The 72089-nt window shown below is 40.5% G+C and overlaps 2 protein-coding genes and 1 non-coding gene across 17 annotated transcripts; 1 reads left to right on the top strand and 2 right to left on the bottom strand.

The window, feature by feature from the left end:
* Positions 1–37161: 37161 nt before the first annotated feature.
* Trnam-cau lies at positions 37162–37234 on the top strand. Its single transcript has one exon. It is a non-coding gene; the product is annotated as a tRNA-Met (tRNA).
* A 1012-nt stretch (positions 37235–38246) lies between these two features.
* Positions 38247–61388, bottom strand: LOC119559980 (flocculation protein FLO11). Of its 15 annotated transcripts, none has more exons than XM_037873224.1 (9): positions 61256–61388; positions 58484–59172; positions 52892–52928; positions 46383–46471; positions 45690–45919; positions 44743–45190; positions 42246–43168; positions 40652–41395; positions 38247–39957 (listed from the first exon to the last, which is right to left on the bottom strand). In XM_037873224.1, exons 2-9 carry the CDS (start codon positions 58611–58613, stop codon positions 39226–39228), a joined length of 3333 nt encoding a protein of 1110 aa, XP_037729152.1. In that variant the 5' UTR covers positions 58614–59172; positions 61256–61388; the 3' UTR covers positions 38247–39225. The 15 variants fall into 15 exon arrangements, with proteins under 15 accessions (XP_037729152.1, XP_037729153.1, XP_037729154.1 ...); XM_037873225.1 differs by having other exon boundaries at positions 58484–59169; positions 61256–61375; XM_037873226.1 differs by lacking the exon at positions 61256–61388 and adding an exon at positions 60864–60878.
* An 8002-nt stretch (positions 61389–69390) lies between these two features.
* Positions 69391–71987, bottom strand: LOC119560525 (neurochondrin homolog). Its single transcript, XM_037874001.1, has one exon. It carries the CDS (start codon positions 71729–71731, stop codon positions 69560–69562), a length of 2172 nt encoding a protein of 723 aa, XP_037729929.1. The 5' UTR covers positions 71732–71987; the 3' UTR covers positions 69391–69559.
* Between the last annotated feature and the right edge of the window lie 102 nt (positions 71988–72089).

The following is a 72089-nucleotide window of genomic DNA, read 5'->3' as shown; positions in this document are numbered from 1 at the left end:
AGCCCAGTAGCTGAGAAAATGTGCAGGTTCCTGGTGTGGCCTGGAAACTCAGCCAAGAATAGTTGATTTTGAACTTGTACGCCGCGAAACAACCACCGACTGCCATTTGGACCTGACACACTTGTCGAGGGCTTTGTAATGGATGGGCGTTGGGCGGGTGACACGCCTAAGGAGCGGGCCCACAATAATGATGAATGCGCACAAAAAGGCCAGCGAGTGGCCCCCAGTCGTCCTCATCTCAAACCTCCGACCTCGAACCTCTCACCCATCAGCAGCCTCAACCTGGTTTGCAGTCAATGGGTGACAATGGGCAGGCAACTTGGCAAACCGAAAGAAACGAGTGCTGGGAACTTAAACATTCGAATTGATAAAGAAATATGTTATGTTTAGTATTGACAAAGGTTATAAATTCAACCGAAGAGATTTCTTTGTCACCCCCGACTATATTCAACTTATTTCGAATATATTCATTAACATTTTCTGATTCTACATTTATTAATTTGTTAATATAGTTTAATAACTGGGTTATTTTAGACAGGGTATTATTTTAATAAACAGTTTTTTTACACATTAAGTGTATTTACTTATTTTACATGACAAAACCATTAAGTCCTTATAAACAAAATATTTCTGCTTCATGTAAAAATAAAAATAATAATAATATATTCAGGAACTTTAAAATGATGTAGATATCTAGCTTAAGGCCATTTCGCGCTTTCTAAGAGCCCTTCACAAATATGTATATTTCTTGCAGGCCCATTTAAAGACCACTTTATTTGAGATATTTTTCGCCATCTGATCCCACATAAGCCCACATTAGCAGCAGCCCATTCGCAGTCTGAGTCGCAGCCCCGGCAATTTCAATTGTTGTAATGCACTCAAGGGGTCGTCGGCATCGCTGCATGATTACACGAGCCGCTCCTCGATGCCACGCCCCCTCCCACGACCCTGGGTCACCGCCCACCTCCTAGAACACCCAAACCTCTCGCCACACCACACATGACCAAGCTCAACTCCCGTACGTTGGCATGACAGTGAGCCACTGCTCCTGCTGCTGCTCAGTTTGCCTGGCATTTTGCTACTTATTTTTGTTTTGTCCCAGGGCGCTGCATTCCATGGGTGGCGTGGGAAAAGGGGTCGGCGGAGGGGTGTGGCTTAGACGACGCCTAATCTTACATCGCTGCATATCGAGGTTAAAACTTGACAATAGTTCAACTCGACTCGGCTGCCGCTCACCCGTGTCTTTGTTGTCCTTAGACGTTTTTAGCCCGGCCCTGTTCAGGGGTTACGTATACGCAGCGTTACCTTGTCAGCTGCTGTACAGTGTACACTCCTTGCTAGGGTGACTCAAACTTGGGTCAAAAATCGTTTGTCCTCTCATAACTTTTTAAAATAAATGCTGTTTTACTTCTGGAACTGGTTTAATTTGCAATTTACTTCGTTAAGCTCAACTGAGCTCCCAATACTTTTGCCACACTGAATACTTGACAAGTTTGAAATGTAAAAATATCATACGAAATCAATACTTGACAAGTTTTAAATGTAAAAATATCATACGAAATCAAAAAGATGGTATTTCAAAATGTAGATTCCATAATATTTGTTTAGCGGGGGAATTTTTTAAGATTGAGTAAGGGCTCTATAGATTTTTTTGTGACCTTTGAGATTGTGTCACCCTCCCGAAAACCCCTCGGTTATCCAAATCCTTATCCCTGTTGCTTGCTCAGCTCGTGACCCAAATTATTTGCACAAGCACAGCGAAACGAAAGATGGAGACTCCCTCGATTTTCGGGGTGTCTCCGCAATTGCAAGTGTCTTCAAGTTGCACACAGATTTTCGAGGTTAATGCGTGCGAAACTTTGAAATTAGTAAATTTCCGTTCTGGCATTCGTTTGCCAAGTTTTTCGCTGCAGGACCAAGCCAAGCCAAAACAAGCCAGCCCCAGCAATCTCTACGTCCTCGCCAATCCCATCCGCCTTGAGTGCAACTAATTTATTTGTACTTTGTGTTACACTGCGTATACGTGATGTTGTTGGCTCCTCTGCCCGCAACAACAAAGAAAGCAAGAGTATCAACACAGCAGACCGAAGACGACAACAACACTTGTTTAAATTAAACTTTTTGACCCAAATTTATGTTTCGACTTGATATGCATTTTCTTGTCCTCTGGCTTCTGCTGCGGTAATATTCTAAAAAGCAAAACATACGTGACAGTATTCCGTAATTTTGCAGCACAAACCAAATGAGTTACTTTTGAGTTTTGGCAAACTTGAGAGCGAAAAGGGCTAGAAGTCGTGATGCAATGTTGCCAATGTGTGTCTCAATTTAATGAGATTTCCGGTTACCTAAGGGAAGTTTCCCAGCAAGTAAACTACATCCATATTAAAGCCAGATCAATATAAACTAAGTTTGGCGCATAATTCTCAAGCAATTAATTGATGAAAGCCAATCCATATCAAAGACAAAATTGCCTCATTTGAGCCGTCTCCATTGGGATGGCTTTTCCGCCCTGATTTCGTTATGATTTCCATTAAACGGACTCCAGCGTATTTAAGAGAATTTCTATCTGTCGCTTAATTAACTGCCAGGGGCGTGGGAAACTACGGAGGGGGAGGGGCGGCGTCGCAAATTGTTGAAAATAAGTTAGTCAAAGGGCCCAAGGCCATGGAAAACAAGAACAAAGAACATGTAGAAACGAAAGCGAAAAAAATTGGATAAAAAAGGGAGGGGCAAAAAAAATCCAAAACGAAAATGATGCGAAAACAGGGCACGACGCGAACCAGCATATACATATATAAGTATATATATAGGAGTAAATATGTACGACCAAATACATATGTATGGGTAGTGGACAACTATGGGCGACGGCCACGCCCCTCCACTCCAGCCGCCCCTCTTCACGCTCTGGCGCGTGCCTGCGCCGCGTGCTAATTATGATGAAAGATTTCTGCATCTTTTAGCGTTAATCCATTTGGAAAATTAGAAATGAAAATTTAATGAAATTTCCACCAACTTCCTCTGCGTTTTCCATACGATTTTTTTCGCTCTTTTATAATTGAGAGGAGGTCAAATACGTAGTGGAGGTTGGAGCACAGAACCTATGCTTGGACTGCACTTCGGATAAATATGATCTATGGAACAAAATTGGTAATGTCATCAATATTGCAGTTGGGTGAACTTTTCAAAAACTATTAAAGCTCATTTAAGTAACACAGTTAATTAAAAGAAAACAGTTTTCTTAAAACCAAATTACTCCAAATAAATTTTATACAGAAAGATATTAAAGCCAAACATTATTTAAACCTATAAAATATAGTCCTTCATTTTATGGTTCATTCTTCAAAAATCAGGAAATATAAAAACGAAGTTATTATAAATATTATTAAGTTTAGGACTAATAAGTTAATACCGTGAGTTTGCTATAGATTACTTTGTGAATGTCTCGAGGCAGACGTGGCAAAACCCATTTCAAGCCTAGGTCCTCAAATCGATTCGCCGTTACCAAGAAATATTGACAAAGGCCAGGTTCTACTTTATAGTTTCATTTTTGCGTTTACTGACGCCGGAAAAAATTTATAACCTCATCAGTCATTCGGTTTATGCAGTAAATTCTCGAAAAATGAACATTTATTTCTGCCAACAATGGCAATTAACGCTTCCCCTCTGTTTGCCCAGCGAGTCAAGTTTTTTCGAACATCTTCTGCTTCCTTCCCACTTCATAACACGTTTTTAATTACCCATTCTCGGGAAGGGACATTCTGGGGGCGGAAATAGAAAGGCGATTGTGCTGTGGGATGACAACTATACTGGCAATGCTATACAGCGCGACTTGAAAACAATTAAAAACATCGTAATTGTCGCATTAATGTTTTTCTGATCACATTTTCGCTCGGTCTCTGGGCACTTGGAAACCGGCCAAGGACAGTACAATGCAGGACTCAGCAAGGACTCGGCACGCACAGCAATACGAGAGCAATAAAATTACGCAAAAATTTGAATTAAAGTAGACCAGCTGAAGTGCCTTTACCGAAATGTATTTAACTGTCAAAAATCATGCACACTTTCCCGTCAGCCCGTACCAGCCTCATTTTAAAATAGGAAAAAGTTTTCGGTTCAAAGAGGCGGCTGGTATTCAATTTGAACGTGTTCCCGTGGCCATAAAACATGGCCGGGGCCTGTAGTTAATGGCCTATCCGATGGTCTAGCTGGACTAGCTTTGAATCATTAAACGCACTTGCGGCATCGACGAGGAGTGGACCGTTTGGCGGGCTTATCCTCCAATATTCAGCGACCAGCAGTCGCTGGCCTGGTCTAATGGATTCAAAGATTCCGCCATGGAACACGAACAAAAAGTTTTACTTGTTTAGTTTTTAGGGATTTATTCTATATTTTTAAAACTAATGGCCATTCTTTTACATTTTAACGTGCACAGAACAGCTGTCGAAATCGCCCACTCCATTTGTCTTTAAAAAATGTTCATACGAAATTTATATTTAACTATTTGGCCGAACTTACAATTTTTATACGTTTTGTGGCTGAAAATATCGATAGTATATTGACATTTGACGCGAGTGTAGATACATCAATTTAAAAAAAAATTAGTTTGGTGAAAAAATGAATGCAATTTTTTGGTTTTTTTTTTATTTTATATACCCGTTACTCGTAGAGTAAAAGGGTATACTAGATTCGTCGGAAAGTATGTATCAGGTAGAAGGAACCGATTCCGACCCCATAAAGTATATATTCTTGATCAGGATCACTAACCAAATCGCTCTAGCCATTTCCGTTTGTTCGTCTGTCCGTCTAAACCCTGAGATCTTGGGAACTATAAGAACTTGAATGTCGGGATTAAGCATGCAGATTCTTATTTGTTTCAACAGGGTGCCACGCCCACACTGCCCACAATCACCTATAACCATTGTTGGGGCGGGGTGGCTTGATCGCTGGAATAGATGAAGTCCCAGGAACGGAGAGTACGCAAAAAAACGCGGGGGTACTTTGGGTTTCGCCACTTGTTTTTGAATTTAAGTGGAATAATTTTTCAACGGGCGTTAGACTCGGATTGTCTATGTATATTGCCGTGAAAAGGTCCCGGAAAGTTGGCCAGCGAAGATAATCGCCAGAGAAAACCTCTGTGTCGATAGGAGGGAGCCGACAGCCATAAGACGTGGAATTTTGGGACGGAGTTACTGGAGCTTGAGGTACTTGGGAGGAGCCTTTTTGGATTTGTTCCATGAGCTGCGCGGCAAACATTTCATAGGTGGAGTACGTTTGGTAATACTTGGATTTTAGTATGGATTTCGTGTCTGCGGCGCCCTCGCCTGCAGATATAATGCAATCGGAGCATATGTCATATGCTGCCTTTACCGTTTGCCACAAGGAATTAAAGCAGTGGTCGGCACACACATACCATCACAGTTTGCCTTGCATTAGTGTAAGTGTAAAAAACACGAAGTTGGCGCGCAGCGCTCTGACGCCTGACGTTTCTCTGTTTTGCACTGAAATTCTCTGCCGCAGAAGCAAAAAAACACGCCGAAGCTGAGAAAAAAAAGACCCGAAGACTCATGCCGAAGTCATACGAACATCTACGTTATACGTGAGCGAGCAGAGGATGGGCAGAACACTATCCTATGCTCACTAGATAGGCCGCTGCCGACCACTGAATTAAAGTGATCGCGACGGATTTTACAGGCGGATAACGTTGAGGTAGGAGCACCTGGAGCGTTCACAGTGGCCTCAAAGTGGATCAGACAGTCAGTTGTGGCCATAAATCGGGTTAAAGCGGATTCGACTGATGTTGCCATGACGTAAAATAATTTAAAATTTGTAATTCAGAAGTAAGGAAACGGGCTAGAATCCAATTGGAATTTGGGAACCAATCAAGATTGTAAATATATACGGTCACACTGTCGGATAGGCAAAGTCAATAAATATTTATTATATCGGATGGTCGGACTTATGTAAAGAATTACGGACTTTAATTTTGTTTGTTTGAAAGGAACAATTATTGTGAGCCCTTGACCCACTGTGCACTAGCAAAAATATCGATATACGTATATATGTACACTGTACATACGTACATATGTGGGAATCGCGGGATCTGCGGGAATTGTAAAGACTTCGCTTATGTTTGTTTGTCGGTGCGTTTGTTTGTCACCTGCACAACTAAATTGCAGACGATTTGCTGGAGTGAATTTGTGGATATTGTAACTATATTTTTAATTTTAGAAATAATTTAGCCGTATTTGTAGGTCGAGAAAAGTAGTTGGAGTGGACTGTATTAGAAAGAGTAGTTAGAGTGAACTGTATTAGAATATTTATGTGCAAATCTTAAGTAAAAATTGTATGATCGGGAATTTTTTTACTGTGGCTGAGTTATATTTCACACACAATTGGAATTGAAAATGTATTTGAGAATTATTTTAGTTGAATAGTGGCACTGAAATATCTACCGGAATTGTTTTAAGGGTACAGTTGTGGGCAAAGGAAACTGGAATATTAACGGACACAAATAACGGAATTGAAATACATATATTTATTGCCGTTGGGTCGGATTAATCACTTTTGGATTTAGACAATATATCAAACAGAAAGTTAGTAGAAATAGGGTTCGAAAAACTGGCTGTATGACCGGCAAAATATAGTAAGTGGAACTTATCTGGAGCGCTTCAAGCCTGCTGGGAAAAATCAAAGAAAACTCCAGGAGGGGAAAATCCAATTATTTTAAAATCCGGCTCGAAGGACCAAAATGTTGGGGCGGTGTGGCTTGATCGCTGGAATAGATGAAGTCCCAGGAACGGAGAGTTCGCAAAAAAACACGGGGGTACTTTGGGGTTTCTTGCGCGACGTGCATTGGTGTTTATTGGTTCACTTGGACATATGAACTCCTTAAGCCTAACTTAACTTAAGCGCTCCAGAGCGGAGCGGAGACTTAGGGGAGAGATGGAGAGGGAGAGCGGACGGCAGTGCGAGCGTGCGAGATGCAGACATCTGGATAAAACTGCCTCCTGAAATTAAACGCCCTTTTGACGTAAACAACCATTAACATTAAATATATTGTAAACCTTTAAAAGAGATTTTGTTCTTATTATCAATACCCATCTACTTGCCAAAAATTGTTCAAATCGGAACATTCTTTAAAAAGTTATAATCAAATAAAAATCAATAACTTGAAAGTTCAATCGAAATTGCACACCACATGCAGCAAATCGGCATGCTGCGACACCAGGGGGCGCTATAGACTAAGTGGCGTGTCAGTAAAAGCAGCCGATTTGCTGCAAGCATGTCTCCATCCCTCTCGCAGTCCGTTCAGCTAAGTAACGGGTATCTAATAGTCGAGGCCATCGACTATAGCGATTTCTCTTGATTTTTAATTTATTTTTTGTCGATATATCACACTGATTTTTTCTCTGCATTCCTAGTTTGTAGTAATGAAAGTGCAAATTTGAAATGTTTAAGCTCAAAAAAAAACAATAAAAGTAGGGTTTCTCCAATTAAAGTTTAGGACTTAAAACGTACCACACCATTGATTCCGTTCCAGAAAATAAGGAAGCCGAAAGCTATTAAATCGAGTTGGTATGTTTATAAAAATATACGTACAGCGAAACCTCGTGCACTTGCTTTCAGTAAGACTTCCCACTACAGTTAATATATTTCTTCCTTAATAAGAATGGTTTCCCTTGTCCCACTACCTCTATGTGTGCCCATGTGGGCTGCAATAAATGTAATTACCGCAACATTTTTCGTAGCTCATACAAGAATGGAAGGACCAAAACCACCCAATAAGGAATACATGCTCGAAGGACACAAGCCGAAGGCAAGAATCTCTTTAAGAGTCTCGGAGTAGTTCGATTGGCAGGACGGTCCTTTGACCTTTCCCCTTACACATGTCAGAAGGATTTCCCTTCTTATGTATTTCTCATTAAAATTAAGCAACCATTATGGAGAAAACGTGCCCATCTGACTGCCTGACCTGGTAAATAATTTATATCATGTATACTTCGTTCAGTTCCTCAGTTTATTGTATTTCCTTCCCCGACTGCGCTTTATTTATTTAGTATTTTAACAGCTTCATTAACTGCAATTACATTGTCTTGACGAGCTCTTTATCATTTTATTCCCCCCTTTCATTTTCGGTCTCATTATCTTTTTTTTCGTTGCTTTTTTACCCCTTGTTCTGGGCTGAAAAATATTTAAACTCGCTAAATGAAATTGCTGTCTGATAATGCAAATGAAAATTATGAAGCATAATTGGGGGCAGTTGCGAAACTTTTTGAACTGAAAGTAGAAATGTTTTGACATCTGATAATACCAGGGGATCACTTATGAGATTGAGTTGAACAAGATCGAATAGCATTTGTCAGATTCGTCGCTAGCCGATTTAAATTCCGCAAATATTTTTACATCGGACGGGGGGAGAGAACACAAACATTTCGCTTTTGTTTGATTTGGAAGAGCCAAGGGCAGAGCTTCAATTGGGCGCCTACATCAAAAGTGACGTGTCTGCACTGAATGCCATTTCGGTCGAATTTTTATAAATGATTTGGCGTTGCCATGGCCTCTTTTTATGGGCAGAGCTCGGCGGCAAGCACAAGCCACAAAACACATTCATCAAATCCGCAGAGTCATTCATCATGGGCAATATATTTGACATTGTCAGTGATGGATAAATACTACGCACAGCTACTGCCAAAACGCCATGGGATGTGGATGGTATGGGATGAGATGGGATGGAATGGGATAGGTCTGGCAACAGGATAAGCAAAGGCAGAAAGGATGGTCAGGATAAGGAACACCGGAAGCACATGCTCGTCTGCATGTTGAGCTCCGAAATTTGCACGTTTCGATGCATGAAAATTGCCTTTAAATGAATTCGTTTTGGCCAGCTAAACAGCAGGTGTTTCGGCTGCAATCCAATTCCGCTTGTATGATTGCTCTCTAAGGCTGCCATACAAATATTTATTTCATACATGCCAAGTTGATTTATTAGTGGGACCCTACGGGGTAAATAGATGGCAAGAAAAGGCGTTTCGGAGCTCAATGCACAAAATTACAGAACTTGAAGTATAAAAAGGAGTTTGTAAAGTACGCAATTTATTATGCTTTCCTGTTTGTGATTATCCTTTCTAGGGTTTTTATTTGAATTCTTTTTAATGTGCTTAAATTTCTAAAATAAACTTATAAATAAAAAACTGTCCATCTAATGATTACTAAGTTTGTTTTTATTTTTTCTTTATTTAAGTTAATTATTTTTAAACATCCTACAAAGAGACTGCTCAAGGTACTGATAAAGTTAAAAGCTTTTGAAATATCTTAAGGCCTGAGAAAGCGAAAGTTGTAAGAAAATCAAAGTTAGTTGGCATGCTATTTTCTGCTCTTTGAAAAGTTTTCCATCTTCTTGTGTGGATGTGCAGCAAGGATGTTGGAAATATATTCGAATCGCAGGCCTGGAACTCATCGTCCTCTAAAAATGTCCCCCAATTCCGACTCGCTCCTATCTCCCCCGCCGCCTTTTCCTCCAAAGCAACCCTGAGAAATCATCGCTGCTCGCTGCTCAACTTTTCTTTCACTCGCTTTTTTGTCCGCCTTGCGTTTTCCGACGCGCTGCCACATTAATTTTACTTTTTATAAATCTCGCTGGATGTTCCAGCGGCCCATCTAGATGGCATGGCCTTAAAGTTGCCCGGGCCGTAAAGTCGCGAGCTGTTGTGGCCATAATTTATTTCCTTATCGCTTGAACTTAAGGCACCAGAATCTTGTTTGCCAGACTTTCAATTAGTGTCAATACTATAATCGCTTTCGATTAATTTCAGTTTGATATATGCTATTTTTCAGCGCTTTGCAGAAATATGTAGCTATTTTTCACCATTAGCCGACAAATATTTACAGAATTGTAATTCATGCTAAACACTGCTGCGGTCTGCATCGTATCTCGATGCCCTACATTCGCAGATGGCGAGGCGATTGCAGGGTATACATTTGGGGCTTGACTCTGACCACGTTTTGTACCTGGCAAACCGTAAACTGCAAAGAGTAAATATTTTGCTTGCATGTTTACACTGGCATGTGTACACAAATTCATATTGTCTAGTTGGCAAAAAATTTAGCATGCTTTTAAGGGTCGTTTAATTTTTGTTTGTTTCGATACCAGGCGGGCGTTTTTGTGTGCTATCATCGCATGAATTTCTTTTAGGTGCTCCATTGTATAGTAAAAGAGTTGGAAAATTCAAAAATGTTGGTACATTTTTTTGTTACACGAGAATATTCTAAGTACAGAAAATCAATGTGAATATAAAAGTTATTTTGTAACTGAGAAATTATAACTTATTTCTGGGTATCGCAGGTAAGTTCCTTGAAAACAAGGTAATAAATATAAGTGTAACTTTAAAAATAAGATTATAAATACAAGTGTATCCTAAAGTCCGCAAATACAGATTGAACCAAAAAATGTTCTTGTAAATATTTAATTTGCTCATTTTAAAACAAACAAAGAAATCTAATTTAAATGCATTCACATGCAATTGTTTTGCTTTTTTCTCTCGTTGATCGAACTAATTTAACGGCAACAGAAAAAACCCGTTCAAAGCCATAAATAAAATAGGTTCAAAGGCTGAAAATATTATTTTTGGTTTCTAGGGATTTTTTGACCAGGTTACGAACAATCTATAAAAACTTATATCTAAATGTACACAATTGTCATGTTAAATGTCAGCGAGAGGGGGAAACTATTAACAGTGGGCAATAAAAACTGTATAAAGCCGTTCGACAGTGGAAAAATATTGAGCAATAAAAGACGCACAAAGTCTAATGAAAACAAACAAAACTATAAATAAATTCGCAAACATAAAACTCTCGATTGGCAGAGCATTTAATGGAACAAATAAACATTTAAGTTTTATTTATACGAGCGAACGGCATTTCCTCCCAACTTAATCATGTTAAAAGCCAGACAGTGTAAGTTCGTGACAATGAAGCTGCTCCTTCAACTTGGGATGGAACAAACAAAAATGCATTAGAAGCAGTCCTGGAAACCGGGGCGTTTACAACCCCCCACTGACAAGCTAAAGTCACTCAGCTCAGCCGGAAAAAACTTGCAGAGCATTCCCAAAAATCAACTGATGCCACATCTGCTTTTCATTCCACTTCAGTATTGCATTTCCTCTTTGTTATTCTTTTCGATTGACTTGTGGTTGGTGAATTGTATGGTTACATATACAAATTGTTCTGGATTTATACATATAGATGCATATATGGGTCAGTCGGTCAAGGAGTGGCGATTGTTTGGCATGTCGAGCTGACAAAAATTATCCCTGCTGGGTGGGAGTGAGCTTGGTTTTATGTGGTGAAGCGAAAAATGAATGCAAAGAAGAAATGTATTCGGCTGTCAGTCTAATAATTGCAATCATGAAACTCAAATTCTATCTCACATCTGCTTTTATTTTTTATTTGAGCAATTAAATATAAGATATGCGATACTAAATGTGGTTAGGCTGGTATTTAATATATTGACTTTCGCTTATAAACACATCTAATATCATGTGATTTCAAAACTGTCTAATCTCCAATGCATACCGAATCAATCTTAGTTTCCTCAACTCTTTAAATAATGTTAAGATGATGGCTTTTCAATTTGGGTAACGTTTTGCGTTTCCCGAATGAAATAGACGAAGAGGAAAAGCTTTAAATATTGCTTTACGATATGTCGAGAGGCTTCTTAATGGAGCCGACCCAAATCAAACGACTATTACTTCCTCCCCCCGAAACATCAACTCAGGCTACCTCAACTATTAGGCTTAAACGGTTGTTTGTGGTCTCGGCGACCGTAATTATAAGTTAAGCCGCTATTAATTATGGCGCCCAATCGGGAGAGTAGGGGATTCCCTTTCTTGTTCGCATATGCACAAGCCAAGGATACACACACTCACCCACCCATAATCACCCAGGCTGCTGGCATCGGCTAATCGCTTCGACAGGCAAAAGTCGCATTTTGGGGGCGCAACCCGAGCGAACCCGCAATTAATTTGCGAATTCAGTATCAAATTTGCATGGTTGTGTGGCTCGGAGACCACATACGTGTGCCCAGTGTATTTCGGTGTGGGTGTGGAGGATCTTTCGCGGTAATTAGCAATAAATTTGGTTTTTGAAAAGGAATTGATTGAGCCACCAAACTCCAATCTCGCATCCCACGCATTATGATAAATTGCTGTTGATGCGGAAAGATTTTTGCTGTCACTCAATATGGAAACGGGGGCAGAGGGATTTTTCTGAGCACAAACTATATCTCTATTCAGCAATTTGAGGTGCTCAGCTCAAAGTACAAGAACGAAATACAATTCTCTGTCTATTCTATTCTTAAAAATAGTTATCATGTTTTCTTATACCTTTCTTATAACTTTGTTTCCGTGCTTCTTTTTGAGATATTATTAACGTTGTCACACAGTTTAAGTTGTAATCTACGTTCTTGGAACATTATTGACTATCTATTATTTTTGGTGCTATCTCTGGGCACCTGCCCGCTCCAGATACATCCTCCGGAACCCGTCTGCTCCTTGATTACCGCCCCGTCAGCTGTTGGGCGAACCAATTCCGAAAGTAATCAAGCATACGGGGCCCAAACTCTGAGCCAGTGGGGAACCGGAAAAGAAAAGGGAAGAGGGGAAAGTCGTGCATAAATCAAATTGAAATGAAACGTACACTTCGTGTACTTTGTCGCTACTTGTAGTCAGCCCAACCCCGCAAATGCCCTTCTCAAGATAGCCGGGAATCCGCGGATCGGCAACAATGTATCCGCGTAGCTCTACATAAATTTACCGTGGAAATCTGCATAAAATCAGCGCTAACAAGCAGCAGCCTCCGCACCAAAAGCAGCCGACATCTTTTCCAGCTACACAAGACTTTCCGTCTGACTGAGCCGGAGAATCGAATCCGTTGGGGGATTGGGAATGGGAATGCGGCGTACAACGTCTCAATATTGCAATCTTGTCAAGGCCGTGAAATTGACTGAATGAAACTTACAAAACTGTCGAGCGAGCCCAGGACTTGACAGAGTGCCAAGACAGCCAGAGGAATTAACCATGTGTGGAGCAGTGATGTGTGCACTGAGAGAAATGGTGAGTACATTTATTGAAACATTTACATTTATATTGTTGTCCATTCATGGATTTTTGGTATTAGTCACGGGTGCCATGAAAGTCAGTTTGGTTTTGAAGTCAAGGACATTTTAGGTGTCTAAAAGAATGCAAGGATAAAGGATAGTCGTCTTTCTAGGTGATTTCATTGTTCCCCTGAGTTAAAAAAATATTGTTGCATACTTTTCGACACCTAAAATTACATATAAAGGTAGTTTCGAAACCCTTCTAATTTTCTACTCCCATTAATTTTTTAAAATGTTGGAATTCCTATCCATATAATTTCAAAGTGGAAAAACAAAAGCTTAAACCATTCTCAAATATTTTATTTTTCCGTAAACTATTTCAAAAGAAACCAAAATGTAAAATGATTTAAAAATAATTACATAAAGTGTTAAGACGTACCTGTGTACATGGCACTAAAACCCCCTTACCCATGACCAACATTTGTGGAATTTTCAAGCGTAAACCCATTGCAACCGTAAGCAAATGGAAAGCGATATAAATTACGGTTTCATGGGCGGAACGCAACTGAATTGGGCCTTGGAATTGGGTGAGAACGGTTTTGTTTGCCCTGAGTCTGATGCCTCTGACAGCAATCACTAATTGCCAATGTGGTGGGGCAGGGAAATGGGTTCCGGGGCCTGGGTTTGTGACATCTTGTTTACAGACCATTGGATACGGGGAGGACACTGCCATTCGAAACTGGCCATCCGAGGCTCTTAACACTGCGGCTTGTTGACATGGAAACTGACTTAAGGTTAGCTGCTGCTGCCGTAATCCAAATGTAACACAAACTCCGCTGGCAAGTTTACGACAATTTGCAAAGTCATAAACTTGGCCCAGAGAACACTAGACCAGAAGCAGGAGTCTATGGATACGAGCTGGGAGTGGGACTGGCCCGAGGTCCTTGCGGCTGCTGGGCAAACAAACATACGGTAACTGGCAGCTGGTCCTCCAGGAGGATGTGGACTTTATGCTTATGCAAATTACCATTTCTTCCGGATAGTGCGAAATATGATCCCCACACATAAACCTTAAATCGCAGCACTCCCGAGTAATTCCGTTGGAAATAAATAGTTGAGCGGGATAATAAAACAAAGGCAACAATACATCAGAATTCCATTTGCCCAGCGAGACATGCAAAGTGAGTTGCTCCGGGAAGCTTGCGAAATATGCATAATCCCTGTGTGCATGCCAAGATTTCCGGACCCGTCCCCACCTCCGGATCGGGACTTTCGAAGTGTGAGAGGTCCAAAAACAAGTTTGTCATTACCAGGACAGCCCGAGTCGGAGATGAAGTTCTCCGTGTATGCCCTGCCACTTCTTTACTTTATTCAACTTGTTTTTTATTTCGTTAAGCCAAGGCTACATTTGCATTTGACAATTGCGCCGTGTTGTAAAATCTGCAATGTAAAAGCGCACAATGGGCCGCAGGCCGAAAATGTATAATACAATGGGATAAAGGAGCCATATTTTGTTTAACTTAATATGGAGCTAATTTATACCATAAGCTAATGGCATTGTCAATGTGACCGCTATGACAATTGACTGGCTATTGTCTGTTGTCTATTTAGAAAACCAATTGTATGTGAGAGGGATAACTTTAAGAGTGGTATAGGTTTTATTTTGGGATAATTGTGTTGCATATATTTTACATAGCGATTTATAAACTTAAAACTGTTCTGCTCTCGTGCTAGACTATATCTTGACTAAATTCTATAAACAGTATCTGGTAACAATACCGAAAAGGGGTTAATCCACACTATTATAGGACTAAATAGTATTTACCAAATTAGGCACTGTTCATACATGCTAATAAGTTTTAGATTGCCTAAAACACTTACATATATTGTGAAAATGTATTAATGAACTATTTTGTTATATAATCTTCCAACATTTTAACCAATTTAAACGAAAAGAATTTTTAGGAAAAGAACTCAAACTATAATACATTTTAAAATAAATAAAATGTTTTCCGGAATATTCCATTGTTTTAATACACGAAATTCTTACAAAATGGATACTTAAATTGCTATTTTACATAATTCCGAATTAAGGAAACCTTTGGGATGGTTTCAAATTTTAATAAGCCCACCAACGGTACAAAGGCGAGACCTGACATACTTACTCGGAGAGGAAGTGGGCGGATGGGATTGTGGGTGTGGATAGGAAGAATAGGGGACTAAGCGGAAACTGGAATCGAGACACCGACTGGCAGATGCTAATCCAGTTGCGCTTTTGTGTCATTCGCATTGTCACATTTGCTGGGCCCTCGTTGATAATGGCCCCGGGCTTTATTGTTCCTCCGCAGCCAGACGACGGCCCCTCCCCCGGGGCACCCCCTCAGTGCACCCAGTACGGCCCCGTGCGCCAACGCCCCTGTCACATTACACACGCCACTTGGCAGAACTCATCTCATTAAGCTCTGCATGTGCACATGCTGAAGTTGTTCTTCAATTTGCGTTTGCTTTCAATCTACAAGCCAACTGACAAGGCCGCACAAGGCATTTTTAAAATTCCGTTTTTATAGCCTTCAGCTTCATTCTTAGTTTTCGGTATTCAATGTTTTTGCATGTCCTAGTCTACTATTTTCATCAACTAATGCGGCTTAAAGAGCGTTAAAATGGCAAGGCCCTACAGCAAATAAGTCCTTGATCCAAAGACATTTATTTATTAAGAGCTTTGTTTTTAAAGTAAACGATTCTTGACGTTTCAACACTTGAAATACAGGAAAAACACAGTCTCCTTAAAGAGAAAATACTACATACAAATTATGTCGAGGTACAATTTTTCTCTGGAAATGGATAGAGGCCAAGGGGTAATTTATTTACCTTGTTTCATATCAATCGCCACGAATGCGAAAATCTCCAGTGTGCAATTTCCATTATGCGAAGAGGAGGGCGGCAAATGAAACAATCTTCGGGACGTAAAAAACTATCAGACCATATCTCTGGGGTTATATGCCAACACACACATGGCATCAGCAATTACACGGGATCCAGGCCTTTTTACGATATCTTACTTATTTGCTGAAGCGGGTCAACGCTGCGGCTACTCAATCAATATTGGCTTTTCCCCCGCACACAGCTTCGCATTACGTATACGTATACGTATACGGATTCGGATAGGAGCGTCTATACATTATGTGCCTTCTGTTTGCTGGTCAAACATCAGACCCATCGGAACATCGGAACCCAACCAGGCAGGAACAACATCGAATAGAAGTGAAATGAACAAATATTCCGACTCGGGCAAATAAATTAAATTAAAATGTATACAAACATAAATTATTTAGAGATAATGTACTGAGGTCAGTCGACCGACTAACAATAACCAGCAGCCAGCAAGGAGCAGACGCAGCCACCACAATAAATGCAATAAAACCAAATTCAATTGGCGGCCATAACAAAGTAGAAGAAGACAAAGTGGGAGTAGAAGTGGGCTAGAAGGGCGGGGCGGTGGTCGGTGGGTGGTGGGTGGTGAACAAGGCCAGCAAACATAGACAAATAAGCGAAAGGCGGACTGAGTCCCAAAAGTGAATTCCAAATAAATCACCGGGAATGAGAGCCAAAGTTGGCTAGTAGCCTGTTGGAAGTTGGCCTGTTTCGCCATTTGTTTTTCAGCCGTTGTACATTTCACTTTGTGTGTTTTCTGGTTTAGTGACTTTGACCTGGCAGCAGAAATCATTTATTGAATTGTCTTCCCGAGAAAAATGGTTATTAACTAGCAGTAATTCTCTTGGAAGTTGCTGACTTCCTGTTCGCTTAAAGCCTTTAAGATCTGCCAGAAAAAAAGACCATCTTTTAGGTATGTCATTTATTTGTATTTATTTATCGTTTTGCTCTTGAACATTTGATTTTGTGTATTTTCCGATTATATGACTCTGCTGAACAAACCTGTGAAATATTTAATTGAATTGTTCACCCAGTTGATTTTCTCTTTCCAGCTTCACAATTTAAGGCTTTTATGCGAATAAATTCATTTTTCGGAAATATTTCTGGGATGCATCTGCTTGAAAATTTTACATTTATTTCTCTTTTTCCCAGCAAAAAGTGAGGTAAGTAGCTGGCATAAGCTCCTTTTTGCGATTGTTGCAGCAGAAACTTATTTAAATGCAAAACACCGAGAAACAGAGCACTGCCATCGAGTGGGAGTCCTTTTCATATCCTTTCTTTCGCAACTAAATCTCGAAATTTTGCATTACATTTGCCTGTATTCAATTTGAATGTCAAAGTGTGTGCTCAGACAGATTTTCCCAGGGAATTCTTCTTGTAAGTCCAGGCTTTCCATGCGTCCCTGAAAGTTTTACCTTTAAAAATACAAGTCAAAACTCGGATTGAATGTGTGCATGTGTATTGAATTTGCGACTATTATTTTAAGTAATGGAAAGTACTCTGTACACCAAATAACTAAAGTAATAGTTTCTATCATTCGTATAGCTGTGCAGTAGAGAAGAAACATCCTCTCACTGGGACTATGAACTAAACATTTACAATCGTTCTTCGTTTCGTTTTTTTAACTTTTAAGATTTTAATTACATAGTTTCTAAGGAGTTCCAAGTCTACTTCCCTGACGGAGCATCCCATCAGAGAGCAGACTTTCCAATAATTCTTCGTGATCATCCATCATGGCCATTTCTGCATCAGTAAAGGCTTATTTATTTATTGGACCTGGCATATCCAATGCGACAACTCTCCGCGGTGAGTTTTTCCTGATGTAACTCCACTTTTCTTGAGGACCTGGCAGTCGTCCTTGGAGGACGTGAAGTGGGCAGTTGAAGTAAAGACGAAGTGCCCGCCGAGTTCATAAAATATTCAGCTGCACTTTAGCCAACAAACTGCCGCTAAGAAGTTGCCTGCAATAATGTTATTTTCCCGGCCGGAGTCTGGAGTCCGGGGTCCAAAGTACGGGGTCCAGAACCGTGCTCCGGGCGGAAGTTGCTGTGGGTGGTCCACGGAAGTGGTGCCAAATGGCAGATTAAAACGGTGTTAAGTTGCGGCTGACGGAGATTTCACTTGCGGCAGTCAGGTGCTTAAGATTACGCAAAGCGAATAAATAAGCGTAGCCCGCGGGGGATAAACGGCTGTCTGCCGCTTGGTCCTTATCCTGCTCCCGCAGGACTCGCTACGCATTCCAACTCCTTTTGGCCGGGCTGAGTTATGTGTCCTTGTGCAATGAGGTAAATGCCTGGCAAGGTCCCTGGCATTTCGCCCTCACCACTTGGCACTAATTGCGCTGAAAATGCGAAGCGATTTTGCTATTGCGGCTTTGTTCAAGCATTTAAATGAAAACTTCAAACATGTGACACCCCATTCATGCATGCAGCTCCGAACGCCAAATGTCCAGGGAACATCGGATGCTGAATGGGGCCTATACAAGTGCCTTTACACTGGAAAAATCAAGTAAGTCCGATCCGTCTGCGTATAATGGTTAATTATCTTCAAGATATTTCACAGCTTGATGTTATGTTTTATTATGGTTATTTTTCCATAAATCAACAGAATAAATTGTTATCTGTTGTCTAAGCTAATCTAAAGTACAAAAAAACAAGGAAGAACGCTATAGTCGAGTACCTCGACTATCAGATACCCGTTACTTAGCTAAAGGGACCAAAGGGAAATGGAGATATGCAAGCAGCATAGCGAGATTGAAAGGCGCCACCTACCGGCGGCAAACAGACTTAAGCGTTATGGGCGTTAGAGTGGGCGTGGCAACAACGAGACCCATACATTCAGTTAAAATTTTTTATCTAGCATGAAAATTGTGGGCGCCACAGGCTTAGGCGGCTTGTGGGCGTTAGAGTGGGCGTGGCATATTCGCGTACCAAACTTGCGCTGCGTACAAGGCTACGGAATCTAAGTCTGAGATCCCAATTCTCGATCTTTAATAGTTTCCGAGATATCTACGTTCATATTTGCGATATTTTGAAGTTTGGGGGCAGTTTGTGGGCGATAAAGTGGGCGTGGCAAAGATTATTTTTGGTCAATCGATGGTATTGATGAGAACAATACATTTCAGATAAAATCATTATTCTAGCATAAAAAATGTAGAAGCCACAGTTTTGGGCGGTTTGTGGGCGTTAGAGTGGGCGTGGCACTCTTCTGAAACAAACTTGCGCTGCGTAAGAAGCTCAGAAATCTGCACGCCAAATCTCAAAAGCCTAGCTCTCATAGTTTCCGAGATCTCAGCGGTCATCCGGACAGACGGACGGACGGACAGACGGACAGACGGACAGACGGACATGTCTAGATCGACTGGGCTAGTGATCCTGATCAAGAATATATATACTTTACGGGGTCGGAAACGCTGCCTTCTGCCTGTTACATATTTTCCGACGAATCTAGTATACCCTTTTACTCTACGAGTAACGGGTATAAAAACATTACATTATATTTTTGGCAAGGTTAAGTCCTTTTGCTGCGTAAGCTCCATAACAAAACCCTTTGATAGCATGTACCCATAACTGCAAGAAAAGATTAAGTAATTATAATAATGAATCATTAGAATTAATATGTTACTAATTAGGATAATTTTAATATATAGTTTATAGGACTACACATTCTTGTTTGCATTTATTTTCTAGATTTTTAATGCTGCATTGTCTCTTTGTACTGTCAATAATTATTTTATTTTAACTTGAATACATGTAAGTGAATTTATTTTAAATGTTAGAATTTCCTAGCTGAAAAGTAATTTGAATACAATATCATAAAAAATATGTAACGAGATCTGGTGTTTTGCAAACAATAAAACTTTTCTTAACTGTTTTAAATAGTTTTCTTTAGCATAATATATAACACGCTTTATAATAAAACTGTGTTTTATACTAAAATCAAAAACAACACTTAATACTTAAAATAAGTAAAAGTTATTCAATTTAGTTGGAATCTCGTAGTCGTTAAGATGTTTTCGTACATCCTAATCAAAACATTTTAATAAGTTGGTTTTTTTCAATTTGTTTTTAATGTTGTTTGTCTAGTACGCCTAATAATTGTATTGAAATGAATTAAATATTTCCATTTACATTTTTCAATAATCGGTGATTTTCTCCTCGTGCTGTGATACTTTTGTGTACTTACCCAGTACCCATTTTAAGTGTAAGCATTGACATTTATACTTCTGTGTAGGAAGAACAAGGGCGTAGGTGTCGCCTAAGCCACGTCACTGGCAGGATAATGTTTGATGCCGAAGGACACGGGAGCCTGAATGCTCAAACGTCGTTGGCATTCGGTTGTGTAAACATTTTAATTTCTGCTGCTGCTAACAAATGTGCAGCTCAGGCCAGGGAACTGGGACCAAGAACCGCAGGACCAGAGGCAAGGAAGCACCTTGCATTCCCTTTCCAGTGCTCCGCACTCCATATTCCGTATCCGCCATGTGGACCATGGTCGACCGAAATGCCTTTGTCCCCTCAGTACCCTTACCCCTCCTCACCTCCCTCGGTGGGACATGGCCAAGACAAGTGCTTATGCTGATGTTGGCCCTACAATGCTGTGAATTTGCAGCTTCAATTTCGGTGGGAAAACGGATGTCAGGGATGTGATAAATTGCGGGGCCGGATGGCAACGAAAAACCAGAACTCGCAGTGGAATAATCAGGTGCAATCTGATTTGATTTGGTGATTCCAGATGGGGTCCCTTGCTCACGGCACGAGTCACGCTGCCATCGCCAGGAAAGGACTGCGGGGGTCCTTGGGCAGTGCATGAAATCTGAGGCTTTTGTACATTTTTGCTGCAGTCTCAAAATGCCGTTTATGCTGCATGCCTGGACCCACTCGCTCACACTCGCTTGCAGGCGGCAGAATATGTTTTTGTTCATTTTATGGCCTTTTCTGCTGCCATAAACACCAACACCTCCTCCAGCCCTTTCCCGCCAACCATTTCGTGCATGGCTAAAGTGCAAAAAAGAGAAGACATCTGAAAACCGCATTTGGTTTCAACAAACGCACATACACAGCCAGGGAATCTAATGTTTAGATGTGTTTGCATATAATATTTATGAAATAGAGGAGGGGCGATGGCTCTAAGCTTTTTGCAAAAATATCAGATATGCATTTCAAGGATACAATTACAAAAGCGAGCCCCACAAAGCCCCACAGCCAGCAGAACCAAAAACAGAAGCACAACCAGAACCAGAACCAGAAAACTTTTGCAGTTGCTCATCCTCATTGTACAATTAATGTTGAAATTTGAAATTTACCAACAGAAGGAGAAACGGGAGAGGCGGCAGTATTTGCCTTTGCCATTCGCCTTCATTTAGCTGACAGTTTATTATTTTTAATGAGGCATATTATAATCAAAATGCCACAGCGGCGCATGCATATATATTTCAAAACTGAAAGGGAAACCGTTTGCTAGTTGCCGCTGATTTTGACAGCGAAATTAAAAACAATGACAGCAGCCATTAAAATATTTTTGTTAAACTGAAGCGAAATTGCGCGAAATAGAGACTATGCTGCTACTCTAAATAAAGCCTGAAGGTCGCAGCAATGCAAATGGCGGGATCTTTAACGAAGGGGAGAAAAATGTTCCAGATAGGAAAGGACTGTAAATTATGTGGAAGGAATACCCTGCTCTACCTCCACACAGGTAGCACAAAAATAATATTCACCCAGAAAAGTTTCGCTCCATAAATTAAATCTCAATGTGGCATTAGGTAAGTGCAATGACATTTATTATAATTTAGCAGACAACAAAGAAAAACAAAATAGGGATAAAGGGACCCACAAATCGAAGTCTGGTATACTCTTTTGAGAAAACTGAAGAAAAAATGTACCTAAAAACAAGGAAGAACGCTATATTCGAGTACCTCCACTATCAGATACTCGTTACTCGGCTAAAGGGACCAAAGGGAAATGGAGATTTGCAAGCAGCAAAGCGAGATTGAAATGCGCCACCTACCGGCGGTAGACAGATTTAAGAGTTATGGGCGTTAGAGCGGGCGTGGCAATATTTTTTTTGGATCAATCGATAGGTATTGACGAGACCAATACATTTCAGTTAAAATTTTTTTATCTTGCATAAAAATTTGGGGGCGCCACAGGTGTGGGCGGTTTGTGGGCGTTAGAGTGGGCGTGGTATATTTGCATAACAAACTTGCGCTGCGTACAAGGCTACGGAATCTAAATATGAGATCCCATATCTCTAGCTTTGGTAGTTTCCGTGATATCCACGTTCATACTTACGATTTTTTGAAGTTTGTGGGCGTTAAAGTGGGCGTGGCAAACTTTTTTTTTGGGTCAATCGATAGGTATTGATGCGAACAACACATTTCAGTTTATTCTAGCATCAAAACTGTAGGAGCCACAGTTTTTGGGCGGTTTGTGGGCGTTAAAGTGGGCCTGGCAATCTGCTGAAACAAACTTGCGCTGCGCAGGAATCTCAGGAATCTGCATGCCTAATCCCAGTATTGTAGCTTTTATAGTTTCCGAGATCTCAGCGTTCATACGGACAGACGGACAGGCGGACATGGCTAGATCGACTCGGCTAGTGACCCTGATCAAGAATATATATACTTTATGGAGTCGGAAACGCTTCCTTCTGCCTGTTACATACTTTCCGAGGAATCTAGTATACCCTTTTACTATACGAGTAACGGGTATAAATATACGCTTATATTTAAAAGCATAAGAAACTCTTGAAGAAAAATTACCTATGTATTCTTGAATCGGTACTGGTTAATTTACTATCATTTTTGAAAGTCTGTAGAAAAAGTTATATATAGACAGAGTGGCTGATAAAAGCCGCTACCAAAAAAAAATTAAATAACTTTTTTTCTATTAAATGAATCTATTTAATTTTTTTTTTTATTTTGCAGATTGACTTTTACATTTAACAACAGAAAAAGAACGCTATAGTCGAGTGCCTCGACTATCAGATACCAGTTACTCAGCTAAAGGGACCAAAGGGAAATGGAGATAAGCAAGCAGCAAAGCAAGACTGAAACGCGCCACCTACCGGCGGTAGACAGATTTAAGCGTTATGGGCGTTAGGGTGGGCGTAGCAAATTTTTTGGGTCAATCGATAGGTATTGACGAGACCAATACAGTTCAGTTAAAATTTTGTATCTTGCATGAAAATTGTGGGCGCCACAGTCTTGGGCGGTTTGTGGGCGTTAGAGTGGGCGTGGCATATTCGCGTAACAAAATTGCGCTGCGTACAAAGCTACGGAATCGAAATCTGAAATCCCGATTCTCTATCTTTGATAGTTTCCGAGATATCCACGTTCATATTTACGATTTTTTGAAGTTTGGGGCGGTTTGTGGGCGATAAAGCGGGCGTGTCAACCTTTTTTTAGGTCAACCGATAGGTATTGATGAGAACAATACATTTCAGTTAAAATTTTTATTCTAGCATCAAAACTGTAGGAGCCACAGTTTTGGGCGGTTTGTGGGCGTAAAAGTGGGCGTGGCACTCTACTGAAACAAACTTGCGCTGCATAAGAAGCTCAGGAATCTGCACGCCAAATCTCAATAGCCTAGCTCTCATAGTTTCCAAGATCTCAGCGTTCATCCGGACAGACGGACAGACGGACATGGCTAGATCGACTCGGCTAGTGATCCTGATCAAGAATATATATACTTTATGGGGTCGGAAACGCTTCCTTCTGCCTGTTACATACTTTCCGACGAATCTAGTATACCCTTTTACTCTACGAGTAACGGGTATAAAAATGGATAACTGGGACACTGAAACAAGAATTTGGATTGTCCGCCGCTATCACGCACTGGAGTCCGTAGTTTCGGTTCAAAGAGAGTATAGGCGCACGTTTGGCGGCAATCCTCCGAGCAGTTGGACCATAATGAGACTTGTAAACAATTTTGCCGAGCATGGGACAGTCAACAGAAGACCTTACCATCGAAATCCTTTAGTTCGGACGGAGGAAACAATCGCTGCTGTAGCTGCTGCCATACAAAACAATCCACGTGTTTCGACAAGAAGCTTATCTGCTCAAATGAGGGTAAGCAGACAGTCATTACAGTCAATTATGCACAAAGATTTGGACTTATTCCCATATAAAATTCAAATGGCCAACAAACTGAACGCTGCAGACTTGCCGATTCGCTTGGAATTTTGCCAGAAGATGCTTCAAATGGTGGAAGAGGATGGAAACATGTTGAACTGTCTTTTCATGTCTGACGAAACCCATTCGATTTAAACGGCAACATAAACAAACAAAATTGTCGAATATGGAGTGCTTTCAACCCACAGATACTCCATGAGACGGAATTGCATCCACTTCGTGTCGGGCCCTACTTCTTCGAAGAAAACGGTCACACCGTTACGGTTACTGGAGACCGTTACTTGAGCATGTTGAGAGAGTTTTTCTATCCAAAATTACGCCAAATGAGAATTTCTTTCAACTCTGTGTGGTTTCAGCAAGATGGTGCAGCTCCTCACATAGCCCAACCTGCTATGACAGAATTGCGACGAAAATTTCCCAATAAGCTGATATCCAGAAACTCCACATTCCGTTGGCCACCCAGGTCGCCTGACCTTACTGCACCTGACTTTTTCTTGTGGGGTTATTGCAAACAGGAAGTCTACAAAGCAAAACCAACAAATTTGAATGAACTAAGGCAATCCGTTCGAGAGACAATTGCGGCTATTCCTGTCTCAACTCTCCAAGCAGTAGTGAACAACTTTTTGGTAAGATGCCGCACATGCATCAACGAGCAGGGGGCATTTAAATTCCATTATTTTTAAAACTAATTAAGCTATATTTAATAAAATGAGCTTTAACATGAATAAAAGAAAAAGGAATTCCATACACTGAAAAAAAATTATTTGAGTTTCTTAATATAGCAAAATTCATCAGCCACCCTGTATTTCCTGCACAACTTTGAAAAATCTTTACTATCACACAAGAAAAACTCTCAAATATATTCATGAATCATGGTATTTTGGAACGAGCCTTGAACTTTTTCCTCCTCGGCTCGGGCGCAGACCACTTCGTGTTGGGGAACTAGAGACGACTGTAAACATGGACCCGCATCCAGGCCATTTGATCTTGAGCAAACAATTCGAGCTGGTCAACACGGAGTACACGACGATTCCGGGCGACCTGTGACCCCCAGGCAATCCAACCGAGAACAGTGTGCGACTATTATCCTTTGACCAGTGGCCCCAACCATAAATTGGCCACATACCCAAGTCCTGGCCAAGGGTTGACAGCGGGCTTACTACGCCTGACCGCTGATATGAATGTTGGCCAGAAGGACTCCTCCGTCCACTGGAAACTGGCCACTGGACACTGGCCTGTGTGTGTAGTCCAATCAATTTATCACTCGAGCCGAGTCAAGGAAGCAGCTTCGACATGCACAAACACCAAAAAGGAAAAATAATAATTTGCCCTCCATTAGAACATTTATAAACAAAGGATATTAGGGGACGCTTGGTGGGCGGTGCTAAAGGAGGGGCAGACAAGGTATTAGGGCTCACGTTATGGGGCTCATTGAATGTGTCGCCAAAGATTTAACGGAGCACGAGAATGATGGCAGCCAAGGTGAAATTGCTCGGACCACGTCCGCTGACCAAACACAATAAATCATAAGAGGGAGTCTGCCACTGGGTTTATTGATATTGCAAGTCCTTGTTGTGTGTATTATGATTATACAGTTCGGGTCACATTTTTAGATTATGGTTATTACAAGAACAAGTAAGTGAAAAATGAGCATAATATACTTGGAACAATAACTGTCGAAAAAAAACATAATTTCTTTAAGAACAGTCCTCAATTCGTAGTGACTTCAAAAATCTATTCAAACTTTAAATCACTTTATGAAACAAAAAAAACATTTTTGTTTAAATTTGAAACTTTTATTATACTAATTCTGATCACGATTTTTACTTTAGATGCATCTATTCACAGCGGCAGCACTGACATTTATATTAACCAAATTTATGCTCAACACCCACTGTCCAATCACATGTGTCTAGTATAGAGGAGTGTATAGTATATATAAGAAATGATGATCATCGGTTGGATGGGAAAAGTTTTCCACTCGCCTTATTGACTTTCAGCTGTGGCCTTATCAATACATTTTCTTCTTCGCAAAAGTTTTACAATTTATTTGCTTCGGGAAGACCGGACAGCCTGTCCTGCTGGCGACTAAATTATGTTAATTTTGTTTTTATACGTCCCGCCTGCACTGGCTATAACTCATAACTAACAGCCAGACGAAAGTTATTTCAGCTCAGCCAGATTAAGCATACGCAGCATGGACATTGGAGATTGGACAGGAAACGTGCGCATTTCACATACCGAATCGCATCATTTGCAGCATTTAGTCAAATGAAAAACGAGTGCAACAAATCACCAGAAGGAAACAGGCGCACTTTCTGGCGACCAGTTAGCAGCTGACAAATTGCCCCTCGGCTTAGGGGAAACAAGTTGAAAGCATTGTTTATTCGGTTTTCATGTCGCGCATGTTAAATGAAAATTATTCAAAGGCACTCTTAACCTGCTCCGCCGCCTCCAAAGCCGTATAAATGCACCTAAACATATTTTGTCTGTAATAAGGTACAGATTTAAAATAGCACCAGGATCTTTAAAATTTTATCAATTATTTAATCCATTTAATTAAAAAAATAATCCAAACAGACGTTTTAATAGTGTCACAACAAACAATGAAATTCTCACCATTTGCTATTTATAATGTGCCGCACTCAGTAAAATGTACATTACAATTATTTGTAGTTGTGCTCGACGGCAAACAACCCAACATTCTCATTTTGCAAACAGCTCCGTTAAAAAATCATAGCATAATTAAAAATAAAGTGTTTGAAATGTAATCAGATTTAGATTCGTTATTTTTCTTAGACTCCTGGTGTAGGTACATTTTTTCATGAACACATTTGAGAAAGGATCATAAAATCCAACAGGATTCTTGCGCATTCATCGAGGTAAATAAATATAATAACGTTAATGAAAAGCTGTTGTCGCATAACAATACTTATAACAAGCATTAACTTAAAAAAATAAAATTATGAAATATTTCATAATTGTGGTTAGTATAACTATTCATAGCTAACATTTTTGAAAAGAACCAAAATATTTTTCCTTCAATATTACGATATACCTCTTTTTTTAGAGTGCCTGCCAACGGCTTAGCACACGAATTCTGCGCATTGACCCACGACTTCCACGAAGTCCCCCACGTTATATGTAATTCCTGACATTTTCTGTGTGCGAGTTGCTTCGTTTTTATTTTGCAAGTACGCTTCACGCGATTATGCAAATTCAGTGAACAACAAAAGGCTCAAGCGGTACGAGGAACCTGGCTTGTTAGGCATTCGAAAGGTCACTTAACTTAACTTAACGCTTGACGTGAACCGCGACTCGTATGAATAAATTTGAAATTTGAGTTCTGAATTTCAAAATTTGAGTGGGAAAGAGGTGACTGGGCGCTGCTCAATCATCGCTTTTAGGGCTTAATTCAATAGAATCCCGCATAACAATGAAAATAATAATAAAGTATCATTTGGCTTGCGCCCAAGTCCCTGGCGGGTTATATATGGCAGCTGGGAATGTGTGCATTATGTGCATTTGATATATTTCTTAATAAAAATATCACGCAAGTCCGACGCTGTCACCCGTGCCTCCGCAAACGTCCAGGAATCCTGGAATCCAGCTGCAGACATCCCGCTAGATGGGTTTGGAGAGCTCATGTGTCGCTTTGGAAAATGAAAAATGATCAAAGTGAGTGTTTGGCTCAAAGCGGAAAAAGTGCTGCACCAGCAGATGCCACCCTGCTGCTCATGTGGGAAGGGGACGTCAAGCGTCGCCGGGGACATCATCAGTTGCTGGTTGCAATTTTTAGCAGCTCCCCAGAGCCAGGACATCTGTGGATGCCCACTGGATGGGATGTCCACTCAGTTAATGCGGGCAAACAAAGCAGCGCCAGCTGGATCGGGCGACATCAGTTGGGGGCGTGTCACATCTGCCGCCGCAGAGTAATCACCAGATGCACCTTGAAAAAATGAGTTAACTTGTCTTACAAATTAAAAAGGTTTTTCTAAGTTTCTTAATTTTGATTAAGTTATTTTAAGCTCTTTATTAAAATGAGTGAATTCTCTGCATATTTTTAGACACCAGAAATGCCATTTAAAAGTGATTTTTTATTATAAGATCTGCTACAATTTGCATTTCCTTTAGCTTAAACTGTAACTCAAGTCTAAGAAACTTTTTAGTTTTGGCAAGGTATATTATTATTTATTTCGTTAAATAAAATGGTTCATTTTAATGTGTTTAATGTTTGCTTGAAAAAGGTAATTTTATAAAAAATTTATTTTTATTTATTTTAATTATTAAGAATTAAAAATGTAATATAATAATAAAGCGTTCCTGTAAAAATAGGTTATAAAGCCCTACACAAAAATAAATGAAAACATTATTAAAACGCATGCTTATTTCAGTGTACAGTAAATGCAGTTGTGAAAGAAAGACATTCTTAGCCAGCAAGTAATTAGTTACCATGCATTGATTTTTATCCTGCTGCTGCTAAATTTCGCTTGACAAATTGTTAATACGTCAAGGCTCGGCGGCTAAAACAATGAAACGCTATCATATAAATGGGATGAGTGGGTCTGGGGTTCTGGCAGAAAGGCGACAGAATTTATGGTAATAAAAGCAGTAGACATTCCCTCCACAGCAACAGCAACATACAAGCGTCATAAAAACTCATATATATGTCTGCATATGAAACAGTATACACGGTACACGGTGTTGTCTGAAAACTCTGAATGATTGAGAAATATGTGCAGACACAGCTCATTGAAGGCGCAAAGCCACGCTTTCACAACAGAAACTAAACAAGAGCCATAAAATAAGTATACGGGCGTATGTTCAGCGTATAAATCAAAAGAGCAAAGCTGGAATACCTGCCAGTCTGAGTTGTTGGATCCCTGGAATTTACCCTTTTTATGGTTCGGTGAGGCAGAAGTTTCCTCATTAACGTCAAAGCAATCACAAATTTAATAGGCGAATCAAGCCGTAGAAAAAAATATGGGATCATAATTAGATATTGTTTTATTTTCTGGCTCATCGGCTTTGATGAGGTTGGTGATTAAGTTATAGGTATATATTCCTCTGGTAAATAATATCATTATTATAAAGAATTGAATTTTTTTTTGGAATATTTAAGAGCGAGTTTTTAGGTAGCACTAGCATACAAAATAAAATTTTGGTAATGCTCCAAGAAGGATGACGGTAGTTCCTGGTAGAGTTAAATACCTAGATCACAACAAAAAAGTTAAAACAAGGGAGAACGCTATAGTCGAGTACCTCGACTATCAGATACCCGTTACTCAGCTTAAGGGACCAAAGGGAAATGGAGATATGCAAGCAGCAAAGCGAGATTGAAATGCGCCACCTACCGGCGTTAGACAGATTTAAGCGTTATGGGAGTTAGATCATTCGACAGGTATTGACGAGACCAATACATTTCAGTTAAAATTTTGTATCTAGCATGAAAATTGTGGGCGCCATAGGCTTGGGCGGTTTATGGGCGTTAGAGTGGGCGTGGCATATTCGCGTAACAAACTTGTGCTGCGTACAAGGCTATGGAATATAAATCTGAGATCCCAATTCTCTAACTTTGATAGTTTACGAGATATCCGCGTTCATATTTACGATTTTTCGAAGTCTGTGGGCGGCTTGTGGGCGTTGAAGTAGGCGTGGCAAACTTTTTGGGTCAATCGATAGGTATTGATGCATGCCTAATCCCAGTATTGTAGCTCTTATAGTTTCCGAGATCTCAGCGTTTATACGGACAGACGGACAGACGGACATGGCTAGATCGACTCGGCTAGTGATCCTGATCAAGAATATATATATGCAGGGTCCTCTTTTTAGAAAAGATAACGCTGACTTTAAATAGTATGATTATATGCTTTATTCACATTCGACGGGTTAACTAAGGTTTTACAAAATATACGTGTGCTATAGAACTGTACTTGGCGAGATTCTGGCAGCGAGTCAGTCTGGCGGTGCGTTGCCACTTTTTTACTCACGTTGCAACTGGGTATCGAGTACAACTTTGAATTATCGAGTACAACTTAGGAATATCGAGTACAGAAAGGGAAAGATATTGGATCAGTAGGTGAGACCGCTTCTAGTTGTCCTTGTCTCTCCACTACCGCATCCCACAATCGGCTCTCCTGACGCAGGATTCGTCCCGAATGTCTTCATGTACTCTGCGATGGTTGATATCTTATATGGCCCATCACCTTCTCCTACCCTTTCAACTTCGTATCTTCCATGGTTTCCTACTTTGACTACTTTATACGGCCCTAGGTACTTTCCTTTCAATTTCAAACCAGTACCATACTGTGTGCGTTTAATGGCTACCAAATCGTTTAAATGGAACTTCTTTTCTACCTTTCTTTTTGCATTAAAAGCTTTCTTGTTTTCCGCTTGGATACTCTGAATATTCTCCCTGGCTTCCTTCATCAGTTTGTCGCGTTCATCATCTAACTCCGATATCAAACAATCCTGTATCAATGACTTGAGCTGGACATCTCCTGAGATACGCATATCTAATCCTGTCAGCAGTTTGAATGGTGAAACTTTGGGACTCCTTGGCTCAGAGTTGTTGATGATCTGCTGTACCCTACCTACATGCTTATACCAGCACCCTGGGCTTTCAAGGCTTAGTTTGGAGAGCATCGGAACAACTATTTTATGCATGCGCTCTACTTGTCCGTTTCCCCTTGGTACGCCTGTTGCAATCAGCAAATGTTGGATCTTCTCCCTATCGCAGTACTCCTTGAACAGGTGGGAAGTGAATGCAGCTCCCCGATCTGACACTATCCTATACGGATTTCCAAAACAAACAGCCTGGCGCTCCAAACAGGTCACCACTTCTTCAGCCCCTGTGCTTCGTGTAGGATACAACCATACGTACTTGGAAAAGGCATCTACAATTACGAAAATATGATTATATCGCTTTTTGGTTAACTCCATCGGACCAACATGATCTACATGGTATGTGACGAGCGGCTTGTCTCCTTTGTCTATCGGTGTAAGGAACCCTTCTTGCCTACCAGCTTTCGCATTCACAAGGATACACTCTACGCAGCTATCAACTACTCGCGCTACTTTCTCTTTTATCTTCGGAATGTAATACGACTTCTCGATCAAATCCTGAGTTTTCTTGGATGAGAAGTGTCCTTGCTTGTGACTGTTTTGGATAATCTCGGTTTCCATGAGTGAAGGAACTACTAGCAACTCTTTATTAGGATGATCTCAACGACACTTTTGAGCAACTTTGTCATCTAATAACTGTGCTTCCCGCAAACGATGAAACAAACTGTCAGTCAGTGTATAACATGACACCCTACTCAACGCATCGACATGCCTCATCTTTGAACCTGACCTGTGCTCTATTTCGTAGTCGAAATCTTGTAGGTACATCGCCTATCTAGATACTCTGAGCGGAATCTCTTTTTTCTTCATGGTCATGGTAAAAGCGTTACAGTCCGTAATAATTTTAAACCTCTTCCGTAGAACGTACACCCGCCACTTTACCAAGGCTCCAATAACTGCAAGTACTTCCAGTTCATAGGAATGATACTTTTCCTCACATGGCTTGGTTTTACGGCTCATGTAGAAACTGGATGCCACAAGTTATCATAGGGATCTCGTTGAAGCAAAACGGCATCAAGTCCGAACTTGGATGCGTCGGAATGAATTTCCGTGTCAAGCGAATGATTATAGAGCTTCAGAACTGGTCCACTGATCAACGCTTCTTTTAGCTTTTTAAATACTGCTAATTGCTGGTCTTGAAACTCGAACCTCACCTCCTTGCGCAATATGTCGGACAACGGTTTGGCAATTGCGGCGTATCCTTCCACAAACCTACGGAAGTACGACGTCAATCCTAAGAATCTTTGGACTCCTTTCTTGTCGCGCGGAATCGGAAAGTCAGCAACTGCTTGAATTTTCTCATTACCCGGATTGATGGTACCGTTTTCAACGACATAGCCCAAGAAGTTAACCTTGCGCATCAACACCTGACATTTACTCCAATTAATGCGCAAACCATTTCCTTGTGCCACTTTCAAAACTCGCTTCAACTTCTGCACGCCCTCATCGATACTCTTGCTCGAAATGATAACATCGTCCATGTATACAATCGCATCCTCATTCTTAATTGAATTACGCATAACTGCCATGATAAACCTGGTAAACACTGCTGGAGAGTTTGTTATACCGAAGGGTACAAACAGGAACTCATACTGACCACTCTGAGTTACGAACGATGTATACTTTTGGGACTCTGGCGAAACAGGCACGTGAAAGAAACCATTAGTCAAATCTAGAGTTGTAATAACTTGTCCACCTTGTAGCTTTCCGATCACACAGTCCATTTGAGCTGTTGGGAAGTTATCTCGGACAATCTTTTCATTTAACTTTCTATAATCGCAACACAAGCGCTTCTTCCCGTTCTTCTTATCTACAAGCACCACTGGCGAAGCAAACTCGGATGTACTTGGCTTGATTATCCCTTCCTCTAGCCATTCTTGAACTTGGTCATCGACAATTTTCTGATCGCAATAAGCTAATCGTCTCGGATGTTGGAAAACAGGCAACTCGTTTGTCAACAAGATCTTCATCTCGACTGGTGAAGTGGGATTTCTTTCTAGCTTGTAATTATCAATCAACGACTCCACTTCAGAAGCTACTTCCTGACTCAAATGCTCCAAATCTACTGCCGAAACTGTCTTAGAGTCTTTCGTGCTGATCATGCATAGACTTTCGAATTCGCTAATGAGCTGCATACAAGTATTTTGCCCTGCCTGGCGTAGAGTTCTAAATTACCCAGCGGCGGCGGCGTAGCCGTTAGAAAGAACCGGCGGCGGCGGCGGGTACGCCGCCGGTGAAATTGTCGGCGGCTGGCGGCGTAAGCATTTAATAAACTGATTTTTTTTTCCTTTTATTAATAAGTGAGTCAAGCGAAATAACAAATTAAACTAAAACTAAATAAGAGTCTTTTCTTGACTTGATAATTAATAAGTAAGTTAAGCGAAATAACAAATTAAACTGAAATTATTGACTTCATAATTAATAAGTAAGTAAAGCGAAATAACAACTTAAACTAAAATTAAAACAAAATAACAGTCTTTTCTTGATTTGACAGTTTTGAGATTCATTGTCTTTTCTTGACTTGACAGTTTTGAGATTCATTGAAATTGATTGAAATTGAAATTCATTGTCTTCATTATTAAACTATTAAAAAAAAATTCTTAAGAAAAACTTTCCTTACAAGTTTCGTAGTTATCATGAATGAAAATAATTTTATTGACGTTGTGAGGACTGAGCTGCGACCGTTTATGTGTAATTGTAAGACCAGCAATGGAAAAGACTCGCTCACTTGGTGTGCTCGTTGCCGGAATACACAATACTTTTTGTGCCAGCTTCGATAGTAAGGGCATTGCAGTTGTTTTTTCCTTCCAAAAAGCTAGTACGTCTTGGCGTGAAGACAAACTTAACAGTAGATGGCATTCTGCTTCCAAGTTGCCATGTTTTGTGTTTGTAGAATGTCGTTCAGCAAGCTTTAATATTTTGTTTGCAGGTTGATTTTCGCTATCATTTAATTGATCGATATCTTGTTGTATATCGCCAATCAGCTCTTTGTACATTTTTAGCAAAAACTCGGTTTTTTTTAGATTATTTTCTTTACAATAATCAACTACACAATCCAATGAGCTAAATCGCGGATCTAATAAGGATGCGCAGATTAGTATGTCCGATAGTGGGAATCTTGAATCTTGAAAGCGATTATTGTCGAAAATTTTTTTAGGATATATTAATAATAACCTTTTTTATTTATAAAATGAATAAAAATTTGTATGACGCCGAACGCCGCCGCCGCCGCCGCCGCGCCGGTTTTTACGTGACTCGGCGGCGGCGCGTCAAAAAAGCAAAAAATCGGCGGCGGCGGCGGCGTGGCTCGGCGGCGTATATGTCTAGCCTGGTTATCGTCTGATCCCGTCACTGGTCTTTGCTGAACACTTAAAACTCTTTTCGAAAATATAGTGCCAGACTTGGTTACCATCATGTCAACGCTGTTTAAGATTGTTGTGCCTAAGATTGCGTCAAACTTCATATCATCATCAGGTATGACATGAAACTCGACCGACATGTCGATTCCATCGATAACGACCTTTGTAGCGAAGCTTCCGAATGTTAGCACCTGACTTTCACCGATACCTGTCAAAACTCTCTGACGACCCATCAGAATGCCTACTCCTACGCCTAGCTTCAAGAACACACGCCTACGCATCAAACACAATACAGCACCTGTGTCCACAAGTCCTTTGAATTCTGAATTCCTGCAAAGCACAGATTTCAGTTCCAAGCTCGAAGAAAAGGACTCGCGCGATGGTTGTGAAACGACTTTATCGTCCTGAACGACATTGGTTGCTCTCTCTGTTTTGACCTGTACTTCAGCCTTACACTGCGCTGCTCGGTGTCCTGGTTGATCGCATTTGAAACATTTCTCCTTGACGGGACAGTCTTTCTTCATGTGTGACAAATCTCCGCACCGAAAACATTTCCTAACTGATCCAGATACCGCATCTTGTTTTGTGTCGTGCACAGCCTTGCTACCCTGTGAACCATACTTGTTTACTGGTTTGGATGATCCACGTGATTTTTGATACGCGTCTATTTGTAGCTTTAGATCCTTGAGGTTTCTGGCCTGGTATAGCATTGCTTTATTTGATCTAGCATCTGGGATACCCTCAACGAAATACTCGATCAAACTTTCTTCCTCCAAACAAATGGGCTTGCAATTTTCATAAGTGAATAAAGGAACTCGTGCAAGGATTCACCCTTATGCTGCTGACGTTTTCCCAACCTGCGATGAACTTCTGCTGAGGATAACTTGATTCCAAACTCCTCCAACAAAGCCGATTTTAAACTTGCCCAGGCTCCACTAAGCAACTGTTTTGCATACACAAACAACTGTAAAGGGTTCCACTCAACTGTAGCTGCACAATCTTCCAACTCTCCTATCCATTGGTTTATATCTGGGGAACTCGACCCAGAAAACTGCGAGACACTGCCCTCGACATCTTTCAACGTGAACCATGATCTACCCTGCCTTTCATTTCCTAGTCCTTGATGCCAACCTGCTGCGTTTGGCCGATTTATAGTGGTTTCTGCGGACGTTACTGATAGACCATCTTCACCACCATTCTCCGTTTCTGACTCACCCTCGTTACTTAGACCATAGTAGGTTAACAACCACTCTTGCAATTCCGCTTTCAATCCAGTCGTACCCAATTGCAACTCCGACAACTTCCGACGCAACTCTTCAACTCGCAGTGCCAAGATCTCGCTTCTCTTCATTTTACAACTTTGTCCTGTAGAAAATTAAGATTAGAAAATGTTTTCTTAAATCTAGTATCAAATGCAAATTGTAAATAGATTAACCACCCTGTCTCTGGAACTGCTTGATTTCAATGTTACCCCACTACTTTACAAACGACTTGAAATAAACTTTCTGGCAACACTCCACCAAAAGTTCAGCCACTTGCTCAATGATGTCGCTTTTGTTCGTCGTCGTTTTTCCTTCCCACGCTTCCCGCTTTTGTAGCGTCACACATATAATGAAGACTTTCAAACTCAACTGGAACTTTCTGGATGTCTTCGTCTGCTGCCAAGATCTGTGCACCAGCCTTTCGCTTGCACAATCCTGCACGCACGCTCCGATGACCACACCAGATCCAATGTCTTGCTCGCTGTATCTCAACTGCTTCCAGCCCGTATCTGCTGCCACGATCCGCTGCCTCTTAGTCCTTCCAGCACTTCGTCCGCTAGGTCTCCAACTTCTTGCCTTTGTAAAAGCCACCAACTGTGTCTGCTTTCCACACCAGCCTTTTTTGTCACACTCCAGCCAAATTGCTTATGACAATTTGCAGATCTCTAGCCGATTTGCTCAATTTCACCAGCTCTCTGCTTACACCGCACTCCACGCGTTTTTAGCCAAGTTGAAAGTACTGTCGAATGGTAGGCTATATCTCGGTTGAGCCCCCAAAAATTGCAGGGTCCTCTTTTTAGAAAAGATAACGCTGACTTTAAATAGTATGATGATATGCTTTATTCACATTCGATGGGTTAACTTAGGTTTTACAAAATATACGTGTGCTATAGAACTGTACTTGGCGAGATTCTGGCAGCGAGTCAGTCTGGCGGTGCGTTGCCACTTTTTTACTCACGTTGCAACTGGGTATCGAGTACAACTTAGAATTATCGAGTACAACTTAGGAATATCAAGTACAGAATGGGAAAGATGTTGGATCAGTAGGTGAGACCGCTTCTAGTGGTCCTTGTCTCTCCACTACCGCATCCCACATATATTTTATGGGGTCGGAAACGCTTCCTTCTGCCTGTTACATACTTTCCGACGAATCTAGTATACCCTTTTACTCTACGAGTAACGGGTATAAAAATGTTTAAGATACGTTTTTTAAAGATTTTTAAAGAAAATTGTTTTGGTATCTCCGAGCTTTTAATTATATTTCGAGATATGTATGTATGTTCCAAACTGAGATCAAAATTTTGTATTTTTATGTTTTAATTAAATAAAAGACATAATATTCAACGTAATAAGATTCAGGAAAATAAAATAATTCATTTATTTATAAGAACCGATATAAATGAAAACGTACCGAAATATTCAATAATATAGTAACAGATATAGTTGCCTTACAAAAAGTATATTTAATTTAAGTAGCAATTATAAATGTATATTTGAAATTTTCTCAAGCTCTTTTTATAATGCACACTCACAAAATAATACAAGTGTTTGCGATAATAACAAAGTTTTAAAAACAAATTTTTATCTCTGCATTGAAATTATTGCGATAATAACAAAGTTAAAGGAACAGAATGTTATCACTGCATTCAAATTTTTGAACAAATAAATAAGTTTCAAGAACCGAATGTTATCTCTGCATTACAAATTTAGATCAGCTTATCCGTTTTCTCGCAATGTTTCTCCATTGACACACAGATTTTCAAGGCCTCGGTGGCGCAGTTGGCAGCGCGTAAGTCTCATAATCTTAAGGTCGTGAGTTCGAGCCTCACCCGGGGCATGTAACTTTTTTTTTTTGCAACAAATTATTGGGTTTAGCCTAAGATTTTATGTGGGAAAGTTACGGGCTGATTGACTTCTTGAATTGCCATATGGATTTTCATTGGCAAATAAACCAACTCATAATGATTACAAATTGATTTCTCATGTCTTTCGGAGATAGAGAAAGCGATTGGACTGCATCTGGCAGCAGTTAATGGCCAAGACAAACACATTGCAATGAAATAAAACTCGCGGCAATCTGGCAAACTTGGCAGCCAATCAATTAAGCGAAGATGCCATAAGCTCTGTTATTTCTAAAACGAATTCGAGTGGCGCACAATTGACTGGCAGCTGGCCAGTGATGAAGTCCAGTGTCCTTCAAGCATGGGATGCATGAGGAGGAGTACAAAAACTGTGCTGTGGCCCACGGCTGGGCTATATTTTCTGGCGCACTGCGGTGGCCTCTGACCTGGGTTTTTCCTTTTTTTACCACGCTCCCATCACCTTCGCGCCTTGCACTGCAACCGCAATTTGCACTGGTACATGGAGAAAATTTAATTTGTTTCCTGCATATATCCTAGAGGCGTTTTGTGTGTCATGCATTTTTACACCTTAATTTGCGGCTAATTTGCATATTGTATATTTTCGCTTGTTGCGCAATTTCAGTTGCAGTTGCCGCCGCCCGTCGTGTCCTTTCGTTTTCATCTCGTCCCTGTTCAGCGTTAAAGTCAGCGGATCCACGCGCCGAGTGCAACTTTGGAGCGGCTAACAAGCGTGAAATGAAATTTTGCTGAAAAAGTTCTGACGCTGGAATTAAAATGGAGAGCCAGAGCCGATTAAAGCCAACTTATCATTCCGTATTTAATCCCCATAGCATTAAGACCCGCCTATCTAAACTAGATAGAGCGATACATGTTAAATCAATAAGTATTAAAACATTATATCATTGTGTTATTTGATATTCTTAAAATTTCAAGGACTTGAACACTTACCTATAATTAAATTAGTTATTACTCAATCAGGTCAAGAGATATAATAAATAATTGTCTATTTTATATTTCTGATTTGTATTCTCTCCGAATTCAGCAACAATTATAACATAGGTTCATTGAATTTACATGATTTCTTGTTCGAGGTCAAAGTTTAAATGCTACAACTTAATTGTTTCTATACAAAAATATGTACAACAAAGATTGGTAACAATTTCGCTGGTTAAATTTTAAACTGTTTAAAATTGTTTTGTACTTTGTTTCTAGAAACAAAATGCTGGGCCGCTTTTCTTAAACAATCTACACTTACTAAGCCATATACAAACAAGTAAATTGGATATATAAAGATCTATAAATGTACACTCATGAATGGAATACAGTATAATTCACTTAGCTATGGTCAATACCTAGGTTACTTTTGGGCTAATCAAAAAAGGTGGTTATTAAAGTTGTTATTAAAACCAATTTTAAAGAGAGAAGGATAAACCTGACTAGATTCAGAAATAAAATCAAAGTGAAATATAACTATTTAGAACATAATGATTTTTTGGTAATCACGTTTGTTTAACAATGTTAAGCTTTGCTTTTAGTCAATGCAAGCTAATCAAATTGTCTATTATAAAATTGACAATTTAATAATATTGGCTTTAACTTATTTTACTCAATGATTCCAATTCCTGACTAACAATTCAGACTAGCAGAACAAATTTGAAATTAATTTTATGATTTTTAATGACTTTTATGCCATTGTTCGGAGCAATGCAATACTTTAATGTATTTTGTTTTTAATGCATGATTTGCACAGGTGCTATATTTGTATTCTTTATTTTAAAAGTGAATCGTTTGTTTTTCTATCCACTGATTGCAAAAAAAATAAATGCATTCAATTAACATTTTGACACATCTTTTCGATCAACTCTTCCTAGTTTCTATTTTTGATTAGGTAGTCTTATGAAAGCCAGCTAAGTGAATTACACCGAGTTTTGTTCCTGGACGGTAGATGATGAAACCCTTCCCCAATCTAGAGGCACCCGTTGCCCCAGCAGCCGCACCACGGAATCTTGCCGCCCGTGTGCGAGCTGACCGAGATCTTCCGGCGGTTGGAGCGCATGCTGAAGCTCGTGGAGGATTCCCGCGAGGAGGCGAAGCTATTGGAGTTGCGATCGGACAACGAGGTGGCCGTCTCGTGGTTGCTGTCCTGGTGGGAATGGTGGCTGTGGTGCGGGTTGCTGCTGATCACCATCCCGTTGTGCGGGTGGTGGTGCCCGTGGCTGTGGTGGTGGTGACCTCCTCCTCCTCCACCTCCTCCTCCGCTGGCGGCGCTGTTCCTGTGCAACGTGTGAACAGTGCCCTCGGAGTGCCGCCTGGAGCACTTGGTCCGACTGACGGTGGCCGTCATGGGAACCGGATCGCTGCCCTCCTTGCGATGGTGGTGGTGGTGGGTGGTGCTGGGCGGTGCCGACGCAGTGGCCCCGACCTCGGGGTGTCCACCACCCACTGGCGCTCCCGGCGGAGGTGCCATCGAGTTGCTGTTGGTGCGGCGACGCGAGGAATGCGGCGAACTGGGGGTGCTGTGACTCATCTTGAAGGCCTTGATGCTCGGGTGGGTGAGCACGGTGCTCAGGTCCACACAGCTGGCGGTGGCCATGGGCAGGGTAGTAACGGACGTGGCCACCTCATCCGGCTGTGCCCGCTGTCCGGATCCACACACGATGGACACGCGTCGCGCCTTTCGCCGCGCTAACTCATCCATCTGAAAGGGTTTTGAGTGGTTAGATTGATATGAATGTCCATAATTTTGAAATGATAATTCATTGCCCATCCATAAAATATACGAAGGAATTGATAGGCAGCCTTAAAGAGCAAATATTCTGTTCCGATATTCCTCAAAGTCTCCATTTATTGTTCAATTAAACTAATATTTATATGGTTTTAAAATTATAAGAAGCACTTGATAGAAAATATTAAGTAATGGCTAATGTCTAAATAATGTTAAATTAAATTTGATTAAAAACAATTTTATTAAACGTATTAGTCTAAATTAGAATTAACCAATACTATAACATTAAAACCAAGTAGTATTAATTCTCAATATCAAATTTATATTAATCAATAGTAATTAATATTTACATTACATTTTAAGTGCATACAAAGAGTATGGTCTTTTATTTTAAAACTGAACTAGAGTTCTCAAATTTTAAATGACGCTCATTTTATAACAGTGAAAATTCAAGTAATATTTAATCTCAAAATCAAATTTATTTTCTTCACATTTAATTTGAAACTGAACTCGAGTCATCAAATTTAAAAGACTCTTATTTTTCGTAGCCCCATTTCATTCAGATTCAGACAAGAGTCAAACTAGAACACACAATTGTTTGGCTTTAGGCTGATGAATTTGCAATGACTCTTCCAGGGATAAAATTACTGGTTATTTCTGTACTCACATTTGCAGCAGCTGCCTGTTCCCCGCCCGCCTCGCCCTCCGTCCCCGTTAGATCCACATCCAGGGATCTGGTTAACTGCGACGGCGAGGAGCGGAAGATGGCTCTTTTGGCAGCCGCCGAGGCCAGTGACTTGTACAGGTGGCTCTTGTTGGGCGGCAGACCGATGACGCCGGAAGCGGAAGTGGTTGGAGGCGGGGGCGGTGGTTCTGAGGGCATGGTTGGCCTGCGAGCGGGTGGCAGCGGGGGCGGTGCCTTTAGCGGTACGTTCGGCTTGGCTGCAATGGGCGGCCTCTGCCCATTCGGTGATTGGGGGGCCACTCCGGCCCCACCTGCCGCCTGATTCACCTGTTCGAATCCCAGATAGGTGCACTTGTCGGGAAACGGTGCCATGGGGTCCGGAATGTGCGGTGCAGGACTGTCGGTGTGCTCCCTCTCCAATGATCTGGTGCGGCGCACTAACTTACTGCTCCCACTGTTTCCCGACTCACTGGACGAGGTCACTGCCGGTGTAGCCGTTCCCATTTCCGTTTCCGTTGTGGCGGGCGATATGGTCGGATTTGTGCCGTCGTACTGCAAATACAGATTCATCTCGGAGCGATAGGGTTTCTTCGCCCGATCGTCGTCCTTGTTGTTATTGTGGCTTAGGTTGTCACGCGACTTGCTCTTCTCCAACTGGATGGCCAGTATGTCCTCCGAAATGGTCTCGATGTCGTTCAGAATCGACTCCAAGTTGACCGAATCCGTCTGGCGGTAATTTTATATAAATCATTATAAATATATAAACAATTGGCTATATTCAAGCGAAAGCATTGCAATATTTTGGGAGATAAATAAATTAGTTAAGATTTGGAGAGAAGATCACGTTTTTAAAACTACAAAGGTAAACATTTATATTTTATTGTTAAAATACTTTAAAGACTCTGTCTGAAACACATCTAGGGATACTATCCAAATCAGACGTGAAACAAATAGAGTTGGGGGAAAATAATCGAATGTTCTTAGCTAATAAGTATGGGTACCATGAACTACATATGATTCCGTAGATTCTGAGATGTTAACAATCAACCAAAATGAGAATATCTTTTTTTTTTTAAACAAATCGGTAAGGAAAAAAAAGTTAATTTAAGCCAAATTGAACTAAACATTCTATTTTTATTTAGACACTTAAATTAACAAATTTGCATTTTAAAGGTGTCGAAAAGGGATATTTTGATATATGTTGAACTTAATATAAATTAATATAGTTGGGCACGCTTACAAAGGGTTTAAAATTTAAGTAGTAGATTCACGAAATTTCCAAAATGAATGAGTTCATATTTTTAAGGACACAAGACAAATCGACTGTTTCTGACTTTCAACAAGCCATCTAAATTGATAATACATTTAGGATAAATAATAATAGTTTTTCCTTAGATAAAAGAGAATAAAGATAAGTAAAACTACAGACAGCTATGGAACAGATACAAATCTGTCCATACTATTCAGGAAAGATTAAACACTGAATCTAAACCAATTTGAGATGAGCTAGTCCGAGGACTGGAACGATATGACTATGACACGAGGATGATCGTCTGCCGGCCAGAGGATCCCTCACCTGACTGACGTTCTCCGCGGACTTGGCCACCCTCTTGGCCTCGCCAACGGCCTTCGCTTTGCCGGCCAATCTCAGTGGCGAAGTGGTGGTCTTGGTGGAGTGGGTGGTGATGGTCATCACCGGCTGTGTGAAAGCCGTGGCCGAGATGCACGTATTGTGGCCGGGCTTTTGTGCTGTGGCATAGATGGGTTCCGCGGACCGGACCGTCGGAAGTGGAGAGCACCTGGCGGCAGCGGCTGCCGCCAGAGCAGCAGTGTATATGTCCAGGACACTGGATCCCGGGTGCGGACCCACCTCACCCAAACCAACGGCAGCGGCCACATCCACCACCGCCCGATGCAGGGAGCAGTGGGTCGGCTGTGGACGTTGGCGGCTGCGCTGGTGGCTGTGGGCGTGGCAATGCGAGTGAGTGGACCGCCGGTGACGAGGACTTACTTGTGGAGACACCCGTCGCTGGTAGGGCGAGGCCAGGGCGTTGTTCACGAATATATCCGGTGGATCTCGCAGGGGCGGCGGCGGCGATCCTGGCGGTAGGTCATCCTGCTCCAGGTCCTGTCCCTGGTTGGCCAACTTGGTGTTGAGCCTCAAGCGCGGCTTGATCGGAGCAAAGAAGTGCTTCGGACTGTTGAGCGCATGTTGCGCGGCATTCGTGGTGATGGCCACCGTTTCGATGTTGCCACCTTCCGGCAGATGCGGTGGCGCATTCAGGGCGATCCTGGGCATCGTCTGCAGGGTCGACGTGGGCACAAAGGTGGTCATCGTACTCACGGGCGGCGGTGGCGAGCGGGACGGCGACGACATATCGGAGTACTTGCGCTGTGTGAAGGGCGACTGCAGGTTGTAGTCCCAGCCGTTCGTGTGCCGCATCGTCTTGCCGGTGGTGGTGCTCGAACTCGTTCCCAACTCCGGAGAGGGCGTTTGGGCTGCAAAATAGTTCTGTTAATAGAATTTTCTAGTAACTACCAATAACTTTGATAATATCTGATTAGTTTAATTAGCTTCTGTGTGTTATAGCTTCGTTGTAATTCTTTACCTATGGTCTCAGCACTTTAAGTTGTCCAATAATCAAAAAATATAACAATATATTTGAATAATTTAAGTCTAAAAAATTGTTTCTGTTGCTTAACTTTCTAAATAGTTGTGAGGGTTTCAGAAAAGGGCAGTGAAAGCAATTTAAAATAATTTTTAGGAAATGGTTTAATACAGTATTTAAAATGGATCTCATTTAGCGCTCAATACTTTTTAAATAATCCAAAAAATACATAATAGATGCTTTAACTAACAAGTTGTTAGTAGCAACTATTGTCTGGCATTCTTATTAATATTGTTGTTGTATAAATATAATTAATATTTAAAGAAGATAAAAGAAAGACATTTTAAAGAAATGGTCTTACACCAAATTTAAGATTTATTTGCTATAGCGCTGTATATATATTTTTTAAATAAACCAAAAAAATTAATACAAAATGTTTGAACTAACATATTTTGTAATAAGTAATTAATTTGTTTATTAGTTTTAGCAAAACTAGTACTAAGAGCTCTTTTTATACCCGTTACTCGTAGAGTAAAAGGGTATACTAGATTCGTCGGAAAGTATGTAACAGGCAGAAGAAAGCGTTTCCCTATAAAGTATATATATTCTTGATCAGGATCACTAGCCGAGTCGATCTAGCCATGTCCGTCTGTTCGTCTGTCTGTCCGTCCGGATGAACGCTGAGATCTTGGAAACTATAAGAGCTAGGCTATTGAGATTAGGCGTGCAGATTCTTGAGCTTCCTACGCAGCGCAAGTTTGATTCAGCAGAGTGCCACGCCCACTCTAACGTCCACAAACCGCCCAAAACTGTGGCTCCTACAGTTATCATGCTAGAATAAAAATTTTAACTGAAATGTATTGTTCCCATCAATACCTATCGATTGACCCAAAAAAAAGTTTGCCGCCCACAAACTTCAAAAAATCGTAAGTATGAACGCGGATATCTCGGAAAATATCAAAGATATAGAAATGGGATTTCAGATTTAGATTCCGTAGGCTTGAGCGCAGCGCAATTTTGTCACGCGAATATGCCACGCCCACTCTAACGCCCACAAACCGCCCAAGCCTGTGGCGCCCACAATTTTCATGCTAGATAAAAAATTTTAACTGAAATGTATTGGTCTTGTCAATACCCATCAATTGATCAAAAAAAACTTTGCCACGCCCACTCTAACGCCCACAACGCTTAAAGCTGTCTACCGCTGGTAGGTGGCGCACTCCAATCTTGCTTTGCTGCTTGCATATCTCCATTTTCCTTTGGTCCCTTTAGCTGAGTAACGGGTATCTGATAGTCGAGGTTCTCGACTATAGCGTTCTTCCTTGTTTTCCTTCTTATTTGGAATGAAATGACAGAATATTTATATTCAAAAATTTCTCGAAATGATTTACATAGAATCTGTTAAGTATTTGAAGTAATTATTTTTAAATCAACCGATTTCCAAAAGCAGAGAGGTCTACTTACCCGCATTACGTGCGCCCATGTGCTGCGTCAGGATGTTCTCGAAGTAGGACAATGGTGGCACCATCGCCTGCAGGTCGTTCAGCTGATTGGCCACCAGTTCGATGGGCGTCAGCGGGGTGAGCGGTCCCATCATGCTGGGCAGAGTGCTCTGCGATCCGTGGGGGTCTGGCTGGCAGATGGTGAGGTGCTCCTGCTGCTGGACGAGCATCAGCTCCGGGTTGCTCAGGGTCTCCTCGGACACCACCGACAGGTGATCGAAGTGCATGGGCTGCTGCTCCTTGTTCTGGTTGCCAGTGCCACCCTCCTCGTTCTTGGATGGAGACGGGTGGCTGGGCACCTCCGGCGGCAGTGGGGGCTTTAGCGGAGCACAGGATCCACCCTCCTGGCAGCACTCGTCGCTGCAGTGGCCGTCGTCTGCCCCACGACACGTATCACATGAGTCAGAGTCCTGTCAAGTTCAAAAACATTTTAGAAATGGTAGGTTTTCCAAAAGTTCCAAAAATATGATTGCGCTTGCAATTAAACACCGTAAAGAGCAACAGATACACTTAATTAATGTTTTATTTAATAATTTTTTCACAGGCCAATTTTTGTAATTTGGCTTTTAGTTAAATATTAATTTATTGTACTGAATTTTTAAAAACCACAGAATGAAACTTGAAATTAATTGAACAAATTTGTTTGGGCTTATGAATTAGTTATGGGTAACTTTAAGGCGTTTAAGACTCCCGGCTTTTCATATACCATTTGAAAATGTAAAACAAAATTATTCATTTACTAGATAAGTTAATGACTGCTAGAATATTTTACTTAGAACATGTAATCGTCTGAACGTTGCTCTTGTTTTAAAAGTTTTTAAAAGATATTTTCAAAAATTTGAATCCATCTTTCAAATCGTTAATATATAACACAATGGTTTTCTCTTTTGCAAATGCTAGTCCACTTACATCACTGTTTACATCACAACCTCCGCTCCCACGCCCACCGCCTCCGCCGCTGCAGCGGTAGGCGTGGCAGGTGCCGCCACTCCCCCCGCTGCCCCTGCATCCACCGAACTCGTGCTCATTGAGCTTCGCCTTGAAGCGTTTGTTGAGCCTGTCGCACTCGTCCCGCAGAGTCCAGATTTCCCGACGCAGTTGCTCATTTTCCCGCCGCAGGCGCTTGATGTCCGATTGCCCTGGAAATGGGAAAACTTATTAGCGTTTCTCAACCAAGAAACCCAGGGCAAAGCCCGGGATGGACATCTCTAAATAGCATTTGGCCGAGTCTAAGGAACAGCACGTGGACATCACGCAGAGCTGTCAGACCTTTAGACACCTCAAATCGCATTGTTTACATTCGCTTATCTTATGTTTTGGCAATGAAAACATTTTTAATGAATATTCCGACAGATATATCTGAAGAGGTGGGCAGATATTTATGTACGAGTAGGTGCGTGTAGAGATATTTCTTTAGCTATATTCTGTAGGATTATTTTGGTTTCCTTAGCCACCGTCTAATGTCTTTTTAATTGGCTGTTTTTAGGTTGTTTTTTGCGCCATTTATTTAACGATTATTTGATTTCCTGTTTGTTGTAGTATTTTTTATTTTATGGCGCTACTAGCCAGCTTTTGATCAGCTATCATCGAATTTGGCCGTACCTCGTTCCACTTCAGCATTAATGTTAATGGTGCGCAGCCTGAGCTCCTCATTTTCGTATATCATGCCCCGCGAAGACTTTCTGTCCAATCTGAAAGGATCCAAATTAATTCAGTTATTATGCTTGGGAAAGGAGTAGTGTTATAAATAATAAAACTAATTATTTGCCTTCGATTGCTAAGCGGTTGCCATGGCGAACGGCAGCCTATCAACATTCCTAACTCTTTCCCAACTTGGCCTATCAAAAATATGTGATTCGCTTAAAGACACGGGTCGTTCTTCAACGAATGCTGTAAGTCAACTGAACCGGATAGGTCTAGCATTGGTACCAATTGTTAGACGTTCTCCTCGACTATATGGCTGCGGCCTTTCAACACTCGGCATGTATAAATAAATAATAATAAAAAAGCGGCGTTGTAGAAAAAATAAATATAAATATATCACCGATTTGGTGCGTTTGGAGGTGGTGCTAAAGAAAAAACACCAAGGAAGAGGAAAACAAGCACAGCAGAGCTATAAATTACAACAACGATGCATAAATAAATTATTTTATCCAATCAACGGCTGTTGGCGTACGTAGCAAACTAAGGGAAAATTTTACCAGAATTTGCTAAGAAAATAAATTCAATCGGGTATCTCCACAAAGAGTATTCCAAAGTTTCCCTTGACTTTTTAGCGCACGGCCTCTTCTTTGCAAATCAAATTAAGCATCTTAAAAGATCTATTCAAATCCCAAATGATCCATAAAATTGGGATTCTTTGCAAATTTTCCATAACTTACGTTTTTTAAACCAAGCGATTTGACACTCCTGTCTGCGTTGAGAATTTTTGACAAACTGCCGATCGCTTGTGGGACCCCAGCTCTTAGAGCCATCTCATATGCTTGCATGAACAAATATTTATGAACACAAATGCGTACATACATTTGAACGTACATATCTCGTCTGGGAGACTGTCTCCCCATCGAATTGTGGAATGCGTAGATCTGAAAACATCGCCCCATATTTATAAGGCACAAAAGATTTTCAAATATTTGGCCACCACGCTCAACTCAGACAAGTGTCATTTATTTTGTGTGATTGAAAAAGAGTTTCCATTCTAAATACTTTTGTGAATAGTATTACACGCTCTCTCGAAAATCTTTGGAATGATCCATGAATGTATGGTAGTCTTTTAGGCGTACATGATAAATGATTCATCCCTTCATTTCCGAGTCGCGTTCCACGTAGTGACGAGGCGCACCATCAGAGTGCTACTATATACTATAGCCGCAGAATTTAAAATCTCCAGTGATGGTTTAATCGTATTGCATACCAAGACTTTAAGAATTTTAATTGGTTTGGGAGAAAGAACGGTGAAACTGTTAAAGTCAAAATTTAGAAACTTTCAGCTGTTGGGACCGGTGGGGATAAACGTCCCTGCTTATAAGCCTAGTTAAGTGTATTTATTTAGTCAAATGTACAATAATTTTTCGATACAAATCACACTTTGGGGATTTTACAAAAAATGTTTAACGTTATGCCTATTTTTCTTTTTCTTTGAAACACGTAATGCAAGGGTAATGCTAATGAACATTTAAGATAAAGAATTATAAAAAAACAGGATAGTACGCTTTAGTCGAGTGCCTCGGATACCAGATTCCCATTACTGTTAACCAAAATAAATATGACAACAAATGGCGCCACTTATTATGTCTTTTCTTAAACACAAAATAACTAGTACCACGTGCTGTTTACATTACCGAATATATCCATGTGATAATAAAACGAAAAGACTTAATCGGCTAGCAAGCCTCAAAAGACATTAAAATTAATTTAAGTTTTAAGTCAGTCAGTTATTCTTTTCTAAAGTTTTATAAAACAACTATAAGAAAAGTTTCGTTTCGATGGTTTAAAAAAACGAGTACCATACCTCGCATTGAAACAGATAAGCAAACGTCTACAACCTTTCAAAATATAAATTTTATTTTTATTCAAAGTGGTGTAGATTGCAAAGTTTTATAGTGACTTCTATCAAAAAAATGTATCAATTTACTATGTCATAAAAAACAGCTATATATTAATCCCCCATTCCACACTCCTTTCACCCGTTATTCCTCGACTACATTTTTGGAACTCTCATATTTTTGTAATTTCTCAGAATTTCTTTGATGTTTATGATGATTAACAAAGTACAATTTATTGATCAATATTTAAATTTTCCTGAAATTTCGTTGTTTAAAGTTGACTCAGTTGCCGAGATGGTAAAAATTATTCACAAAGAAATGCACTTCTGGCATGTAATATCAGTGTACCAAGTTATACGAACTGTAGAAAAACATTACTGCTTTAATATGTTTCCATAAAACATAACATAATTGTATTCATATTTTAATTAATTTGTCTAAAAAAAGATGTGTATTTTAAATATTTGTGTACAAATTCGTTCTGGTTCAAAGATACTGGTTCGCCTATGCTGTCCAGCCCTAGTTTCTTAATTCTTTTTCGTGGACTTTCAATATACACAAAATACGCTTTTTAGCGTCACGTTTGCTCTAAATATACCAAACAATAAAATCGATAAGCTGATGATCGATAGCAAAGCAAACTATGGCAGTTTTATTGAAGTCTTCACACACATGAACCTTATACACAGGCACTAAGAAAAATACACAGATTCTAGATAGATTTGCATGAGTAAACATTATTAGCGAGCTTTGTATACAACTTTGTAGAGTAAAATCAAGTTGGACAATGTACACGAACCGATGATAAACAAACTGGAATTATTTTTAGTTCGGCTGGCCATAAGCGAATATTGTTTATTATACGACCGCTAAAGTGTACGGATATTAGAAAAAATGTTAATGACTTTTTATAATGTTCGAGGGCCAGATGTCCGTTCCCGAAATTAAAGTGCATTTGGCGAGGCATTGGGAAAAGGAAATGTAAATGGATAAAATTTTTCTTCGATTTCAGCTTACTTGGCCGACTTTTCCGAGCGTTTGTTGCTCTTGCTCTTGCTCCTTTCATATTGAGTTCGAGTTGTCTTGGCGCCTTTCATTTATTTTAGAAAACTATCTGCACTGGTAGCTGAAGCGACACACTTGTACGGGTTTTTCCCAAGTTTATGCAATCATCGACGATATTTTCACAGCCGCACCTTTCTCATCGACTTCACATTAACTTAAATAATTAATTATAGTTTCTGTTAACAACCAGCCGCGTGACAATATGAGAAATGGGCGAACAGAAGACAATTTCCCCGCAGCAAAACCGCACGAGTCGACTATAAACCGAAAACTGACAGTTAGGCGAGATCAGTTTTGGCCAAAAAATAAAGCGACTAGAACAACAGTCGCCGACGACTGGCATTGAACGCTGCCGCCAAGAGCAACAAGCTTTGTCTGCTTCAATTTTTATACAAATTAAAAGGAAAATTAAAAACGAAAACGAATAGCGAACGCAGCAAAAAAGTTTCATAAAGCAAATTTGGGCGAGTAAATCGAAGGAACAACAAATCAACGTTCTCAATGAAATGTACGCATGCTGTGTCGAGTATTCGTTTATAAGATTAACAAAAGCCCCGTGAACCGTACGAATAAAGAGCGCGGAAAGCTAAATGGGTAACTAATGGAAAGGACAACGAACTTTAGATGCTCTTGAACAAAATATTTAAAAACAAAAGCTAGTCAAACACTATGATCAAACTAATAAATTTAATCGCACTGGTACTTAAGAAAAAATATTTTTTTTACCCATATGTACATTTTCTTTATCAAGAATTTTAATAGGTCGAGGCGATATTTATTTATTTTTTTACGGTATCACTTGTAATAGTAAATATAGAAATCACTCTTTTTAGACTACTCGCATTTATGCCGAATACTTAAAAAGTTATGTAATAATTATTTTGAATATCTCCGGAGCTGTAGAAAATTTACATTAAAATCAAGTATTGCGAACCTTCGTCGAACATTCTCTCCACAGGGCTTTTATGGATAAATATTCAGAACGTAATGTTTTTCGCCACATGTAAATAATACTTCGTTTAATAACCTAGTTTATATCAAGAAAAATATTTTAGCTACAAAAAATTAATTAAAAAAAAACACATTTTGGTAAAAAACAAGTTTATAGCAGAATAAGCAAAGTGTAAATTCATCCACAAAATTGTAACAATGAATCGGGTAAACTTCTGTTTGAATTTGCAAGTGTTGCTTTAAGGCAGGTCTTTGTTGGTTTTTAAAATGTTTTCTTAAATCTTTTCACAAACTATTAAAGTTTTCATTAATTGGCAAAAAATTAATTAACAATTGTACAAATATTTGACATTTTTTGTTGTCTGTTCAGGGCTGGATAAAAAATAAAATAATATGTATTGCTTGCATAATCAATTAACCATCTAATTATGTCAATATTGTTTTTTAATTTTTTCTCCAAGCACATTGACTATATTTACTCTCAAATTTATTTGTTGAATGAAATTTCCGTTTGGTCCATTTTTTGTGGGGTTCAGCCTCGGTATTGATAACATAGGATATAAATGGAAATTAATCAAGCCTTTAATCGCATTCCATGCTGGATTTCGTTTGGGTTTTTTCAATTGACAATGTTGTAACTGGGTATAGAAGAAATTAATTTATTTCTTTGGTAAGCAGCAGATGATAGAGTAAATTAACAATAACCGCATTTTCAATTAAATTAACAGCTCTTTTATTGAGATCAGAATGGAATAAATTGCACGACCAGGCTGCCCTCTCTTCTAGTGAAATGTGTCGCGACATTGGCAGCCTAAATAAAACTATATCTGGCACCCACACATTGGTGGATCCCATTAAATCTTGGACATATATGTGTTCTTATACGCACAACATTTTAAAAATAAGTCCACTCAATCGGCCAGTTCCTCTCTGTCGTTTATTCATTATGTAAAGTTCACATGTTGGCCCCCACTTCCAATAAATAATATTTTCGTTAATGAAAAATGTGTGTGAATCCGCTTATTTATCAGCCAATTAGAAAATTAGCAAAGCTTAACTGAGCGCGTCAGAAGCATAAATATAAATTAAGGAGTCCGCACCTCTTTTAAACTCATGCCAATTTGTTTTAAAGCTAATCGCCGCTGTCACTTACCGCCGCTGTATCTATTGTTTATTTTGACATAAATTTGACGGGGACAGTTTAATCTTGGACTTTAAAATTCACCAAGCTGTTTGCCTAAGCAATAGTTGGAGTAATTTGGGAAAGTACCTGAAAGTGTGGGAATGCGGCTATAATTTATGGCTCACCAATATCGACCAGATCGAAGAGATGATTCGTTAATTATGGTTAGAGCTACCAATCATGTTCAAAATTTGGAAGATACATATTTTGTAAACAAATATTCCAAAGCTTATTATTTTCAAACATTTTATGGTGATACAATATTCTATAAAATACAGAACTAAAACAAGAAAGAACACTATAGTCGAGTGCCTCGACTATCAGATACCCGTTACTCAGCTAAAGGGACCAAAGGAAAATGGAGATATGCAAGCAGCAAAGCGAGATTGAAATGCGCCACCTACCGGCGGTAGACAGCTTTAAGCGTTGTGGGCGTTAGAGTGGGCGTGGCAAAGTTTTTTTTGGATTAATCGATAGGTATTGACAAGACCAATACATTTCAGTTAACATTTTTGATCTAGCGTGAAAATTGTGTGCGCCACAGGTTTGGGCGGTTTGTAGGCGTTCTAGTGGGCGTGGCATATTCGCGTGACAAAATTGCGCTGCGCTTAAGCCTAAGGAATCTAAATCTGAAATCCCATTTCTCAATCTTTGATATTTTCCAAGATATCCGCGTTCATATTTACGATTTTTTGAAGTTTGTGGGCGGTTTGTGGGCGTTCAAGTGGGCGTGGCAAACTTTTTTTTGGGTCAATCGATAGGTATTGATGAGAACAAGACATTTCAGTTAAAATTTTTATTCTAGCATGAAAACTGTAGGAGCCACAGTTTTGGGCGGTTTGTGGGCGTTAGAGTGGGCGTGGCACTCTGCTGAAACAAACTTGCGCTGCGTAAGAAGCTCAGGAATCTGCACGCCTAATCTCAATAGCCTAGCTCTTATAGTTTCCGAGATCTCAGCGTTCATCCGGACGGACAGACAGACGGACAGACGGACAGACGGACAGACGGACATGGCTAGATCGACTCGTCTAGTGATCCTGATCAAGAATATATATACTTTATGGGGTCGGAAACGCTTCCTTCTGCCTGTTACATACTTTCCGACGAATCTAGTATACCCTTTTACTCTACGAGTAACGGGTATAAAGACATATGTTAATAAGCTTTTACTGATCAAAAAAGCTTCACAAATTTTAATGTAAAATATAAGAGAGGAGCTTTGTTCCCCTCCTTTAAAGCTATATCGCAAAGCTTTTTCTCTTATAGTTCCGATCGCTTTCAAGGGGGCACACCATTCTTTTAAATTTTAGGACGTATACTTAATTTTAGAGCTTATAGCTAGTAATGGATATTATTTTTAAGTTTACCTGCTGTTTAGCTTATAGTGTGCATGACGTCTTCGTTCTCGGAGCATAGTCGTGCATTAGTTTTCCCGCATGTGAAAGAAAAACCAACAAACAAAAAACAAAATACACATAAAGTCAAACAAAAAATGTACACAAACACAAAACATCACAGAAAATATAAAGGGTAGAGGTAACAGAATGGAAGATAGGGGATAAAGACAAAATCATAATAAAGAAAATGGAAAATTATTTCCTTGCTTATTTGATTTTGTTTTTGTGTGTGTTTTCTTTTATTTTTTTGGTTTTGAATTGTTATTTTGGTTCTGTTTGGTTTTAGCTTCGATCGCTTTGTTTACAAATAGCTGAGAGCGTATTTATTTAGACAAGAGCAGAGTATGTAAGCGCATTGAAAAATTACATATTAGAAAAACGCAGCCTGGAAAAAGAAACAGTTGAATACAATAGCAAAGTAACATGATGTATCATACAAGACTGTATAAATATTTTTGGCAATGACAGCATTTTCTGTAGGCCTTAAAATATAATTAATATATCAGTTTGTATCGGAAAAGATATTGGCATCGGGCTCAAATAGTTTAAAGGTTTCTCATATATAACTCCTAATATGCAGTATAGTAAGAAACAAGAGAGAAACGCTATAGGCAAGTTCCTCGACTATCATATACGTATTAGTATGTAGCTAGCCATTTTAACTTATCCATAACCAATCCACGGCGGTGACAGTTTAATGAAGCAAACCCTTACATATGTGGGCGCCAGATAGGTTAAATCGTTATTGGGGCGCACAACAGGATAACAAACCTCCGCTTGAACCGTCATAAGTATAGTAAATCTAAACTTTCTGCAGTTGAAAAATAATTGATTGTAAATATTAAAGTCTTATAAAGAAACTATCATTAACAATTTTTTTTTAGTTCTATATAACGATTAAATGCATCTTCATTTTAGGGATTTCAGCATAATATTGGCATTAATTAAAAAAAAATTTCTTCATAAAAAATTTGGGTTTTGACATTGTCCTTTCTCAATTCTTGTATACAAAATGTTTGCCTTGGCTTAAAAAAGGTTTACAGGTTACTTTAAAAAAATTATAAATGGCAACAGGCTTATTATTTTGAACACCTCTATTACGGTTGTAAATTCTATAAGCCTGTTAGATTTGGTGGCCTTCTTTTTTTAAAGAAAATTTATTTTTGAAAGTGCCTTGTCATTTTGAATACGTTTCATGGCACCTTAAAAATCTTGGGTTCGGCGGCATGCCGTGCGGAATACTGATTCCCGTTTTAATATCTAGATGTTCAATGACATTCCGTTCTTTATGGGTTTTGCGGCGACGCTGTCTGGACGGTATGTTTGTGGGTTGTGGGTTACACAATGTACCAGCTCCAGGATGTATGCTACACACGCACCGAGCGCCCCCCACCCTCAACCTCCTTATCAAACAGCCACAAAGGGCCAGACAAAAAACTGTAGCGGAACACACATTTTTTATTCAAAAGGGGTAAAGCATTATCTGGCATAGCAATTGATTTATCGATTAAGTTGTCAAGTACACATTGTCATCCTTCATTAATATTTACATGTGTTACAATTCAGCCTCGCTCCTTGACGGCCTCCCCCGTATCCATCCCAACCATACCCGCACCCTCTTGGGGACTTTTTCTTTGCTCTCAGGCAGCATTGAAAGGATTTTCTTTGTCCATTACATAACTGGCGCACAGGACCCTATATAATGGAATATATATATACATTCCTTTCAGCTAATTTATGGCTGGGGTCGTAAATTTATCAAGGTGAAAGATTTACGAAAGATTCCAGAGAAGATATTGCAGACACGTTTTAATTCCATTCAAAAGATGCCAATTGAAGGAATATAAACTGCCAAGTTATGATTGAATCTGCGAATTCCGCAAGTTTAATATCTTTTGCAAGAATATACATTTTGAATAAACAAAGGGGGGAGAGTGAATTTATTTCATTTATAAACTTACCCAGTATCGTAATAAGAACTCATAAATATTTGTATTAAATTTTATGAAGAGCTATATTGAGGCGAACGTTATGAATGCCGACAATTCACAATTAACCAGGCGCACATTAAAATTTCAATTTTATTTCAATTTTATTTTTTTCTTAAGCATTATCTCCCATTAAAGATGATCACCAGGTGATTTTATAGGTGCACTTTTGAACACACTTTCATTTACTTATATGTATGGTTGGGGGAGAGTGGTTTTTGGCCAGGACACCCACGCGCGATTGGGGGTGACAAAGAGAAACGCACTGCCCCGGACACAAGATACTTTCTCGAACGGATTCAGAATCAGATACGATGTGGCCTGCGAGGCACGCGTCTGGGAACTGCAACCACTTGGCTTCACCAGCGGATTGTGTGTATTCTGCGTTTTCGTGTTAAATATTTTGCGTAGCCACAGTTTATTTGTTGTTGCCCCTATGTGTGTGTGCGTTCGGCGGGCAGTAGGCGGATAACGGGAAAGGGGGGTGGTGCATTCGAGCGGGCCAACATACGGCATGCCAATAAACTGCCGGAATGTGCGTGAGCTGCTAAACCGTCTGCCGACAGTGGGACTCATAAATATGTTCACTGGCAATAACAATCGATGGCTTTTTCTTCGAATTTTATTCAAAAAAGTGGGATCGATTATTTTGTTTATACAATTCCTAAGGCCAAATTGGAATTTCTGATGGGCATATAACTTTTAGTACAATTTTAAAAAAGAATATCAATTTTAAAACTTATTTGTGGGCGAAAATTTATCGAAAATATTTCATATTCAGTTGCTCTGATATTTATAAATAAATATATATATACATTTTTTTAAATTTAGTTAATGCTTTTTCTTTGACTGAAGCTGATTTCCATTAACCTTTACTTGTTTTCCTTTTCCCATTTCAAAAATATATGGCTATTAATATAATTTAGAACTCATACTCGGCAGCATAATAATGATCAGCACTGTTCCGGCTAGACGACTCCAAAAAGAGTGAAAAAATCTAAGAAAAGTGGGGAATACAGAGAGAGAAAAGAAATGGTGCTAAAGACAGGGGTCGAGTAAACTCTCTGACAAATAAGCGAAATGAACAAGTTTCTGTCTATTTCTGCCGCCGCCTGTTGCATTTTATGGTTCTATTATGGGGCAGTGTGCCTCCCTATGATACAGATGTACAGATGTGTGTGGGTCACTTTTTATGCCAGATAAACGAACGAGAGGATCTTTCGGCAGACTATGAACGATTTCATAAATACACATAATGCCTGCACTCGTTGGGCACAACTTTTGATGTGTGACCGCAGCAGTTAAAGTTTATAATGGCCAACATATGAGTTTTCTAATTCTCTGGATAAAGGGCGGAAGGGCCGACAAAAATTTATTTTTATGGGCCATTGTGTTTTTAATTTTATTGGTCTTTTCCGCAGGCTTTATGTGTTTAAGAGAAATCAATAAATAAACACCTTTAGTGTTCAATATAAGCCATCAAATACTAATCGAAGAAAGCACAGAAGTCCAAAGACTTTATTATTACATATTATTTAATAGGAATAAATATAAGTTTGTTTGACAAGTGCTACCTATTTAATTATTTCTAGAATTATCCAATAAAAAATGAAGAACAGTGCCAACATTACTCAGTTTATCAAATACAGACTCTAGAAAAATGTTGAGAGTAAGGTATTGACTATTGGTCATAATAGAGAAAAATTTATACATTTTATAAATATAATGAGCTATAAAAGCTGTTATAAATACAAATGGCTTGCCTTTTTGTGTTAATTTTCTCACAGTAATTTATTATTATTGAATCTGTCTGATTCTCAACAACTTATTTAGATTTTTAAGATTTTCGGACTGACAAATACGCTGCCTAGTTGCTTTACTGGGTCATCCGCAGACGTTCCAAAAAGGTGAGAGAGTCGTGCCTATTTTTACCAACATGCCACAAGCTGCAATGTTTGGACGTCGCAAAGAAACGCTACGATATAAAATGAAACCAACAGGAATTTGTAAACAATAAATTACAAATTAAATTACCATATGCCGGCAATTTGCCGTCTTTGCTGAGATTTGCTGAGATTTACAGCGACCAACACTTTGCGAGTTGTAGCTGCTGCGAATTATTTCCAAAATAAAATCAATGCGTCAAGCAATTCGGATTGACTCCACACGATCTGGCTGTGCTAATTGAAGGCTTTCGGAAAATGGGCTAAATACTAGCGGAAAATTCAGATCAATGCGGCCGTTCCTGGCGGATGATCGACGAGCGATCAAGGTAACGGAAGCGAGACCGATTTAATTGGCCCCACAAGTTTGCCGGGGAATCGTTACCATAACAGCCGAATCAATTCATAAGAAATATTTTTAAAAACACCCACAAACAAGTTCAATGAGCCATATCCGCATAAAATCGAATCGAGAATGAAGTACGAATGATTTTTCTATTTGCCTTTCATTCATTGCTAATTGCTCGGACTAAATGATGAATATGTTTTTAATAATTGAAACTGAATTATGAGCAACCCGCGAGTAAGCACACGGGCGGGGGCTGAAATAATTTGCTGCCCAATTAAAATTGAATACAATTCATTTTCCCCCCTATACGTTTGAATCCCATTTTTACTCTGCGAAAGACAAATTTGGCTGGAATCCCGCTGATTGAAGGAGGCTGAGTAAATCGGGTAATTGGATAAAACCGTTTTCAAGTATATTTTATGGCCTAATTGAAATATATTTTCAGATAGTATTTTTTTTCGCTTTTCTTGCCGCACGTTCCTCGCTGCAATGCTTTTTAGCAAATAGCTGCACAAAACAAGAAATAAATAAAAATGAAATGAGAGATTCTGTTTCAGCTGTAATTGAATTCCTTATATTTCTAAACGACTTTTATTTACCAAAAGTATTTATACTTTTATAAAAACAAATTTTAGCCAAAAATATAAATTTTAGTAAATTTATAAGCATTAAAATATTTGTATATTATATTGAAATCTAAACTTTAGATACCATAGTTTTTCCCATAAACGATTTTTAGCAAATCCTAAGCTTAACTATATTATGCTTTGGAACTTTTTCGTCAATTTGCTTACAATTAATGATCTTAATGGTCGTTGATTACCTCCTCAACTCTATTATAATTCTGAAGAAAATAAAAATTGTAAAAGATCTTCAAAAATAAAATTGTATAGAAGTATTTAATTTAACGGTTTCTAAATCAGTAAATCATCTCCAAATGTCTTATAGATAATTTATTGTTTTCTCACATCTTTGAACCCAAAACGTCAAATGTGTTCTGCTTGCTCCCAAGGTCTTCGAAAACGAGGCTTTCAACTCTGCTGGGGGTTCAAATATTTTAGAAGTGGTGGCTTAACACCCAAGTAGCTTTTGAAAACTTCAGGTTAACCAATTTCGAACTAGCACTCCTTGCGGATATATTTAGATTACATGGATAGTTTGCGCTTTCCTCTCGCTCTAAGCCAAATAAACACGCTCTGGTGGCTCACGCCAGCAAATTAAAGCTTGTGGGTGTGGGTGTACATACTGTGGTACTGTGTGCCCTGGTATAGGTGCAACCTACTTGCTTTGGTGGGCGATGAGCTCGACTGCGTTGATTTCCGCTGATTGCCGTCGCTGTTGTCGCCGTTGCTGCCGCTGGCGCGTCCGCTAATTAAATTGTCATCCAAAGAAATGCCGTCGAGCCAATGCATGACATTATTTCCCTTTGTTGTCTACACGCACACACCTTCTACCCACGGCTAACACCCGGAGAACACCTCACCCGCAGGCAGGTGGATAAATCACATTTCAGCAGCAGCTTGCCCAATTGATAATTTCATCCCGAAACGCTGACACTTCATTTTCGTTTTCCACGGATTCCGATTCTGTTTCCGATTCTGTTTCCGATTCTCCTGCTCGGCTCGTATTTATCACATCTTTCTTTTTACATTCTCGGGGCATTGGCAGTTGACATTTGTTTGTTTCCACAATCGCACTCGAACACACACAGCTAATAACTCAACAAGTATTGAATGCCCGTTTAGACCTTTTCCTTTGCCACCTTCTCCTTTTCTTTCGATTCGATTGACTCGATTTTCTGTTTCCCGTTTGCGCCTTTTACTTTGGCTTTCACTCGCTATTGGCTTTCAACAGCACGCATACGCCCCGTGTGACATAATTAGCACATTGCACTTTAACACTTGTCACCTACTTGGGTGCCAAACGGAGGTATTTTGGTGAGCTTAATACGTTTGCATAGCTCTGATACTGCTGGATAACACGAAAATAAAAGAAAAATGGTTATCGTTGATCAGTTGTATCACTCGCCTATCGATTATTTTTGGAATATTTATCATATATAATGGATAATCTTTTAAAGGGTATTCATTTTATTCTAACAAAAATAAAGGAAGAATACATAAAACAAGGAGGTTGAGCACACTTTTAACTCTGTAATTTAGACACAGAATATTTGCCACCGATAGGCTGACGATTTTCTTACGATATTTTCGATAGTTACGACGAAAGACAAAAATTGATCTTAAATGGTGGACCTCCTATTAATTTTGAACACATTTAGTTCTTTGATTAGGGGCCACACATCATTTTTGCCACCAACATTTAAATTGGAGTCTGTCCTTGATCGACTTGGTGCGATTATTTCGATAATTGTTATCGATTGGTTTTAGATTCACACCTTATAATAGCTTTTCAGTAAACAGACTCTTTTCGATTTGATAAAAAAATGTATACCCGATAGAATTTTATAAATTTAAACGATTACTCCGATAATTTCAATCGATTGCCTTTTCGCGCCTGCGACTTGATGTTGACCCTCCGGGTAGCCGGCTGCTTCTGGCTGAGAATCGGACGCTGACCGGACTGGCCCAGAGATATAGAGATATAGACAGAGACAGAGACAGAGGGGGCAACGGCGGTGGAGACAGCGTCAGCGACTGTGGCGCATTTCCAATCGTTTCGCACATTATTGTTTCCATTGTGTTCGATATTTGTATTTTCTTGTACTTTTGTTGCTCGGGCACACATACAAATAAGTTTGCCTCAATTTATTGTACCTTTGCCTGTTTATTTTATACAAGTCCGGGCGTACTAGTATTACGATACACCACCAGATCTGAGGAACAGAGGGAAACTCAAATAGTTGGCCGCTTCTAGCCAATTTCCTATTAGACATGTCGGCAGATACGATTCGTGTGCGTGTTTACCTCCGACCACGTATTAAATGTGAGCTCATTGGGCGCGGGCTGGAGATAAATATTACCTGTCTGCCCTTCGGGGGCGTTCTGCGATTTCTACATTAGCATTGGCCAAATGGAAATCGAAGGAAATTCGGGGAAAGTTCGAAGAAAACACCTACACGTTGCACGGACTCTGGGCCCCAAGAGCGATAATATTTGTAAAATCCGCAGTCGCCAAGACAACAAGTCCTATTATGCCAAGGAAATATTTCCGAATTTCGGAACGGAACTCACTCAATAAATCATTCATTAATCACCGAAACTGTCCCGCTTTTAAAACATTATGTCAAAATGTGTTAAACAAGAATTTAAGCATTTTGAAAACATTTGACTGCATTCTGGAGGGGTAAGGGGACGGCAGAAATAGGCTTGTTTTATAGCTCAGTGAATTTGGGAAATTCAAAAACGATTTCCGATGGTCTTAAATGTCTAATTGCTTGAGTTGCTCCAATGCCGAATGTTTGTTTACCTAGTAGCATGTGTAATTTATTTAAAACATCTGACTAAACAATCGAACCGGTCAATGAATGATATACAAAACGGCAGAGCTTTGGTTTCTTGAAAAAAGAGATCGACGATCGGCTGTCTCAAGGTTACACTATGATAGAACTTGTACGTTTTGGATAATTTTATTCCCGTGTAATCGTCTAGAAATTAAGTTGTTTATAATAGTTTTTTAAAGGTTATAATAATTTTTACAACCTATAAATAAATTATTTGAAAACATTAAGCTGAAATATGGTTTCTGTGCGATCTTAACCAGTGTGCACTTAATGGCAGCTTGTCAAAAGCTCAATACGGCTTGTATCTTTCCTTAAATTTACTTTTGAAATACTGTATTTCTTTTCGGTAATTTAAAACCAAATGTTTATAAAATGGAACGGGCAGCGAAAGCCCATTGAATTATTCTTTCGAGAGCTGCATTTCAAATTGAAATTTCAGCAAAACTAGAAATTTCACATTTTCATTTATTAAAGGAGACGTCACGGGTGCACTGCATTTTTCGTCGATGCCTGCGTCAATCAGCGGTCTGCACTTTCACATATTTTCAATGATAAACACGATATTTGTTTTGGCAGGCGTTGCTTATTTACATTTCAATCACAAAACAATTTCACTTCCGCATCGCCAGTGATCGCGCCACGCGGCGTATGAGTAATATTCCACCTAGGGGATGGAAACAAGGGACAAGCAACGTCCGCTGGCGATGAAAGACCGACTTATTCTGCAGTTGCATCGAACCCATTGCTGCGAACAGCTGTCTTCCAGTCAGCCAGGCAGCCAGACACCCCGTCTCCCAAATCCCGCCCACATTTGGAACCCCCCTCTCCGTCTCCTTGGTGTGGGTGTGTGCGTGCGTAGGCCGTAGGTACTGCCAGACAACGCAGACATCTGTATTAGTTACCCTACCCCATCCAAAGTCCCTTATGCTGTGGAAAATTAAAAGAATCAAAGGCAACGGCAAAGAGCAAAATTAAGTATTTAGTTGTAGTATCGTATCTAGTGCAGACATGCATACTGGCTTGCATTCTGAACCCAAGGTGGCGGGAAATACCAGGGCGGCAGGCAGACTGCCTATAAGTTTTCTTTTGGGGTTGCCCAGAAAAGGGAATGCTTTTTGAATTTCAGTGAAACCAGATAGGCTTTCGACAAAATGTTTAATAAATGATTGTCAATTAATAGTTTGGTATTTTGTTTCTGGAATTTTAAGTCCCAAATTATATTTTTTAAAATAAAGAACTTAATGCTTTTAGTTTTAATAATCATTATTTTTGATTTAACACCACAATTCTGGTACTTTAAGTGCCTAAAAAGATTTTGCAAAGAAGAACTTAATTTTTATAACTGTGAGAATAATTGATTTACATTAAACACTTATCCTAACTATTTATTATATCCATTTTTTGGTACAAAAACTTAAAGTATTAATAAAATATAAGTGCAAACAGTAATAACATTTCCTCAATTGGGAAAAATAAAAATGTGTATTTTATATTTTTTTAAGATTCCCAAATAGGCTGTAGGTTTGTTATCCTAAGTAGAAATAATGGTCCACCCCAATATGCAAGCGTCTCAGCCTCTGCTTCCATGTGCGTTTCCACGCTTAACTGTGTGTGTGTTCTTATGTCAAAGCTGAATGGAAAAGAGAAAAATAAAATGTGTAAGAGCCAAGATAAAAGGCATTGTTTCAGGAAGGCGAAGATCGAAAAAAAAAGGAATAGGAAAATACTTTAACACAAAATGTGTAAGAATTATTGGGGGTGATGGTGCATGCAAGGCAACGGAAATTGCCTTTAGGGTTGTCAGAGCTTATTATGAGAATTTCAGAGATATAAGGGCTCAAAGAATGTGCGATTGCCAGGCAGATAATCGGTAAGTTGAGGCAATAAATTGTATTAAATCAGCAAATTTAATTAGTATGGATCCGCAGAGCGATAGGCAACCCTGGTCTATCTGATTGCCTGTTTCCTTGGCCTCCTTGGAATTGCGGCAATTAACACATCAATGTGAGGCGGTATCGACAGTGGCACACCACCCATTTCCAGCCCATTCCCACACCCATCGCCCACCGCCCACGTTACAGAATCGCCTCCAGAGAGGGAAATAAATTATTCTATTTGAAAGCTTTTAAAGCGTCCACACTCGGCTAAGGCTGCTGGCATTAAAATGCATTTATTTGAATTTCTTGTTGATATCGGAGAGCACAGAGCTGGCAAACAAACAGAACTGACGCCCACTTGCAGTATTTATTGTGTTTTGAATTGGGTAGAGGCATAAACTAACCTTTGACGTTGCCTCCTCGAGGACGCTTCCCCCATCTACCACCCCTCTATATTCTCCCCTGAATTTGAGCCCTTCCACGTGTGGTCTTTTTCGGTACCTTGATAATTTATTGCGTTACGTATCCGAAGCGTGGGCGGGCAATTGAATTGAAATGAATTTGAAGGGTGGTGGGGGAACTGTTTCATAAATGTTGCCAAAGGACTCCCAGCCGACCCTCCCCCAGAAAATTGCAATCGTTTCTGTTTGTTTCGAACTTCGATTGCGGGGTAATTTAATCCATGTTTTGCTAGTTGCTTAGTTGCTTGTGCTACCTCAAACTCACCGAAACTGCAATAAAAACAAGGAAGAACGCTATAGTCGAGTACCTCGACTATCAGATACCCGTTACTCAGCTAAAAGGACCAAAGGAAAATGGAGATATGCAGCAAAGCGAGGTTGAAATGCGCCACCTACCGGCGGTAGACAGATTTAAGCGTTGTGGGCGTTAGAGTGGGCGTGGCAAAGTTATTTTTGGATCAATCGATAGGTATTGACAAGACCAATACATTTCAGTTAAAATTTTGTATCTAGCATGAATATTGTGGGCGCCACAGGCTTGGGCGGTTTGTGGGCGTTAGAGTGGGCGTGGCATATTCGCGTGACAAACCTGCGCTGCGCTCAAGCCTACGGAATCTAAATCTGAATTCCCATTTCTCTATCTTTGATATTTTCCGAGATATCTGCGTTCATATTTACGATTTTTTGAAGTTTGTGGGCGGTTTGTGGGCGTTCAAGTGGGCGTGGCAAACTTTTTTTTGGGTCAATCGATAGGTATTGATGAGAACAATACATTTCAGTTAAAAATTTTATTCTAGCATGAAAACTGTAGGAGCCTCAGTTTTGGGCGGTTTGTGGGCGTTAGAGTGGGCGTGGCACTCTGCTGAAACAAACTTGCGCTGCGTAAGAAGCTCAGGAATCTGCACGCCTAATCTCAATAGCCTAGCTCTTATAGTTTCCAAGATCTCAGCGTTCATCCGGACGGACAGACAGACGGACAGACGGACAGACGGACAGACGGACAGACGGACAGACGGACATGGCTAGATCGACTCGGCTAGTGATCCTGATCAAGAATATATATACTTTATGGGGTCGGAAACGCTTCCTTCTGCCTGTTACATACTTTCCGACGAATCTAGTATACCCTTTTACTCTACGAGTAACGGGTATAATTATTTATTTATTGCAACAAGTGCACTTCGGGGTGACCTCCTTGCCATAAAGCGAGGGCTTTTCCCAGTTTTCCGAATTTCCCGATTAAGATATCGAAGGAGGTAAGGGGTAATGGCTGCCATAACTGTTAGCATAATGGCATTCATAAGTATGTAAATATTTCAAACTCCTCCGTACAACTCTAAATATCATTATAGACAATAACTTCAAAAGCAATTATCGTTAATTGTTATGGCCATTTAAATTTAACGCATCATTAACAGCGAAGGACGGAAAGTATAGTAACAGAAACAGAAATGGAATCAAACGGCGAGCTTGCAAGAATATGCAAAGTGAGCTTTGGGACAAAAGCTTCGCACCCCCAAAAATAAGAGCCAAAGAGAAAGTAAGAGAGAGTACTCTTCGTTGGTGAAATTCGCTTTCGTTGGCTCTTGGGCCACTTGCCTACTTTTGGGCGTCAGTTTTTATGACCGTTGACCCACGACCAATTGCCAGCTGAGTATGATGACAAATTTAATTACCAACACCCGGAATAATAAAAGAAACCCCCCGAAAAACACCCACGGTAAAATATGAAGCCAAGCTGACCGAATGCGATAGTCCGAGTTCAATGAGACGAACGAAATTTATGGGGATTATAAAGTTTGCTACATGCCTTTCATCCTCGACAAGGTCAAGGCTTAAATTTGATAGAATTCAATTTGCAATTTAACCCATCCGATATCTATTCGGGATTAAGTTTGAAGTCCCCATCAGCGACATGTGTTGGGATGTCCAAAGAACTGAGTTCTGTTCCTGATACTTGCCAGTTGGAGCTGACAAGTGTCCTGAATAATTTATGACTCGCCCAGTTTCGACTGCAACATCTGCTGCTGCCTCGGCAATCCTCGTTGTCCACGGGCTCTGCATTAATTTTAATTTGCTGTGGGACTTGAAATTCTTCAAGACATTAGGCGGCGGACCAATTCCCCGCTGGTAAGACAGTCGCACAGAGGTGTTAAGAGCGTTCCTTTATGGCCATCGCATCCACGCCCCCATCGACCATTACGTTCAATTGGAAATTTGTGAGCAGCATTTACTTTATTTCGCATTATTATTTCTTGGGGTGGAATCAAGTCGGACTTTGTTTGGGGTGCCCATTTGTGCGTGCATCATCCGCACCCTTTTCACTTTAAGCAATTGCTTTGGCAGCGGGGTAATACTTGCACCAACAAGTGGCAGTTGAATCTGGCAATCAAAATCGCATGAAGTCCCTGATACTGTTATTGGATGTTAAGCAGGGGGGCTAAATGGTTCGAAGTCCTTCCGTGCAAGCACCTCCGATGATCATTTGCAGCTACTTTGGTATATTTATCCGAATATTTATCAGGGTAAATACAAGTTAAGATCCCTTGGAATTTGTTTTGAGAAAGTTTTTAAAATCACTTTTCATTTCCATATTATTTTTAATTAATAGTCTAGCGTCAGCATTTACCGCAGTTGCTTGGTTTATTATAAAAGGATTTTCTAGGATTAATGAATCTTTTAATTTTTGTTCAGTTTAGTTTAATTTAATTTATTGATTTATATTTAATGTCCTAATCAGTTAGGTAAAAAACAAAATGGAAAATAAACTTTAGTTGCTGAATTCTGCAAACGCTTCTGTTGTATATGTTCTTAAATACTAGGGGGGTATTTAAAAGATATAAAAAGATCTGATTTTCTGAGCAGTGCAATTTATTTGCTAAAACCTAGAGATAATCCATTACAGCTGCTGTTCATATTGGCCCACTCCCACCAAGCGAAACAAAGCTTACAACTTAAGAAGTTGACTTTGTGGACTGGGATCCTTATCAACGAGTCCTCCTCAAAGCGTTGCCATGAAGTGGCGCCTTGACTTGAAATTCTCCTCGCCCCGTCGTTTTCATTACCTTTTTTCAACTTTGTTTTCATTTCATTAAGGTGGCAACAAAGTCGGAGAATGCTACTAATTGCAATCAAGGTGGCTTCAACTTGTTGCTGCAACAACCCCTTGAATCCAGTGCCACATGAGCTCTAATTTTTGCCGGCTTTTCCGCTTCCTTTGCGGGCTGATTGAAGAGTTCTCTGGCTAAATTAATGGATCATTGAGTGCAGTGCCAATTACCATGCACCCCATTTGCACCTCTAACCAGAGCTTTAAGTTATAGATATGTGCCTGACATTTGTAATTTCTTTCACGCAGTTGTCAGCCACAGAAACCTTTTAATTTTAATTAGAAACAAACACATTTAAGCCCACAGAACACAAACAGAAACGGAAAATGCCAGCGCATGTTTGCTCGCCCAAAAAATGATGTAAACAAACAGCAACAAAACAAAATAAAATAAAATAAAATAAAAATACATTTTCCGTATATATTTGTATATGTTTTATAGCTTTGAGCTGAACAAACAGAACAAAAAAATCAACAAGCAGGCGACGGGGCTTCAAAAGCCAAAGGCTCCTTTTATTACCTTTGTCAAACGCACAAATAGCCGAAAATCCAGAGCCACTGCCGGGTCACTAGCCCACTCCTTCGGTTCCCCGGGAATCGGCACAGCTCAGCAATTCCGGTGACAAAACACAACAAACGGCTCAGGCAAATTTACACATTCTGTGGGCTTTTCACTGTGGACCGGCAAAAAGTTTGCGCCCAAAAAAAGGGTTGAAACTCAAATGTAGCGAGGAGCCAAATATCCGAACATCTAAAGGTACAAAATAAAATATTATATCGTAATAAAACCCCAAGGCCACCCCACAGATATAGAAGAGAAATGGCTGGCAGGTGTTGAGCGGGCGGAGTTCTCCCATAGTGGCAGATAGCCCGATTGAGCGATACTTTTCGCATAATATGTATTTCTTGGGCCAGAAGTGGAGCCCGGCCAGGCAGCGCAATATGTATTTAAGATTTATTGGAGATTTATGCCCGGCTTTTGCTTCGGTTAGCAGCTGCTGCCTCGCCGTCTTCCACGGTTCCCTCTCCAATTTCATCCATTGCTAACAAGCAATTTAGCATCTCAGCGGGGCAAATCCGCCTTGATACGGATATAGTCGGGCCAAATCTTTTGGCTATCCGATAAGCCCTTCAACCACAACCATTTCCATAAGAACACCTAGCCCATTAGCTGTGCAAAACTAATCTAAAGCTACAATGAAAATGTGCAAAATATATGATGAAGCTGTGTTTGAAAATATTTAAAGTTTATCCTTGCGCTAATAAATATCTGGAAAAAATCACCACAAAAATGCAGAAAAAAGTGTTATAAAAAATGTGAATGGAAATTCAAAAAAATGTAAATGGAATAATTATAAACCGTGTGAAAATACTCATTTTGTTTTGTTTCATGTTTTAAATAACATAAATGTTTTAAAAAAGCAAATGACTTTGACTTTGTACCAAGTTTATGCAAAAAAAAACAAGGAAGAACGCTATAGTCGAGTACCTCGACTATCAGATACCCGTTACTCAGCTAAAAGGACCAAAGGAAAATGGAGATATGCAGCAAAGCGAGGTTGAAATGCGCCACCTACCGGCGGTAGACAGATTTAAGCGTTGTGGGCGTTAGAGTGGGCGTGGCAAAGTTTTTTTTGGATCAATCGATAGGTATTGACAAGACCAATACATTTCAGTTAAAATTTTGTATCTAGCATGAATATTGTGGGCGCCACAGGCTTGGGCGGTTTGTGGGCGTTAGAGAGGGCGTGGCATATTCGCGTGACAAACCTGCGAAGCGCTCAAGCCTACGGAATCTAAATCTGAATTCCCATTTCTCTATCTTTGATATTTTCCGTGATATCTGCGTTCATATTTACGATTTTTTGAAGTTTGTGGGCGGTTTGTGGGCGTTCAAGTGGGCGTGGCAAACTTTTTTTTGAGTCAATCGATAGGTATTGATGAGAACAATACATTTCAGTTAAAATTTTTATTCTAGCATGAAAACTGTAGGAGCCTCAGTTTTGGGCGGTTTGTGGGCGTTAGAGTGGGCGTGGCACTCTGCTGAAACAAACTTGCGCTGCGTAAGAAGCTCAGGAATCTGCACGCCTAATCTCAATAGCCTAGCTCTTATAGTTTCCAAGATCTCAGCGTTCATCCGGACGGACAGACAGACGGACAGACGGACAGACGGACAGACGGACAGACGGACATGGCTAGATCGACTCGGCTAGTGATCCTGATCAAGAATATATATACTTTATGGGGTCGGAAACGCTTCCTTCTGCCTGTTACATACTTTCCGACGAATCTAGTATACCCTTTTACTCTACGAGTAACGGGTATAAAAACTTTCTCATTATACAAAAAAAAAAGTCTTTATATTGTCGGAAAAATGAACAAATTTTTAACTATACATTTTGATAATAACTGCTTTAATAGATATGGGCTTATCAATACTGTTGAAAACATATTGCTTAAATTAGAATGGGCTCAAGAAATATTGCCCTTATAAGCCAAGTTTTACACCAAATCTTTAAGTCGTTTTAATATGCAAACGCGATCTCACCCCGAGGAACCCCAAATGGGAGATGACTCGTTTCGATGAGTACTATCACATTTTAAAAACCAAACATCTGTTACATTTTCCGTGTTTCACTGTGTTACCAACGGACCATTCAATTCAATTTGTTTGTTGTTTTTGGTTAATTAACTAAACTATTAAAGTAATGACTAATATTTGACTATCCTGTGAATCACAATTCTGAAAAATTCTAACAAGAAGTTAATTAATAAAATCGATGTTCCCTTACAATGTTTAATTTTATGAATTATGTTGGTTTATCTGCATATTTCGTGGAACAAATAACACAGGGAAAAGTTGTCCGCAAAAATGTTACACGAATATCCCCCCCACAGCTGTAAGCCAAAAAGTTGTCACTCCACGTCAGCACATTATTAATTCCCTGCTTCCGCTCCGCGTTTTGGCCAAAAAGTATGGCTGCATGTTTTTTAATTAAATTTCACTTATTATTAGTATTATTTTCGGTCAGCCTTTGCACTCGTCATCGCTGTTTCACGCCAGTGTTTTATTTGTTGCTCTGAAATATACGAGTGTGACGTGTTTCCCCCGTACATATTGCCTTTGTTCGAAAATAAAACGGACAACAAAAGTGGAAACAAGCAAAAGTTTTAACTAATTCCGTTGAGCTGGCCCGAACAAACGAAAACGAGTCCGAAAACGAATGGCAAAACATTTTCATGGGGGAAGCCAAAACTGAAAACGAAATGATGTACGGATGTGTTTTTAAATTGGTTTTATTTATTTTTTTTATAAATTTAGGTATTTAGTCTTTAAAATAGAGCATATATAAAACAGAATAAAATCCATACAAAATATTTTCCATTTTTCGCTTGTTCACAAATCACACACAAAAAATGCCTCTAGAGAGTAGGAGATTGCTATGGCTTAGTCGCCGAAGAGCTTCTTGCCCAGATCCATCATCCTGTGGTTGCGGCAGACCCGCAGGGCATCGGCCTTCTTGAGCACGGCCTGGACATCCCCATTGACGTCCACCAGTTGGGACAGGAAGTCCTCGTATGCGGATTTCACATTGGCCGGCAGGGTGCCGATCTTCACCTTCTTGAGGGTCTTCACAATGCCCTCGGCCCAGCCGGACTCCAGGGCGAACTCGGAGAGCCAGGGCACCAGGGGCAGAACACCGCACATGGTCTGCATGCCCAGGAACCACAGCTCCGACAGATCCGACCAGTAGCCCTTGTAGGCGATGGAGACAACCAGGGCGGTGGGGTCGTTACTCTCGTCGATGTTGTACGCATCCCACAGGAAGCGGATGGTGGCCTGGATGTACCGGCAGATGGAGAAGTCGTTCTGCTTCACTTTCTTGGACTGCTGCTTCAGTAGCAGCAGACCCAGGACAGCCAGGTTGCCATGGATCACCAGGTTATCGGGTGTGTCCTTCAGCTCGGGCAGATTCTCCACCACGAACTTGAGCAGATTGGCGAAGGTAGCTCCATCCTCAGCCTTCTTGGGCTCCAGAACAGTAAAGTTCATCAGGATGTTGCAGAGGGCGACAATGGCACTCCTGGCCACCTTCATCTCGGCCTGCTGCTCGGGAGTCGGAACCGGGTCGGGCTCATTCATCCGCTTCAGGCGCTCAGCTCGCGGTATTGGCGGCCTCTTCCAGTGGGCAATGCTGAAGTAGAACTCCAGGGTCTCCAGGAGAGCCTCATCCTGTTTGTGGGTGAAGAGCACCCTCCTGGCCTCCTCCTCCACAGCAAAGTGGCACAAGGCAGGCAGCATGATCCTCAGCACGTCGATGGGGGCCTCACCCTCGCGGGGACCCGCTCTCCAGGCCTTCAGCTCCTGGAAACTCTCATTGGCCACCTTGAGCATGAAGGGCAGGAGTTTGTAGATGGCCGGTCTCATGGCCGTCGTCTCCTGGGCCAACCAGGAGGAAAGCACCTTCACGATGGCGAACACAAACTTCTTGTCCCTGGGATTGGTGCTATCCTTGATCTTATCCTGGCTAACTCGGGTCAAAACAGCCAGCACCTGGTTGAAGGCACCCTTGAGAGCGGTGTAGGTGGTCTGCTTCTCCTTGGCCTCCAGGTCCACTTGATCCGTGGCCATATACTCGATGCAGGCCTCCAGAATGGAGAAGCAGCAGGTGAGCAGCTCCGCCTGCTTGAAGGTGGTCTCCAGTTTCTTCTCGTCCATTTGCATGCGCACCTCGATGGCTCCCAGCTGGAGGAGCTGCAGGAAGAAGGTCTTCTGCTCGTCCATGAAGGCCCATTGAATGCCAAGCACCTGCAGAGTGGTGGCAATCAGGTGCAAAGCAGGATCCCTCTGTTTGGGACCAATCTTGGCCTTCAGGATGTCTCCACAGCCCTTAAACAAGCTCTCCGGCCAGATTTGCCCCTCCAGGGAGTTGATGACGATCTCACGACGGCAGGTGATGAGGATATCAGCCAGGATCCGGCAGAGCTCGTACTTCCTTTCCGTGTCATCGGTCTCCATGTCCAGGGCAATCCTCTGTATCAGGGCGTGGAAGGCAGTGGGATCCTCGGGCCAGGAGACCACGCCGAACTGCTTCACCAACAGGACAATCAGGTGCAAGGCCTCGTCGGTCTGGAAACTCTGGGCGGAATAGATCTGGGACATCTTGGGGATGGCCCCAGTGGCCAGAAGGGCCTGCTGACCAGGCTCATGGCTGGCGATGCTCTTGAGGCAACTGTACGCCTCGCTGACCACAATTAGATTATCCTCGTAGTCCTCGTCGTCGGCCTGCTCGACGATCTCCAGAAGCGTGGGTATCGCATCGATGATGTCCTTGTGGGTGGCTAGCTCCTCCTCCTGGCAGAAGCACGTGAGGATCGACAGGGCCACGCTCTTGTACACCAAGGGTGGGCAATCGTTGGGCAGGTCCTTGGAGACCAGCAGCTTCTTCAGGAAGGGAAAGCCAATGGCCTCGAAGAGCAGTGCCTTGCCGGCAGCGTTGCAGTCCTTGCCCTTCACCAACTTGGTGACCATAAACAGGGCCGCGAATTTTTCAGTGTCACTCTTGGTGGCCTTCAACAGGTTGGCGCACTTGCGCACGGGCTCCGGCACATCCGTCATCCTCCTGGTTTCCGTCTCTCCTCCGGGTGTGTATCTCACGGGCTGCCTGCGTACGGCCTATATATTTATCCGCTGCCTGTACCAGATACACCAGTATGTGTGCGCCGTGGCCTTCTATTAATATCTCCTCACACTTTCACTTGGCTACAGCTTTCCCGTTGGTTCTTCCTCCGCCGGATTCTATTCCTCTGGGTTCCGTGTTCTGGGTTCCGTGTCCTCGCTCGACGACGCACTCTCGCTCACTGATCGCCGCCAGCGGAAAACTCGGCTGGCGAGTGGCCTTCCCAATTTTCCAAAAGCTGTGCAGCTGGCTGTTCAAACGGGGAAAACCTACACACAATTTATTTATACACGGATC

This window comes from Drosophila subpulchrella, unplaced genomic scaffold, assembly GCF_014743375.2.
Source record: "Drosophila subpulchrella strain 33 F10 #4 breed RU33 unplaced genomic scaffold, RU_Dsub_v1.1 Primary Assembly Seq354, whole genome shotgun sequence".
Classification (NCBI taxonomy): domain Eukaryota; kingdom Metazoa; phylum Arthropoda; class Insecta; order Diptera; family Drosophilidae; genus Drosophila; species Drosophila subpulchrella.
Note: the sequence above shows the minus strand (reverse complement) of the source record. Positions and strands in the feature narration are given on the sequence as shown.

Coding starts and splice junctions, on each gene's coding strand:
- LOC119559980 (XM_037873224.1), bottom strand. CDS start 58,613: ATGCATTGGCTCGACGGCATTTCTTTGGATGACAATTTAATTAGCGGA. Junction 45,191..45,689: donor GTTGTGATGTAAACAGTGAT/GTAAGTGGACTA, acceptor TGAACTTGACAG/GACTCTGACTCATGTGATAC. Junction 43,169..44,742: donor CATGGGCGCACGTAATGCGG/GTAAGTAGACCT, acceptor ACTATTTTGCAG/CCCAAACGCCCTCTCCGGAG.
- LOC119560525 (XM_037874001.1), bottom strand. CDS start 71,731: ATGACGGATGTGCCGGAGCCCGTGCGCAAGTGCGCCAACCTGTTGAAG.